A 72,089-nucleotide genomic window follows, 5' to 3' on the forward strand; every position below is an offset into this window, starting at 1 on the left:
CCCTGCCTGTCCACATTCCATGCCCCATCCTCTTCCTCCTGCCCTCCATGGTCCATTTTACTGCCACACCCTTCTGCCCTCCCTGGTCTGTTGTGCTGCAACTGCTCCTCCTGCCTGCCCAGCGTGGTCTGTTGTGAGGCCCCTTCCCCTGAACTCTCTTGTCTGTGCCCAGGTCCTGACCCTTCCTTCTATCCTCCATGGTCCTTTGTGCATGCCCCTGCACCCTCCTTCTTGCCCATCATAGCCATTGTGCTGCCACTAACCGTCCCGCTTGCCATGCATGGTCTTCTGTGCTGCCACGGACACTCCCACCTTCCCTGTGTGGTCAGCTAGCTGCCCCTGACCCCCTCCCACCTTCCCTCCATGGTCTGTGTGTATGCCATCATAGTCTCACTGTTGCTCTCCATGGTGTGTCTTGCTTCTAGTGCCCATCCTGCCTGACCTCCATGGTCATCTTGCTGCTCCTGCCCTGTCCCCTTGCCCCCAGCCCTCTGTTTCCGTGTGCAGACCCCTATTCCCTCCCTCCTGGCTTGTCTGTTCCATTGTAATGCCCTGATCCGTCCCTCCTGGCCTTTATGGTCTGTTATGCTGCAGCTTTCTCTCCTGTCTGTCCATTATGGTCAGCTAGCTACCATTGCCTCTTTCCCCTCTGTTCTCTGTTGTCCATGTGCATGGTCCTGTCCCCTCCCTATTGCTTTCTATGGATTGTTGTGCTGCACTCCAGTCCCGCATGCCCTGTGTGGTGTATTGTGCTGCTGCAAACCCTGATGCCTGCCCTGTAGGGTCAGTTTGGTGCACCTCTCCATGTCTCTCCTGTCCTCTGTTATCCGAGCCCATGTCCCTACCCCAATTCCTCCTGCCTTCCATGATCCAATGTACCATACTTGCGAACATTTTGAACTTGGTAAGAGGGAGATATTGAAAAAAAACTGGGGTATTGATTTTCCCCTTTGAGTTACATTGAAAAAGAGGAGATTGTAGACAGGAGACAGATCAAATAAAGCCCATTTGAGCTTAAAAACATTGGACGTTTCCTGGCTGAATCGGGTCTGTTGGCATGTATGATTGTACTACCACTGCCCCTCCTTCTGCCCACAATGTCTATTATATTGCCACAGCCTCTCTTGCCAGTCCTGTATTGTTGGTGTGTTGCCCCTGACCCCCTGACCTCCTTTCCACTACCCTCCATAGTCTGTTGTGCTGCCACTGCCCTTCCTGACTGCCCAGTGTGGTAACATTGTTGCCTCTGCACCCTCCTACCTGCCTTCAATTTTCAGAGTCCGTGCCCCTGGCCTCTGCCTCTCAACAGTATCCTAATGAAAAACTAGATTGCTAACATTCTATATTTATTACAAAAGTGTGAACGTCTGACGTCATCTTGATGTAATCAAAACTGTAATACCTAGAGCCTTTCCTTTAGAAATTACATATATGAGAGGGTCTTATTTGCATCAGAATTATGGTTAGTACTCTAAAAAAGTAAAATGAGGACATATTTCCTGAGTTTTCAAATAGCGACAAAGCACTTTTAAATTATTTGTTATCTTTATGTTTTTTTATCCAGTTGACCACTTGATTAAATGTTGCACTTAGGGAAGAGGATGTGGTGTTACTTCCAGAGCTGCAGACTTTGCAACTGGGGAACCAGGTTGGAGTTTCTGGTTCAGCTCGACATTCTGTGATTCTGGTCAAATCACTTAATCTCCCCATGTCTACAACCAAGATAAATTTGTTCTTGTGTGATGTAACCAATGCTCATGTAAAGCACTCCAATATTTGACAAGTCTGCACTATATAAAACAGCAAAAATACAAAAAATAAAAAGTGTTTTGCACACTTCTGTCATTGGGCTACATGTGGGCTACATCTGGGTGATTTTGTGCTGCATTTGGGCTTTTTTGTCTCTGATGGCCATCTTGGGAATTTATTTGTTATGAAGTTTCCTAATTTCCTCATTTACTGCAGTCTCTTCAGTAGAAATGCTTTCAGTTTTGTACTTTGATTCCATCAAGAAGGTATTCAGATATGTCACACATTTGCCATACATTCTGAATGTTAGCACTCTAGTTGCTCATTAGATCACTGTAGTAAAGCTACTGCTCACCATGGAAGTCTGCTGCTGATATTAAAAGTGCATGTTTCAGTCTGCATGTCAGAATTTGTTAATGAAATAGAAGAGGATTTGATAAGTCACTCAAAATGTGCCCTAATTTTTCTTTCTGCAGCACTAATCATACTTTCTATGGCAAAATGAACCCCCTCATTTTGTTCCTTTTTAAATTATATGTTTTAAGAGTTTTTTCCAATCAAGATGGCTTCAGGTGTGCAATACGTTTGTAATAAGTAGGACTGTTAGTGCTCTAGTAGTTCTTTAGAACACTCTGGGAAGCTGCAGTAGAACACAAAGGAATCAACTGACAGTCTCTGCCCTTGTTGGATGTACATGTTTTACTGAGAATGTCAGACTTCATTCTCACATGACTGAGAAAGATAATGTGAATTTACAGAAAATATGCTCTCAGTTTAGCTTATAGATCACCTTCCAAACCTCTGTGGGAAAAGCATGAGAAAATAGTTTTCTCTCAAACATGATTCATGATATCCCAGCAGAAGGCTTTTTCACATGGTAAAATCACCTCAGAACACACCACAATTCCTAAAATGAGTATGGTACCATCAACAAATGATTTATAACGTAACTAAAGTCTTAAAACCTTCTATTAACTGCAATACTTTTTAATGAGGTGCTATCGTGTATATTGGTCCCAAGATGGCTGCCAACAATTCTTGGATGAAGTGCTGATAGCCAATCAGATCTCACGATGAGATATGTGGGTAGATTCCGCCTAGATATATGTATGTGATTTTACTTTTGATTTTCTCAGGAAATACAGAAGGGATTTACACCAAAAGGCATGACTCTGAACCAAGGGCTACCTTTTTGCCAAATTTGGTGTAATTCCATTCAGCAGCGATTAAAGGTTTCTATGGAAAAGTGCATGGGGAAAACACGTTTTGGGACCCCCCTTTTTTCTCGGCCCCCGCTTGATGAATCACCCCGAGACTTTCAGAATAGGAGCGGACCAGAGCGCCCCACCAGTTTTTAAAATTTCGCGAAGATTCATCAACCGGCGCCAAAGTTATTCCAAATAGAATGTTGCGTATTTCCTATAGATAATAGGTCCTAACTATAACTACCTACTGGCGATTGCCAGTAGGTAATATATGTGGGGCTTGTGGGGCCGGTAGTGCGGTGCTTGGGCCAACTGGTGATGCTGACAGGTTCGAGAGCGCCACCCACAGGGGAGTAAAGGTACTTACCTGGTGCCGGTATCTTTGCCACGCCCACCTCTTGGTCTTTGCCAATCGAAGTGAAGCAAGCACCTTTTAAAGATCGAACACGGACAAAACTGTTTGTTTGTAATGGGTGTCAGATGAAGGAACTACTCCGAAACGCGTCATGCCCAGTTCATTAAATTGCTGGTTTTTGCAAGCCTGTGTGTGCGTCTGACTCTTCTTACGAGGGGGAGTCATTGGTCGTGATGTATTGGTGCATGGCCACTAAGCACCTAAAGGCGCCCCATCCTTAAGTGTGCGGCAGGCAGAGTGGCAAACTTGGTGATTTTCAATGAACTTGGAAAACTGCCATGCCGCCGCTGATCCAACATCGAAGTAACATGCATTGGGACTGATTCCGGTCCGAGATTCCACTCCGGGACTTCCTGAGGGAGATGGAAAGCGGCAGGATGAAGGGCTTGTGGGACCGGTAGTGTGGTGCTTGGGCCAACTGGTGATGCTGACAGGTTCGAGAGCGCCACCCACAGGGGAGTAAAGGTACTTACCTGGTGCCGGTATCTTTGCCACGCCCACCTCTTGGTCTTTGCCAATCGAAGTGAAGCAAGCACCTTTTAAAGATCGAACACAGACAAAACTGTTTGTTTGTAATGGGTGTCAGATTAAGGAACTACTCCGAAACGCGTCATGCCCAGTTCATTAAATTGCTGGTTCTTGCAAGCCCGTGTGTGCGCCTGACTCTTCTTACGAGGGGGAGTCATTGGTCATGATGTATTGGTGCGTGGCCACTAAGCACCTAAAGGCGCCCCATCCTTAAGTGTGCGGCAGGCAGAGTGGCAAACTTGGTGATTTTCAATGAACTTGGAAAACTCTCGTGCCGCCGCTGATCCAACATCGAAGTAACATGCATTGGGACTGATTCCGGTCCGAGATTCCACTCCGGGACTTCCTGAGGGAGATGGAAATCGGCAGGGTGAAGGGCTTGTGAGGCCGGTAGTGTGGTGCTTGGGCCAACTGGTGATGCTGACAGGTTTGAGAGCGCCACCCACAGGGGAGTAAAGGTACTTACCTGGTGCCGGTATCTTTGCACGCCCACCTCTTGGTCTTTGCCAATCGAAGTGAAGCAAGCACCTTTTAAAGATCGAACACGGACAAAACTGTTTGTTTGTAATGGGTGTCAGATGAAGGAACTACTCCAAAACGCGTCATGCCCAGTTTATTAAATTACCGGTTCTTGCAAGCCTGTGTGTGCGCCTGACTCTTCTTACGAGGGGGAGTCATTGGTCGTGATGTATTGGTGCGTGGCCACTAAGCACCTAAAGGTGCCCCATCCTTAAGTGTGCGGCAGGCAGAGTGGCAAACTTGGTGATTTTCAATGAACTTGGAAAACTGCTGTGCCGCCGCTGATCCAACATCGAAGTAACATGCATTGGGACTGATTCCGGTCCGAGATTCCACTCCGGGACTTCCTGAGGGAGATGGAAAGCGGCAGGATGAATGGCTTGTGGGGCCGGTAGTGTGGTGCTTGGGCCAACTGGTGATGCTGACAGGTTCGAGAGCGCCACCCACAGGGGAGTAAAGGTACTTACCTGGTGCCGGTATCTCTGCCACGCCCACCTCTTGGTCTTTGCCAATTGAAGTGAAGCAAGCACCTTTTAAAGATCGAACACGGACAAAACTGTTTGTTTGTAATGGGTGTCAGATGAAGGAACTACTCCGAAACGCGTCATGCCCAGTTCATTAAATTGCTGGTTCTTGCAAGCCCGTGTGTGCGCCTGACTCTTCTTACGAGGGGGAGTCATTGGTCGTGATGTATTGGTGCGTGGCCACTAAGCACCTAAAGGCGCCCCATCCTTAAGTGTGCGGCAGGCAGAGTGGCAAACTTGGTGATTTTCAATGAACTTGGAAAACTGCCGTGCCGCTGCTGATCCAACATCGAAGTAACAGGCATTGGGACTTATTCCGGTCCGAGATTCCACTCCGGGACTTCCTAAGGGAGATGGAAAGCGGCAGGATGAAGGGCTTGTGGGGCCGGTAGTGTGGTGCTTGGGCCAAATGGCGCCTGACTCTTCTTACGAGGGGGAGTCATTGGTCGTGATATATATACATACATATATATATATATATATATATTCAGTGAAAAAACCATAGGTTTCACACATGTTATAGTTAGCTGGACATTTTACTCGTAAAAAACCAATGAAATTGCCCCGTTATAGTTAGTTCAGCTAACTATAACTCGCGCGCCCGCAATGCACTGCTGATGACGTCACATATTACATCACTCATGACATGGTCAGTGACATCACTCATGACATCACTGATGACATCTCAAATGACATCACTGATGACCTCACTGATGACATCATCCAGTGAATGTGTGTTTTTCTGAAAATTAAATATGTTTTATATATGTATATCTCAAGGTCAATGGAAGAATAAATGGGTATATAAGTGTCTAAATGGATGCTTTGTTTTTGAAAAATTTATTGTGTAACTGACTGATTAAGTGTATCATAGTGAATACATGGCTTACTGTGTAATGTTTAAATATGAAAATATCTGTATCAGTCTCTCACTTTGTGTATAAGTGGTTGCATGGGTTGGTGAGTAACTACATGGGTGTCTATATAGGTTATTAGTTGTTTTTTGAGTATCAGTCTGAGTGTCTGTATGGTTCGGTGGGGGGTATTATGTAGTGCATAGGTGCATGAATGAATGATTCACTCTTTGTGTGTGTTGAACACAGCATGTGTGCAGGACTGTATGGGTGGATGAGTGTGTGTATGGGTGTGTTAGTGAGTGAATGACTGTCTCAATAGTGTCTTTATCAGTAACTACATATGTTTAAAACTAGTATATGTGACTATTGGTGTATATATGTGAGTATATGTGAGAGATTGAAAGAGTTCCTGTATGAATAAGTATGTGTTTCTATAAGTGATTGTTTAAAAGACTAAGTATGTGTAAGTTTCTGTAGAAGTAAGTGTGGTGGTGTGTGTATAACTGTATATGCTAGTAAATGTATGTTTGATTCTTTATTAGCATGAGTGACTATGTGTGTGAGTAACTCTGTGGATGAGTGGCATTGTGTAACAGGATGTATAGGTGTATGAGTACATATGATGAGTGAGTACATGTATGAGTGACTGTATTGGACTGTTGGTGAATGAGTGGATGTTTATGTGGATCTTAGAATTACTGAATAGGTTGTTGTAACTGGTATTGGTATGTCCATTGTTTTGAAAATTTTAGTCTCTATTTTTGAATGTGTGTATCAAAGGTTATATTAGGGTGAGAGGAGGTCTGCCACTCTATCACAAGGATGATGTCATCAGTGAGGTCATCAGTGATGTCATTTGAGATGTCATCAGTGATGTCATGAGTGATGTCACTGACCATGTCATGAGTGATGTAATATGTGACGTCATCAGCAGTGCATTGCGGGCGCGCGAGTTATAGTTAGCTGAACTAACTATAACGGGGCAATTTCATTGGTTTTTTACGAGTAAAATGTCCAGCTAACTATAACATGTGTGAAACCTATGGTTTTTTCACTGAATTTCTAAGGTTTTTTAAATGCTAATTCCTAACTATAACGTGTGTGAAACCCATGGTTTTTTCAGTGAATTTGTACGGTTTTTTAAATGCTAATTCCTAACTATAACGTGTTTGAAACCCATGGTTTTTTCAGTGAATTTGCAAGGTTTTTAAAATGCTAATTTTTTTTTTTATTCTTCAATTTTTTCTAACATATTTTTAATTTAATTTTCTTACCTTTTATAAAGACTATGCTTAAATTTTTAAAATTCTTTAATATGTTTTTTTTATATATTTTTTAAAATAAACATGTAAAATTTATTTCCAGTTTTTTTTTATTTTTTTTATTTTTTTTTAGTACGCGTACCGTAAGCTCACGGTAAGCGTACGGTTTACGCAACGTCCGTAATCTTTCTACGCTGCTTGCGTATAGTTACGCACTTTGCGTAGCCGCGCGTACTGCGCGTGGGACACGTGCGCGCTTACGCCACGCGCGCACGTTACGCGGAAGTGTCGGGGAGTGACTGTTATGCGCATGCGCGCAAGCGCGTGTCTTTTTTACGCGCATGCGTACTTTTTGCCGTAAGCGTACCGTAAGCGTACCGTAAGCGTACGGTAGGTCATGTGATCATGAAACACAACTTTTGATTGGTTGAAACTACTTTCAGTTCTAGAACTCTCCTACACCACACCCATTCCCCTCATTTCTGCTTGTGATCCCTTGGGAGAAGGAGCTGATTTGTCTTTGGGATACGATGGCAGAACAGCAGAGCCCTTCTGAGAGTGAGGCTAGCACCAGCAGCACTGTCTTGAGGCAGAGAGCGAGGAAACAAAAGCCTTCTTATGTTTGGGATTATTTTACTTTTCCTGAAGGCCAGCAAAAGGTGAATGCACCCTTAGTTACTTGCAGGCTGTGTCAGCGTGCACTTTCTAGAGGTAATCCTGACAGGAAGTATTCCTTTGGGAATCACACCATGAAGAGACACCTCCAGGATGTACACAGAAGGACACATGGTCATCTTTTTGGAGGTAACTCTTCAGAAAGACGAGCCAGTACATCCACAGCAGCTCAGCCTGGACCATCATCTGCAGGGCTGACTCCTTCTTCTGCAGGTCAGGTGAGCCCTTCATCTGTGGGGGGGAGAATCTCCTTTTGCTGGCCCTCTGGAAATTAACCCTCGGTTTGCGAGGGTTGAAGTACGGTGCGCCACTTGTCACGATCTAATTACTTATAGGGAGACCAGTGTTTCCCTGGTGAACAGTAAAATAGATCAGCACAGTTGTCGTACCGTCTAATATTCCCAATCTTTCTTTCCTCTGTCCCTGCATGAACACAACGGTTCTTTTAAGAGCCAACCTTATCTTTCATCTTTTTTTTACATATGTTTTTAAAAACTTTTTTTTATTTTTTTTTACCGGTGCGCGTACTTTTTTTTTTTTTTTTTTTTTTAAAACACTAAAAATCATTTATGACATTACATTGACCTTGAGAGACTACAATTATTATTATTGACTTACCATACTCACTGAAAAAATATTTATTCATTTCTTTTTTTTAAAATAGTTTTAAAAATGTTTGTAGTTTTCGTAAATTTTCTATATCTATCTGGAAAAAAAGGAAAAAGTATTAATATTTTAAAAACTTTTTATAATACAGTACACATATTTACATTTTTTCCCAAAAAATATTTTTGCCTTATTTTTGCTGTTTTCAGAATATATTGCATTTCACTATAAATTGTGAAAGCAATTGCATTCATCATTTTACAGCGGGCAAAAAAAAATACCAATCACAAAGATTGTATTAAAAAAGCCCTGATTCTTTTTTTACTTAAACTTAACATTATAGAAATGCATAATATTGTAAAAAAATATCATCTAATACCAATACTTATTCCTTTAAAATACCGTCTGATATGTTTGTTTCAGAAGTATAATCACAATATTATATCTCAAATAACTCCAAAAAACATCTGATTTCATTTCCTTTAGGCCAAATAGTAATTTTAAATTTTTGTTTGGATTAAATTACCAACGGTAATCCAATAAAATTCTAAAGTTTAATTTGTCCATATCTCACAGATTCTCTGTAACATTTTGGTTCATGAAAGTTTTTTGATTAATTTATTTAGTCCACAATAGAATTGGTTACTTTTCCACATGGCCAAATAGTAATTTTTTAAATCATTTTTGAAAAAATTTCCAATGGCAGTCCAATAACATTCCAAAATATAAAATGTGCAGAAGTTACCGATAATCTCAAAATTATTGGTTTTTCAAAATTTCATTAAAAATTAAAAAAGTCCACATTACAATTGGTTATCTTTCCATTAGGCCAAATGATAATTTTAAAAAAATTTTTTTTACAAAATTGCAATGGTAATCCAGTAAAATGGTAAAATTGTTTTGTCCAGATCTTGCAAAGTCTCTCTAAAATTTAGGTTTCAGGAAGATTAGATATGAATTTGCTAAATCAAAAGGCAAACGTTGTTTGAAAATCAATTGAGAATCATTACACAGTGTCCAGCCTTTTTCACATTTAAGATAAACTGTGTAATGTCCAGAAGTAACAGTAGGTCCATCATGGAAAATTATTGCAACAGTTACAAAAGTTTTTCCTGAAATTGATAATTGCTGTCCTGTAAACTTCTTTATTAAAGTATCCAATTTTGAACCATCAGCTCTACATCGTTGCATCATTAAAATTACATACTGTCCGTATTCCTTTAAAATTAATGTTGAAAACATGTCAGAATTACACTCACCACATTTCATGCTATGATTAGCATCTTTAACTAATTTTGCAAAAGTGACTGTTTTACTCTCTGGCAATGTCAAATAAATAAACCTTTCATTATCAACAATAGAGCCACTTATATTATAACAATTATCACAACTATGTTCCCATTTATAAGAGAGACCAAAAAAAATGTCAATGGGAACTCCTTCTTCTTCCACTACCTGAAGAAAATACATCAAAAATTCATGTGCATCTTGCTGTTCATTTTGAGAAAACTGTGTTCGTCCTGAACATACATCTAAACGTTTTCTAATGTCAGTAGCACTTTCTATTTGAGTTTTATCTTTACTCAGCTTTTGAAAAAGGAGACTCAGCTCTGAACAGAATCTTTTTCCCTGATTTACTATTATCTGCTCTTGCAAACTTTCCAGATAAAATGCAACATTCAGCACTACATTTGCGTAGCAGTTGACACCAGAGCTATTTTCAAAATGACATCCTACAACCTGTTCTTCATTTTCCTTTTTCTTTTTGCTTGCAATTACATCACTCCTCTTTTTTTTCCTCTTCTCTACATCTTCACTACAGATATTCTCATTTTTCCTTTTACGAGAAACTACACGTTTCTCCAACACAGGATACTGACCTAAATGAGGAGCATAGCTTCTTCTTAATCTATTATACTCCTTTACACAATTTGTATCAGCACTAACTTTTGATTCTTCAAAGTCTATCATGAATAAACCTGATAATGTTTTGACTCGTGACAAAGCAACATATGCCATACCTTCTTTGAACACAGTTGAACCAATGTTCACAAATGCACAATCTACAGTCAATCCTTGAGACTTGTGAATAGTTACAGCATATGCTAGAGAAAACGGAAACTGCTTCCTACGTACATATAAGTCTTTCACAAGCATAAAACGAACTGTACAACGACAAATATCTTTAACTTCATCTATCTGATCAAATTTTATTTTTAAACATTCAATTCCTTCTTTTTTCTGATAATTAATAAAACCCACAACTCTTCCCATCGCTCCATTAACTAAACCTTTCTCAACATCCAAATTTCTCCTTAAAAACACTCTACAGTTCATGCAAACATATAGATTTTTTTCTAATCCAGCTGTTTTGGAGATGTTCTTCTCTAGTGAGTCCAATTTATTTTTCAGTTTGCCTGTTACTGTGACAGTAATTCTTCCATCCTCAATTTTGTCCACTGCTTCCAATTTCCTGATCTCTTCCTTTTCCAATTTCAAAAGCTCCTCATTAAATATTGAGCATTCACGTAGAGTTGGCATTAAGCAGATGACACTTTTGTTTTCTGCAATATTCTTGTATATTTTCTCTGCAACTATTTCTTCCTTTGGAAATAAATTATGTAGCAGCCGACTCTGTAATGCTTTTTTGCCAACTTCTGTGAGTAGTCCAATTCTGATATCTTTCAGAATACTTCCATATTCTTCATCGTTTGCTTGCCTCATATTAGTTGTAAGTTCCTTGTACTCAAAGAAGGACCAAATATTTGTATTTCCGATGCTTCCCAATGACTTCTTCGTGTCTTCATGTGTCACAGTATTAAACACTGGTTGTCCTTTAACTGGAGTAAGTTGCAAAAGATCTCCAAAAACTATGACGTGTTTTCCACCAAATAACACGTCATAGTCTGTCTTCAAAATTTGCTGCATTCTTAAATGCACGAAGGCAAGCATTAAGTTTGATACCATGCTCACCTCATCAATAATGAGAACTTGCATCTTCTTCAATACTCGTGAAACTTCCAAGGATGCTTCTCCAGTTAGCTTGTTGAATTGTATTTTGTTCTCATGCTCCACTGGTAACATTAGCAAACGATGTAAGGTGATTCCTTTTATGTTATATGCTGCTAACCCAGTTGGAGCAGTAACCACACAAGACAAAGTAGAATCCGTTTTTTGCTTTAGGTAGCTTCTGATAACTTTAATTAGGAAACTTTTTCCAGTGCCAGCTTGTCCGCTTACATACATCCTGATTGGATGAAATGATGTGCATGAGCACTCTTTTTTTACATGTAGAAATCCGTGATCAATTTTGTTTTTGATCTCTTCATAAATTTGTTGCTGCTCTTGATTCAGTTGTCTTTCCAAATTTTCTAAGTCTATAAATTCTTCTTGAGCTTGATTCATAGCCGTTTCCACTTCATTCATGGCTATTGATGCTTCATTTTCAACGATTGGTTGTCCTAGGGGATCTTGACTGTGTGTTCCTGAACTTTGGCTGTCCTGAGAACTGTCTCTAGCTATTTCTGCTGCAATTGTAGTTTCCTGTTCAATTTCTTCATTTAACATTTGCAGATAAGTTGTGAATGTATTGCATTGTATGCTGTCTTTGCAAGCATTAAATGAATCCTCATAGCTTTGAAATTCTCCCAGTAGTTCATCCTCTGTACGCCATGGTTTAAACAACTGTAAAAGAGCCAAGTAGTAAAATTCTTTCTTGTCGGTAGTGTCGCAACTCAGCTTCCGGTGATTTATCAAACTTCCTTTGGTTTGCTTCACCAAACATCCTTCTTCACCAACAACTTTATATTTTCCATTATTAATGTCTTCTGCAGCTTTCCGTGAATAAATGTAGTTCTGCAACACTTCATAGAGACACATGTTCTCCAGATGATGACTTCTCTTGGGATAATATGTGTCCAACATGTTTGTTTTCAATATATCTGTACTTTCTGGGTCATTCTCGGCCAAATATTCAATTTCTCCAACAGATTTCAGTACCCGATTTCTCATTGCTGCAAGGCCTAAACTTGCCCAAATTATTCTTCTTGACTTCGAGTAGAGACTTGCAGAAGATAACCTATCTGAACATTCGTAGGATCCAATTTCTCGATGCGATAACATCTTCAAACTGAAACTGTACAGCTTCTTACTGACAGTCTTCTCGTGAGAAATCTCTTCCCACATTTCCTTCAATTCTGTTTTTTCTGATTTCGTAATGTAAGACGTTACATATCGTGCAACAGCAATGGAATTGTCAGCTACATACTGTATATCCATGTTAGCGTTCCACATGGATAAAATGACTGGGTTGTAGTCATTTATATTTTTTGATTCTTCTTTTCTTTTAAGGTTGTAGGTATTCTTAGGTTATTTTCTTGTGATAGTATGTCTCACAGCTGACATAAAACTGTTTACTCTTCCATTTGAAAGAACAGGTCTAGGAAATCCAAATCGACATTTAGAGTAGTATTTTTCTTTGCTCTTGTATTTCCGTCGACAGTATTTTCCACACCGATGACTTTGGAAACGTAAAACTTGCTCCTTTAACTTTTTCTCTTCTGTGCTTTTTGGTATAGCACATGTTGCATATTCTTCAATGTAAGATAACACTGCTTCATCAGTATCTGTTCCAAACTTTGGGGCATCCTTGATCCACAACAGCATATGAATATGAGGAGCACCTCTTGCCTGGTACTCTTTTCTCCAAAAGAAATCCACTACTTCTCCAAGGGGTGGATTTTTTTTATTGCAGATGAAGGACATCATAGCCTCAAATCTATGATTGAAATATCTGCAAACATTAACCGGATCCAATGAGCACAGTTCTCCTGCTGTCTTGTATTCGATGTTTTTAATGTTTGAATTGGCCTCTCGTAGAAAATCCAGTAAATCATCCCAAGGGTACTCGGCACAGCTTAGGGTAAGGAACCATGTTGGTGTTCCTAAATTGCGTAACATGCATTTTAGTTCACCATGGCGTCGGTACCAATATTCATTTGTCCCACGCTGACAAGCCATCAGATTGATCAGTTGTGTTTCCAAATGATCATCTCGGTGCTGCACTTTCTCCATAAAATCCTTAGCAGACACATTTTGTAAATGTACTCCACTTTTTAAAATGTGATTTACTGCATAAGACAGTGCAGACAAGTCGCTTTCAAATAAAAGATGGAACAAATAAGGAATACTTTGTCGAAATCTGGGATCTTCAGCATATAGTCTTGTAGTCCGATACTCTGAAGCTGGAATCTGTTCTGGACGTTCATCGTATCGTCCTCCTTTTCCCGTAGGAAACAGCTGGGGAAAACATCGAGCTTCCAAGCTCTCCTCCCATACACTCACGGGAGTTCCTTTTGCTTTCTTCATCTGAAAGAGATCAATATTGTCTCCCATAACTTCTTTCGAATGAAGAGGATGTATGCTAAAATGTTCATAAATTTCTTCTTCCTTTGTCTTGTCCACTTTTTCAATTTGTCCAGTTGGTGTTTCTGTGTCATCTTGAAAATCTTCGTCTTCTTCTTCTTCTTCTATATAAATTGATTCATACCATTTGTTATTTTTTTTCAAATACAAATTTGCTCTTTGTACTTTCCGCACATCTACCAGCTCCTGCCAAATCTTCTTATTCTTTGTAGGTACACCATTAACCAGAATAATTAATGGTTCAGTTTCCAAAGTATCCGCATCAATAGTTTCCATATTTTTTTTCAAATCCAAGGGCAAATACACCACTCTACCTTTTAAACCTCTCAGTAAATCTGAAGGAGGTAATTTACCAGTTTTGGGCTCCATACGTACTATGGTCTGGAACGGATGAACACATTGAATGAGTATAGACTCATATGTATTTAATTCAGAAAGTTCAGCAGGAATAGCATCCAATTCTAAATTATTATGTACAGCTCTGGTCGGCATTCTATTTTCCTCTAACTTGTTGTAACAGTATTTACAAATACGCTGATCTTCACCCAATTCAAAACAATTTTCAAGAAATATATATGTGGCAAAATCCTTCCACTTATAATTATCTTCATTTTCACTCTTTCTGTAGAGATCAACATTCCTAGTTTGTTTTCTATAATGAGTTCTGCGGCAACAAATACAAGTAACATTTGGTCTTTCATTAGAGACTATTGCAAATTTTGTTATGTGATCATTAAATGTCTTACTTACAGAAGGTTCTACATTCTCTTCCACTTCTTCCTCATTTACTGTGTCCTTCTCTGCACTGTTTTGTTCAGGACCAAAGTAACAAAACTGAATTTCATCAACAACCTTCTCTACATCTGATACCGTTCCTCGGAACAGAGCCCTATTCAATTCATTTAACTTTATTGCTGGACTTTTGGCAAAATACAACCGTCTCACAAACTTTCTCATTTCAGTATGATGAACAGCCAGCATCCTAAAATGATGGAAAACACTATTGCACACTTTTCTAGATAGACAAGCCAGAGAATGACCCTGCAAACCAGTATTCTCTCTCACTCTGCATGGATCCAGACTTTGAAGCACCTTAATCTTCTGTTTTACACTTTTTTTGCTATATTCTCTTAGAAACTCTCGAAATCTGTCAATAGATTCCTGACGCACAGTGCAAATACTACTACAATTCCAAGTGTACACTGGGGCTTTAGGACGTCTCCCCATTGCCTCATCTGCCATCACTTGTACCTCATCTCTTGGAACCATTATCTCCTTCTCCATTATGCAACCATTTTTTACTTCGTATGAACGACCTCTGGTGTCAACTGCATGCAGCAAACTATTACTTTGAAAATAGCTCTCTTCATTAAAAAAAGGTTCACTACTTGAACTATGCATCCACTTTCCTAAAAACACTTTACAAAAGTTTGTTCTGTTCACTACTCTTTTGCTTTTGCTTTGTGATTTCAGTACATTAACCATTTTATCTAATGTACGCATCCTATTCAAAATTAAAATGAATAGTTTCCTTTTTAATTCTAATGCTTTTGCTGCAATGGCTTCAATTTCTTTTTTTCTCTTATAAAATTTAGCCTTTTGCTTATATTTCTTCACATCCTTTATCAAATTGGACATAACTCTTCTCTGAAACATTTTTCTACGTATCTCTTTAAACGCTGTTTTTCTGTTTATGTAAAACTTTTCAGTTGCAGAAGGTATATTTGCATTAACTAAATTCTCAATTTTTTGCTGTTCTCTTCGTTTTGTTACATTCTTTCCAGGACAGACATTTTGTACATTTTTCTTTGTTTTGAATATTTTTTTAAGAAATTGTTTTTTCTGCTTACCAGAAGATTTTTTCTTTTTCCCAACATGAGCATCTTCTACTAACTTTGGTCCTCCAGTTGTCTTCAAATATAGTTTTTTTTTTAGCGTTTTTTGAACTCTAGATTTTGTAGGCATCTTAAATTTTGTTCACTGTTCTTCAGCAATACCTGAAAAAAACTAAAAAAAAATCCTTTATTGTATTTAAATATATTACTACATTTCTTTTCACAATAGTCACAAAACGAAATTTCTTTGCCAATTTGAATGCACACAAACTGCTCTTTTTTTTGGGCAAGTGAAAATCACTTTTACAAACTGTCACATTATGAAACCACTTTTCAGATTTTTTAAAAAGCCCATGTCCAGAGTGCTACACTCCAGCAAGGGCAACCAGCCTTAGTGAACCTGAATGTATTTGCATTACAGACTGAAACCTGAAAACCCCACTCGCTTGTAAATACTGTGCATGACTATACATGGCAAGCACATGGGTGTGTGCTAAGACTCTGCTTCTTCCCCCAAAAATTCGCTCCCCCTTTCCATCTAATGCAACTGTGAAATCACCAGAGCAAGACGCAATAAATCTCTGCCTATAATTCCTCTATGCACACAGAGTCATGTTTTCACATTAGTCCCAAAACGAAATTTCTTTGCCAATTTGAAAGCACACTTACTGCTCTTTTTTTTTTCGGCGCAAGTGAAAATCACTTTTTACAATTGGAAATCACTTTTACAGACTGACACATTATGAAACCACTTTTTTTGATTTATTTAAATGCACATGTCCAAGCTGTTTTTTCAGACCACCACCATGTGTATTCTCGGTGACTGCCTACACTCCAGCAAGGGCAACCAGCCTTAGTGATGCTGAATGTATTTGCATTACAGACTGAAACCTGAAAACCCCACTCGCTTGTAAATACTGTGCATGACTATACATGGCAAGCACATGGGTGTGTGCTAAGACTCTGCTTCTTCCCCCAAAAATTCGCTCCCCCTTTCCATCTAATGCAACTGTGAAATCACCAGAGCAAGACGCAATAAATCTCTGCCTATAATTCCTCTATGCACACAGAGTCATGTTTTCACATTAGTCCCAAAACGAAATTTCTTTGCCAATTTGAAAGCACACTTACTGCTCTTTTTTTTTTCGGCGCAAGTGAAAATCACTTTTTACAATTGGAAATCACTTTTACAGACTGACACATTATGAAACCACTTTTTTTGATTTATTTAAATGCACATGTCCAAGCTGTTTTTTCAGACCACCACCATGTGTATTCTCGGTGACTGCCTACACTCCAGCAAGGGCAACCAGCCTTAGTGATGCTGAATGTATTTGCATTACAGACTGAAACCTGAAAACCCCACTCGCTTGTAAATACTGTGCATGACTATACATGGCAAGCATATGGGTGTGTGCTAAGACTCTGCTTCTTCCCCCAAAAATTCGCTCCCCCTTTCCATCTAATGCAACTGTGAAATCACCAGAGCAAGACGCAATAAATCTCTGCCTATAATTCCTCTCTGCACACAGAGTCATGTTTTCACATTAGTCCCAAAACGAAATTTCTTTGCCAATTTGAAAGCACACTTACTGCTCTTTTTTTTTCCGGGCCAAGTGAAAAACACTTTTACAGACTGACACATTATGAAACCTTTTTTTTAAATTTTTTTAAATGCACATGTCCAAGCTGTTTTTTCAGACCACCACCATGTGTATTCTCGGTGACTGCCTACACTCCAGCAAGGGCAACCAGCCTTAGTGATGCTGAATGTATTTGCATTACAGACTGAAACCTGAAAACCCCACTCGCTTGTAAATACTGTGCATGACTATACATGGCAAGCACATGGGTGTGTGCTAAGACTCTGCTTCTTCCCCCAAAAATTCGCTCCCCCTTTCCATCTAATGCAACTGTCAAATCACCAGAGCAAGACGCAATAAATCTCTGCCTATAATTCCTCTCTGCACACAGAGTCATGTTTTCACATTAGTCCCAAAACGAAATTTCTTTGCCAATTTGAAAGCACACTTACTGCTCTTTTTTTTTCCGGGCCAAGTGAAAAACACTTTTACAGACTGACACATTATGAAACCTTTTTTTTAAATTTATTTAAATGCACATGTCCAAGCTGTTTTTTCAGACCACCACCATGTGTATTCTCGGTGACTGCCTACACTCCAGCAAGGGCAACCAGCCTTAGTGATGCTGAATGTATTTGCATTACAGACTGAAACCTGAAAACCCCACTCGCTTGTAAATACTGTGCATGACTATACATGGCAAGCACATGGGTGTGTGCTAAGACTCTGCTTCTTCCCCCAAAAATTCGCTCCCCCTTTCCATCTAATGCAACTGTGAAATCACCAGAGCAAGACGCAATAAATCTCTGCCTATAATTCCTCTCTGCACACAGAGTCATGTTTTCACATTAGTCCCAAAACGAAATTTCTTTGCCAATTTGAAAGCACACTTACTGCTCTTTTTTTTTCCGGGCCAAGTGAAAATCACTTTTACAGACTGACACATTATGAAACCTTTTTTTTAAATTTATTTAAATGCACATGTCCAAACTGTTTTTTCAGACCACCACCATGTGTATTCTCGGTGACTGCCTACACTCCAGCAAGGGCAACCAGCCTTAGTGATGCTGAATGTATTTGCATTACAGACTGAAACCTGAAAACCCCACTCGCTTGTAAATACTGTGCATGACTATACATGGCAAGCACATGGGTGTGTGCTAAGACTCTGCTTCTTCCCCCAAAAATTCGCTCCCCCTTTCCATCTAATGCAACCAGCCTTAGTGATGCTGAATGTATTTGCATTACAGACTGAAACCTGAAAACCCCACTCGCTTGTAAATACTGTGCATGACTATACATGGCAAGCACATGGGTGTGTGCTAAGACTCTGCTTCTTCCCCCAAAAATTCGCTCCCCCTTTCCATCTAATGCAACTGTGAAATCACCAGAGCAAGACGCAATAAATCTCTGCCTATAATTCCTCTATGCACACAGAGTCATGTTTTCACATTAGTCCCAAAACGAAATTTCTTTGCCAATTTGAAAGCACACTTACTGCTCTTTTTTTTTTCGGCGCAAGTGAAAATCACTTTTTACAATTGGAAATCACTTTTACAGACTGACACATTATGAAACCACTTTTTTTGATTTATTTAAATGCACATGTCCAAGCTGTTTTTTCAGACCACCACCATGTGTATTCTCGGTGACTGCCTACACTCCAGCAAGGGCAACCAGCCTTAGTGATGCTGAATGTATTTGCATTACAGACTGAAACCTGAAAACCCCACTCGCTTGTAAATACTGTGCATGACTATACATGGCAAGCACATGGGTGTGTGCTAAGACTCTGCTTCTTCCCCCAAAAATTCGCTCCCCCTTTCCATCTAATGCAACTGTGAAATCACCAGAGCAAGACGCAATAAATCTCTGCCTATAATTCCTCTATGCACACAGAGTCATGTTTTCACATTAGTCCCAAAACGAAATTTCTTTGCCAATTTGAAAGCACACTTACTGCTCTTTTTTTTTTCGGCGCAAGTGAAAATCACTTTTTACAATTGGAAATCACTTTTACAGACTGACACATTATGAAACCACTTTTTTTGATTTATTTAAATGCACATGTCCAAGCTGTTTTTTCAGACCACCACCATGTGTATTCTCGGTGACTGCCTACACTCCAGCAAGGGCAACCAGCCTTAGTGATGCTGAATGTATTTGCATTACAGACTGAAACCTGAAAACCCCACTCGCTTGTAAATACTGTGCATGACTATACATGGCAAGCATATGGGTGTGTGCTAAGACTCTGCTTCTTCCCCCAAAAATTCGCTCCCCCTTTCCATCTAATGCAACTGTGAAATCACCAGAGCAAGACGCAATAAATCTCTGCCTATAATTCCTCTCTGCACACAGAGTCATGTTTTCACATTAGTCCCAAAACGAAATTTCTTTGCCAATTTGAAAGCACACTTACTGCTCTTTTTTTTTCCGGGCCAAGTGAAAAACACTTTTACAGACTGACACATTATGAAACCTTTTTTTTAAATTTTTTTAAATGCACATGTCCAAGCTGTTTTTTCAGACCACCACCATGTGTATTCTCGGTGACTGCCTACACTCCAGCAAGGGCAACCAGCCTTAGTGATGCTGAATGTATTTGCATTACAGACTGAAACCTGAAAACCCCACTCGCTTGTAAATACTGTGCATGACTATACATGGCAAGCACATGGGTGTGTGCTAAGACTCTGCTTCTTCCCCCAAAAATTCGCTCCCCCTTTCCATCTAATGCAACTGTCAAATCACCAGAGCAAGACGCAATAAATCTCTGCCTATAATTCCTCTCTGCACACAGAGTCATGTTTTCACATTAGTCCCAAAACGAAATTTCTTTGCCAATTTGAAAGCACACTTACTGCTCTTTTTTTTTCCGGGCCAAGTGAAAAACACTTTTACAGACTGACACATTATGAAACCTTTTTTTTAAATTTATTTAAATGCACATGTCCAAGCTGTTTTTTCAGACCACCACCATGTGTATTCTCGGTGACTGCCTACACTCCAGCAAGGGCAACCAGCCTTAGTGATGCTGAATGTATTTGCATTACAGACTGAAACCTGAAAACCCCACTCGCTTGTAAATACTGTGCATGACTATACATGGCAAGCACATGGGTGTGTGCTAAGACACTGCTTCTTCCCCCCAAAATTCGCTCCCCCTTTCCATCTAATGCAACTGTGAAATCACCAGAGCAAGACGCAATAAATCTCTGCCTATAATTCCTCTCTGCACACAGAGTCATGTTTTCACATTAGTCCCAAAACGAAATTTCTTTGCCAATTTGAAAGCACACTTACTGCTCTTTTTTTTTCCGGGCCAAGTGAAAATCACTTTTACAGACTGACACATTATGAAACCTTTTTTTTAAATTTATTTAAATGCACATGTCCAAACTGTTTTTTCAGACCACCACCATGTGTATTCTCGGTGACTGCCTACACTCCAGCAAGGGCAACCAGCCTTAGTGATGCTGAATGTATTTGCATTACAGACTGAAACCTGAAAACCCCACTCGCTTGTAAATACTGTGCATGACTATACATGGCAAGCACATGGGTGTGTGCTAAGACTCTGCTTCTTCCCCCAAAAATTCGCTCCCCCTTTCCATCTAATGCAACCAGCCTTAGTGATGCTGAATGTATTTGCATTACAGACTGAAACCTGAAAACCCCACTCGCTTGTAAATACTGTGCATGACTATACATGGCAAGCACATGGGTGTGTGCTAAGACTCTGCTTCTTCCCCCAAAAATTCGCTCCCCCTTTCCATCTAATGCAACTGTGAAATCACCAGAGCAAGACGCAATAAATCTCTGCCTATAATTCCTCTATGCACACAGAGTCATGTTTTCACATTAGTCCCAAAACGAAATTTCTTTGCCAATTTGAAAGCACACTTACTGCTCTTTTTTTTTTCGGCGCAAGTGAAAATCACTTTTTACAATTGGAAATCACTTTTACAGACTGACACATTATGAAACCACTTTTTTTGATTTATTTAAATGCACATGTCCAAGCTGTTTTTTCAGACCACCACCATGTGTATTCTCGGTGACTGCCTACACTCCAGCAAGGGCAACCAGCCTTAGTGATGCTGAATGTATTTGCATTACAGACTGAAACCTGAAAACCCCACTCGCTTGTAAATACTGTGCATGACTATACATGGCAAGCACATGGGTGTGTGCTAAGACTCTGCTTCTTCCCCCAAAAATTCGCTCCCCCTTTCCATCTAATGCAACTGTGAAATCACCAGAGCAAGACGCAATAAATCTCTGCCTATAATTCCTCTCTGCACACAGAGTCATGTTTTCACATTAGTCCCAAAACGAAATTTCTTTGCCAATTTGAAAGCACACTTACTGCTCTTTTTTTTTCCGGGCCAAGTGAAAATCACTTTTACAGACTGACACATTATGAAACCTTTTTTTTTAATTTATTTAAATGCACATGTCCAAACTGTTTTTTCAGACCACCACCATGTGTATTCTCGGTGACTGCCTACACTCCAGCAAGGGCAACCAGCCTTAGTGATGCTGAATGTATTTGCATTACAGACTGAAACCTGAAAACCCCACTCGCTTGTAAATACTGTGCATGACTATACATGGCAAGCACATGGGTGTGTGCTAAGACTCTGCTTCTTCCCCCAAAAATTCGCTCCCCCTTTCCATCTAATGCAACTGTGAAATCACCAGAGCAAGACGCAATAAATCTCTGCCTATAAAGCCTCTATGCACACAGAGTCATGTTTTCACATTAGTCACAAAACGAAATTTCTTTGCCAATTTGAAAGCACACTTACTGCTCTTTTTTTTTTCGGGGCAAGTGAAAATCACTTTTTACAATTGGAAATCACTTTTACAGACTGACACATTATGAAACCTTTTTTTTTGATTTATTTAAATGCACATGTCCAAGCTGTTTTTTCAGACCACCAGCATGTGTATTCTCGGTGACTGCCTACACTCCAGCAAGGGCAACCAGCCTTAGTGATGCTGAATGTATTTGCATTACAGACTGAAACCTGAAAACCCCACTCGCTTGTAAATACTGTGCATGACTATACATGGCAAGCACATGGGTGTGTGCTAAGACTCTGCTTCTTCCCCCAAAAATTCGCTCCCCCTTTCCATCTAATGCAACTGTCAAATCACCAGAGCAAGACGCAATAAATCTCTGCCTATAATTCCTCTCTGCACACAGAGTCATGTTTTCACATTAGTCCCAAAACGAAATTTCTTTGCCAATTTGAAAGCACACTTACTGCTCTTTTTTTTTCCGGGCCAAGTGAAAAACACTTTTACAGACTGACACATTATGAAACCTTTTTTTTAAATTTATTTAAATGCACATGTCCAAGCTGTTTTTTCAGACCACCACCATGTGTATTCTCGGTGACTGCCTACACTCCAGCAAGGGCAACCAGCCTTAGTGATGCTGAATGTATTTGCATTACAGACTGAAACCTGAAAACCCCACTCGCTTGTAAATACTGTGCATGACTATACATGGCAAGCACATGGGTGTGTGCTAAGACTCTGCTTCTTCCCCCAAAAATTCGCTCCCCCTTTCCATCTAATGCAACTGTGAAATCACCAGAGCAAGACGCAATAAATCTCTGCCTATAATTCCTCTCTGCACACAGAGTCATGTTTTCACATTAGTCCCAAAACGAAATTTCTTTGCCAATTTGAAAGCACACTTACTGCTCTTTTTTTTTCCGGGCCAAGTGAAAATCACTTTTACAGACTGACACATTATGAAACCTTTTTTTTAAATTTATTTAAATGCACATGTCCAAACTGTTTTTTCAGACCACCACCATGTGTATTCTCGGTGACTGCCTACACTCCAGCATGGGCAACCAGCCTTAGTGATGCTGAATGTATTTGCATTACAGACTGAAACCTGAAAACCCCACTCGCTTGTAAATACTGTGCATGACTATACATGGCAAGCACATGGGTGTGTGCTAAGACTCTGCTTCTTCCCCTAAAAATTCGCTCCCCCTTTCCATCTAATGCAACCAGCCTTAGTGATGCTGAATGTATTTGCATTACAGACTGAAACCTGAAAACCCCACTCGCTTGTAAATACTGTGCATGACTATACATGGCAAGCACATGGGTGTGTGCTAAGACTCTGCTTCTTCCCCCAAAGATTCGCTCCCCCTTTCCATCTAATGCAACTGTGAAATCACCAGAGCAAGACGCAATAAATCTCTGCCTATAATTCCTCTATGCACACAGAGTCATGTTTTCACATTAGTCCCAAAACGAAATTTCTTTGCCAATTTGAAAGCACACTTACTGCTCTTTTTTTTTTCGGCGCAAGTGAAAATCACTTTTTACAATTGGAAATCACTTTTACAGACTGACACATTATGAAACCACTTTTTTTGATTTATTTAAATGCACATGTCCAAGCTGTTTTTTCAGACCACCACCATGTGTATTCTCGGTGACTGCCTACACTCCAGCAAGGGCAACCAGCCTTAGTGATGCTGAATGTATTTGCATTACAGACTGAAACCTGAAAACCCCACTCGCTTGTAAATACTGTGCATGACTATACATGGCAAGCACATGGGTGTGTGCTAAGACTCTGCTTCTTCCCCCAAAAATTCGCTCCCCCTTTCCATCTAATGCAACTGTGAAATCACCAGAGCAAGACGCAATAAATCTCTGCCTATAATTCCTCTCTGCTCACAGAGTCATGTTTTCACATTAGTCCCAAAACGAAATTTCTTTGCCAATTTGAAAGCACACTTACTGCTCTTTTTTTTTCCGGGCCAAGTGAAAATCACTTTTACAGACTGACACATTATGAAACCTTTTTTTTTTATTTATTTAAATGCACATGTCCAAACTGTTTTTTCAGACCACCACCATGTGTATTCTCGGTGACTGCCTACACTCCAGCAAGGGCAACCAGCCTTAGTGATGCTGAATGTATTTGCATTACAGACTGAAACCTGAAAACCCCACTCGCTTGTAAATACTGTGCATGACTATACATGGCAAGCACATGGGTGTGTGCTAAGACTCTGCTTCTTCCCCCAAAAATTCGCTCCCCCTTTCCATCTAATGCAACTGTGAAATCACCAGAGCAAGACGCAATAAATCTCTGCCTATAATTCCTCTATGCACACAGAGTCATGTTTTCACATTAGTCACAAAACGAAATTTCTTTGCCAATTTGAAAGCACACTTACTGCTCTTTTTTTTTTCGGGGCAAGTGAAAATCACTTTTTACAATTGGAAATCACTTTTACAGACTGACACATTATGAAACCTTTTTTTTTTATTTATTTAAATGCACATGTCCAAGCTGTTTTTTCAGACCACCACCATGTGTATTCTCGGTGACTGCCTACACTCCAGCAAGGGCAACCAGCCTTAGTGATGCTGAATGTATTTGCATTACAGACTGAAACCTGAAAACCCCACTCGCTTGTAAATACTGTGCATGACTATACATGGCAAGCACATGGGTGTGTGCTAAGACTCTGCTTCTTCCCCCAAAAATTCGCTCCCCCTTTCCATCTAATGCAACTGTGAAATCACCAGAGCAAGACGCAATAAATCTCTGCCTATAATTCCTCTATGCACACAGAGTCATGTTTTCACATTAGTCCCAAAACGAAATTTCTTTGCCAATTTGAAAGCACACTTACTGCTCTTTTTTTTTTCGGGGCAAGTGTAAATCACTTTTACAGACTGACACATTATGAAACCACCATGTGTAACTACAACAAAAACAATTCCCATTTCTATTATTCATTTATTAAGTTACCACATACATCCCCTCTCAAACTGTAAACTCACCTTTAAAATTAGTTAGTTGTGAAAGAAATGTGACACTCAAACAGCAGATTATCAGAGCCAGGATCTCTGTTGTGTTCACCTCTCTCCTCTCAGCAGAACCAGATAATGGCAAACTTTCCCTCTTTTTTTCCACTCATATACTTGTAAGTTTCAAATCTCAGTGCTTCCCCCTTTTTTTCAAATGTAATCACACATTTCTATTGGTTGAAAACCAACCCTTTTCCAAAAGTACCCTTCCCCCAACTTGACTTCTGCCTAGTACCCTTCCCCCAACTTGACTTCTGCCTGCTACCATAGCAACAGCTCATGGAACACTGCTGTGTTGAGTTAGGTCAGAAGTTCGCCAAACAATGTTTCAATTCCACAGAGCAAGAGTGCTTGACTTTTCAAACCTTACAGCAAATCCATAGTACTGTTCTTTGGTTACACATTTTTTTGTACCAATACAAAACATGCTTCTATTAATTTACACATACAGCCTAGTTTTTTTTCTAGAATGGTATGAAACAGTCAATCAGTTCTTTTTGTTTTGTTAAAAATATGTATGCCTCCATTTCCAAACTGTCTTTCTTTTCATATTGCCATTCTACTGAAAGACACCTCCTGAGTGCATCCAGTTCTCCTTTGAAGATGTTCACAGTGTGGATTGTAGGGCACAGCTATGTCTTCTGGAGTGAAAAGTTTGCAGAGAAAACAGGTATGGTGAGAGACCTTGCTTTGCCAAATGTAGACATTAAATGGATTGGTCAGAGAGGGTTAAAGTGGCACCAATTGATGCCATTGGTGAAATCCTTCATTCAAATCCAACACCCTGACCTCATAATAGTGCACTGTGGTGGCAATGACCTAGGCACTTTGACTGGGGTAGGTCTGGAAATGCTTATGAAGGACACCTTTGCACAACTGTTTACACTTTTCCCTAAAACTGCCTTTGTGTTTTCCAACATATGCCAAAGGCAAAAATGGAACTGGTCCAATCATTTCTGTCCGCAGATTGACAAAGCAAGAAAGCACGTCAACAAATCTGTTTCTGCTTTCCTCCGTGACTATGGTATGGGTGCCATTTACCACAACAACTTGCGTTATGACATGCAAGACATTTATAGAGGAGATGGTGTGCACTTCAATGATGAAGGGAACAGAGTCTTCCTCTTGAACCTTAGACTCTGCATCGGTACTTACTTGTAGGTACCACTAAAAAAATGACTTCATAAACACAACAGCTCTTTTTAGAGCTCCCTAATTTCTAAACTCTTAATTCGTCATTTCATTTATTCATTTTTATTTTTTTTAACCGTACGCTTACCGTAAGCTTACCGTACGCGTACCCCGTGATTTTTTAAAAAATCAATAAATGTTTTTTTTGTACTTTTCTGTCCTTCTTTGACCCCCTTACAAATGTTAGGGGGTCTGTAACTCTCCTCCTTGCCCCCTTTTCTTGTTTTCACTCTTTTTTTTTCAGAGTGAAACACAGAAAATGGCGGCCGCCGCTTCCTGGTTTCGGCCGATTCGAATGTTTACTAAGATCTAAGAGCCAATCAGAATCGCGCTCGCGCACGCCACCGTACGCTTACGGTAAGCGTACGGTAAGCGTACCGTAAGCGGGCTCAGATATATATATTGATTTAAACGCTATTTTCTCAGAATCTACTGAACAGATTTACACCAAACCTACAAAAGGCACTTCCTTGACCTAGGGACTACCTCTCTGCCAAATTTTGAGTAATTCTGTTCAGCCGTTCGGGCTGTAGCTCGTTGTAAAGGTCCTATGGAAAAATGCATGGGAAAAACGCGTTTTGGGACCCCCCTTTTATCTCAGCCCCCGCTTGACGGATCCCCCCGAGACTTTCAGGGTAGGAGCGGAGCGTAGCGCCCCACCTATTTTGAGAAATTCGCGAGGATTCGTCGACCGGCGCCAAAGTTATTCAAAATAGAATGTTGAGGTTTTCCTATGGAAACGTGGTCCTAACTATAACTACCTACTGGCGACCGCCAGTAGGTAATATATATATATATATATATATTCACTGAAAAAACCATAGGTTTCCGGGGCATTATAGTTAGCTGGACTTTTCACTCGTACAAAACCATTGAAATTCCCCAGTTATAGTTAGTTCAGCTAACTATAACTCACGCGCCCGCAATGCACTGCTGATGATGTCACATATTACATCACTCATGACATGGTCAGTGACATCACTGATGACATCACTGATGACATCTCAAATGACATCACTGATGACATCATCCAGTGAATGTGTGTTTTTCTGAAAATTACATATGTTTTATATATGTATATCTCAAGGTCGATGTAAGAATAAATGGGTATATAAGTGTCTAAATGGATGATTTGTTTTTGAAAAATTGATTGTACAACTGACTGATTAAGTGTATCTTAGTGAATACATGGCTTAGTGAGTAATATTTAAATATGTAAATATCTGTATCAGTCTTTCACTTTGTGTATAAGTGGCTGCATGGGTTGGTGAGCAGCTACATGAGTGTCTATATAGGTTATTAGTTGGTTTTTTGAGTATCAGTATGAGTGTCTGAGTATCTGTATGGTTCAGTGAGGGGTATTACGTAGTGCATAGGTGCATGAATGAGTGACTCATTGTTTGTATGTGTTGAAGACAGTATGTGTGCAGGACTGTATGGGTGGATGGGTGTGTTAGTGAGTGAATGACTGTCTCAATAGTGTCTTTATGAGTAACTACATATGTTTTAAACTAGTATATGTGACTATTGGTGTATATAATTGAGCATATGTGAGAGTGAGAGATTGGAAGAGTTCCTGTATGAATAAGTATGTGTTTCTATAAGTGATTGTTTAAAAGAATAAGTATGTGTAAGTTTCTGTAGAAGTAAGTGTGGTGGTGTGTGTATAACTGTATATGCAAGTAAATGGATGTTTGATTCTTTATTAGCATGAGTGACTATGTGTGTGAGTAACTCTATTGATGAGTGGTGTTGTGTAACAGGATGTATAGGTGTATGAGTACATATGATGAGTGAGTACATGTATGAGTGACTGTATAGGACTGTTGGTAAATGAGTGGATATGTATGTGGATCTTAGAATTACTGAATAGGTTGTTGTAACTGGTATTGGTATGTCCATTGTTTTGAAAATTTTAGTTTCTATTTTTGAATGTGTGTATCAAAGGTTATATTAGGGGGAGAGGAGTTCTGCCACTCTATCACAAGGATGATGCCATCAGTGATGTCATCAGTGATGTCATTTGAGATGTCATCAGTGATGTCATGAGTGATGTCACTGACCATGTCATGAGTGATGTAATATGTGACGTCATCAGCAGTGCATTGCGGGCGCGAGAGGTATAGTTAGCTGAACTAACTATAACGGGGGAATTTCAATGGTTTTGTACGAGTGAAAAGTCCAGCTAACTATAACGCCCCTGAAACCTACGGTTTCTTCAGTGAATTTCTAAGGTTTTTTAAATGCTAATTCCTAACTATACCATGCCTGAAACCTATGGTTTTTTCAGTGAATTTCAAAGGTTTTTTAAATGCTAATTTCTAACTATGCCTGCAGAGATAGGACATGTGAAGAAAGAAGAAAAAACGCACAGAAAGAAAAAAAAGAAATGCAGAAAGAAGCAACAGAAGTCCTCAAAGACGAAAATAAGTGCAGGAAGAAGGATAACGTGCAGAAAGAACAAACAGAAGAGCAGAAAGAAGCCTTGTTGCAAAATCATCCTGTGCCCTCAACTTTTTCAGACGGATACTGGTGGTAACTGAGTCTGACTAACCAGTCCTAGAGCCAGTGCTCTGTTAAAAGACACTCAGAATACTGTGAAAACACATACATACACTCGGGAACACTATGCGTTGGGGTCCCCCTGTGATTAGCATGACCTCCTCTGTAAGCCCCTAGTATATATAGGGCAGGGGATTAAAACTACGTCTTAAAATGTGCCACAGGGCGTGTTTGCACACGTCACCTCAGGCCCCGTCCCCTCCCTTCCCCACTGTGTAAACATGCCCTGTGGCCATTTTAAGTTTGGAGATTAAGTCCCCTTGAATCCTGAGGGTCGCAGGGTCCAACTAGACCACTAGGTACCTCCAGTAAGCGCCACAGAGCTGCGTTGCAGAGAGATGTAAAAAGGGGCATGGCCTAGACCACCTCTCTGCAAAGCAGCGCAGTGGCGCTTACTGGAAGCACCTGGTGGGCTAGTTGGCCCCCAGGGTCCCTCAGGATTGAAGGGGAATTATTTACCCAACTTAAAACGTGCCACAGGGCGTGTTCGCACACGTTAACTCAGGCCCCGTCCCCTCCCTTCACCACTGTGTAAACACGCCCTGTGGCCATTTTTAGTTGGGAGATTAAGTTCATTTGAATCCTGAGGGTCCTTAGGGTCCAACTAGCCCACTAGGTACCTCCAGTAAGCGCCACAGAGCTGCATTGCAGAGAGGTGTAAAAAGTGGCACGGCCTGGACCACCTCTCTGCAACGCAGCTCAGTGGCGCTTACTGGAAGCATCTGGTGGGCTAGTTAGCCCCCAGGGGCCCTCAGGATTGAAGGGGAATTATTTCCCCAACTTAAAACGCGCCATAGGGCGTGTTTGCACACGTCACCTCAGGCCCCGTCCCCTCCCTTCCCCACTGTGTAAACACGCCCTGTGGCCGTTTTAAGTTGGGAGATTAAGTCCCCTTGAATCCTGAGGGTCCCTAGGGGCAAAATAGCCCACTAGGTACATCCAGTAAGCGCCATTGCAGAGAGGTGTAAAAAGCAACACGGCCTGCACCACCTCTCTGCAACGCAGGGCAGTGACGCTTACTGGAAGCACCTGGTGGGCTAGTTGGCCCCCAGGGTCCCTCAGGATTGAAAGGGAATTATTTCCCCAACTTAAAACGCGCCACAGGGTGTGTTTGCACACGTCACCTCAGGCCCCGTCCCCTCCCTTCACCACTGTATAAACGTGCCCTGTGGCCATTCTAAGTTGAGAGATTAAGTCCCCTTGAATCCTAAGGGTCCCTAGGTTCAAACTAGCCCACTAGGTACCTCCAGTAAGCGCCACAGAGCTGCATTGCATAGAGGTGTTTAAAGGGCATGGCCTCAGAATACCTGTCTGCAACGCAGCTCCCTGGCACATACTAGAGATACCTGTTGGACTAGTTGGCCCTCAGGGACCCTCAGTATTGAAGGGGAATTAATTCCCCAACTTACAACTGGCCAGGGGGCGCGTTGCAGAGTGCTGCAAGGAGGGGGCGTGGCCTCCGGCGCGATGCCGGTCTTTTATTTATTTTATTTTTTTAAGAAGGAGGGCTGTGTGGCCCCCTTCTTTTTCTAATTTATTGGCCCTGGGGACCCCATCCCCCAGGGCCTGCACCCTCATTTTTTTTGTTGAAAAAAATTCATTTAGAAGGGGGCCGCGTGGCCCCCCTCCCAAGGCCTTAATCGGCCCCGGGGACCCCAACCCCCAGATCATGGCCTTTTTTTTAAAAATTCTTTAGGAGGGGGGCTGCGTTGCCCCCCTTCTCAGACCACTTATGGCCCCAGGGACCCCATCCCCCGGGGCCGGCCTTTGTTTTTTATTATTTAAAAAAAAAATATATTTATAGAAACACCTAGGACATGCTGGACAAACCGTATGTACCTATCACCATGACGATTTGCGTGATATTCATTAAAAGGCGACTATGCATACAATGAATCCACGTGGAATGTATTCCGCTAGTGAAGCTCTGACATGTCTGACGCCCTACCATGCCTAATCCCGGCACCCCCACTGGTGGGTACTCTCCAAGTAGACACCCTTGTCGTTTATTTATACAAACATGGGTAGCTATTGACGGGCACATTTAATACACACACACACCAAGCCATTCAAAGGGGATTCGACAAAAATTCGACCAAACTATGCAAGAAACCCCCCTCACAGTTAATAAACCACACATCCACCGTCGGATGTGTAATACTTTTTATTTTACTCTCTGGAAAGGAGACGAACCTCACTTGAGAGTCACAGCGTGCTCCTGGCTGAGCTCAATGCTGTGTTACACCCACCAGTGCCCGCCGAGTGCCACACAACTCTGTGTTGTATTCCACCAGCTAGTGCATATGCTATGACACTCTCAAGCCCATGTGCACTGTAACACCACCCCGTGAATATGTCATGGGGTGGTGTTACAGTGCACATGGGCTTACTTGTTCATATTTTAAGAAGTTCGCACAGACACACATTTTAAAAACAATAAAGTTTCTAATACCCACCTTCTCTGAACAGTTAGCTTGCTGCCCCATCCACCGCCTCCCTATCCTCTGTTGTCTGAATCCATCGACTAGCCGCCTCCCTCCTGCCATGCATGGTCTGATGTGCTGCCACTGCCCTCTATTTAGCATGATGTACCAGTCCACTCCTCCTGCCCTCCATTGCCCAATTCTATGCCCCATCATTGACCTCCTGCTTAGCCTCTATGCTTAGCTTACTGCCCCTATTCTCCTCCCACCTGCTCTCTGATGTCTTTGTGCATGCCCCTGCTCCATCCTTTTTGCCTACCATGTTCCATGGACCTGCCACTCCTATCTACTCTGAGTGTTCTGTTGAGCTGCCACTCCCCTCCCACCTGCCTAGCATTGTCAGATGACTGTAACCTGTCCCTGCCACCTCCACCCTGCTTGTCCACATGCCATGCCCCTATCCCCTTCCTCCTGTCCTCCATGGTCCATTTAACTGCCACACCCTTCTGCCCTCCCTGGTTTGTTGTGCTGCAACTGCTCCTCCTGCCTGCCCTGCCACGCGTGGTCTGTTTTGAGGCCCCTTCCCCTGAACTCTCTTGTCTGTGCCCAGGTCCTGACCCTCCCTTCTATCCTCCATGGTCCTTTGTGCATGCCCCTGCACCCTCCTTCTTTCCCATCATAGCCATTGTGCTGCCACTAACCCTCCCGCTTGCCATGCATGGTCTTCTGTGCTGCCATGGTCCCTCCCACCTTCCCTGTGTGGTCAGCTAGCTGCCCCTGACCCCCTTCCACCTTCCCTCCATGGTCTGTGTGTATGCCATCATAGTCTCACTGTTGCTCTCCATGGTGTGTCTTGTTTCTAGTGCCCATCCTGCCTGACCTCCATGGTCATCTTGCTGCTCCTACCCTGCCCCCTTGCCCCCAGCCCACTGTTTCCATGTGCAGACCCCTATTCCCTCCCTCCTGGCTTGTCTGTTCCATTGTAATGCCCCTGATCCGTCCCCCCTGCCCTTTATGGTCTGTTATGCTGCAGCTTTCTCTCCTGTCTGTCCATTATGGTCAGCTAGCTACAATTGCCTCTTTCCCCTCTGTTCTCTGTTGTCCATGTGCATGGTCCTGTCCCCTCCCTATTGCTTTCTATGGATTGTTGTGCTGCACTCCAGTCCCGCATGCCCTGTGTGGTGTATTGTGCTGCTGCAAACCCTGATGCCTGCCCTGTAGGGTCAGTTTGGTGCACCTCTCCATGTCCCTCCTGTCCTCTGTTATCCGAGTCCATGTCCCTACCCCAATTCCTCCTGCCTACCATGATCCAATGTACCATACTTGCGAACATTATGACCTTGGTAAGAGGGAGATTTTGAAAAAAAACTGGGGTATTGATTTTCCCCTTTGAGTTACATTGAAAAAGAGGAGATTGTAGACAGGAGACAGATCAAATAAAGCCCATTTGAGCTTAAAAACATTGGACGTTTCCTGGCTGAAACGGGTCTGTTGGCATGTATGGTTGTACTACCACTGCCTCTTACTTCTGCCCACAATGGCTATTATATTGCCACAGCCTCTCTTGCCAGTCCTATATTGTTGGTTTGTTGCCCCTGCCCCCCTTTCCACTGCCCTCCATAGTCTGTTGTGCTGCCACTGCCCTTCCTGCCTGCCCAGTGTGGTCAAATTGTTGTCTCTGCACTCTCCTACCTGCCTTCAATGTTCAGAGTCTGGGCCTCTGGCCTCTGCCTCTCAACAGTATCCCAATGAACAATTAGATTGCTAACATTCTATATTTATTACAAAAGTGTGGAACGCCTGACGTCATCTTGATGTAATCAAAACTGTAATACCTAGAGCATTTTCTTTAGAAATTACATATATGAGAGGGTCTTATCTGCATCCAAATTATGGTTAGTGCTCTAAAAAACTAAAATGAGGACATATTTTCTGAGTTTTCAAATAGCGACAAAGAACTTTTAAATTATTTGTAATCTTTATGTTTTTTTATCCAGTTGACCACTTGATTAAATGTTGCCCTTAGGGGAGAGGATGTGGTGTTACTTCCAGAGCTGCAGACTTTGCAACTGGGAAACCAGGTTGGAGTTTCTGCTTCAGCTCAACATTCTGTGATTCTGGTCAAATCACTTAATCTCCCCATGTCTGCAACCACATGAATTTGATCTTGTGTGATGTAACCAATGCTTATGTAAAGCACTCCAATACCTGACAAGTCTGCGCTATATAAAACTGCAAATACACAAAAAATAAGTGTTTTGCACACTTCTGTCATAGGCTACATGTGGGCTACATCTGGGTGATATTTGTGCTGCATTTGGGCTCTTTTGTCTCTGGTGGCCATCTTGGGAGATTTATTTGTTATGAAGTTTCCTAATTTCCTCATTTACTGCAGTCTCCTCAGTAGGAAATGCTTTCAGTTTTTTACTTTGATTCCATCAAGAAGGTATTCAAATATGTCACACATTTGCCATAAATTCTGAATGTTAGCACTCTAGTTGCTCATTAGATCACTGTAGTAAAGCTACTGCTCGCCACGGAAGTCTTCTGCTGGTATTATAAGTGCATGTTTCAGTCTGCATATCAGAATTCTTTTATGCAATAGAAGAGGATTTGAGAAGTCACTCAAAATGTGCCCTAATTTTTCTTTCTTCAGCACTAATCATAATTTCTATGGTAAAATGAATCCCCTCATTGTGTTCCTTTGTAAATTGAATGTTTTAAGTGTTACCACTTTATTCCAATCAAAGATGGCTTCAGGTGTGCCATACTTTTGTCATAAGTAAGACTGTTAGCCCTCTAGTTGTTCGTTAGAACACTCTGGGACATTCTTTCGTTGGGCTATACTTGGGCTACATCTGGGTGATATTTGTGCTACATTTGGGCTCTTTTGTCTCTGGTGGCCATTTTGGGAGATTTATTTGTTATGAAGTTTCCTAATTTCCTCATTTACTTCAGTCTCCTCAGTAGGAAATACTTTCAGTTTTTTACTTTGGTTCCATCAAAAAGGCATTCAGATGTGTCACACATTTGCCATAAATTCTGAATGTTAGCACTCTAGTTGCTCATTAGATCACTGTAGTAAAGCTACTGCTCACCAGGGAAGTCTGCTGCTGGAATTGAAAGTGCATGTTTCAGTCTGCATGTCAGACATTTTTAATGAAATAGAAGAGGATTTGAGAAGTCACTCAAAATGTGCCCTAATTTTTCTTTCTGCAGCACTAATCATACTTTCTATGGCAAAGTGAACCCCCTCATTTTGTTCCTTTTTAAATTAAATGTTTTAAGAGTTACCACTTTATTCCAATCAAGATGGCTTCTGGTGTGCAATACGTTTGTCATAAGTAGGACTGTTAGCGCTCTAGTTGTTCTTTAAAAAACTCTGAGAAGCTGCAGTAGAACACAAAGGAATCAACTGACAGTCTCTGCCCTTGTTGGATGTACATATTTTACTGAGAATGTCAGACTTCATTCTCACATGACTGAGAAAGATAATGTGAATTTACAGAAAATATACTCTCAGTTTAGCTTATAGATCACCTTCCAAACCTCTGTGTGAAAAGCATGAGAAAATAGTTTTCTCCTAAACATGATTCATGATATCCCAGCAGAAGGCTTTTTCACATGGTAAAATCACCTTAGAACACACCACAATTTCTAAAATGAGTATGGTACCATCAACAAATGATTTATAATGTAACTAAAGTCTTAAAACCTTCTATTAACTGCAATGCTTTTTAATGAGGTGCTATCATGTATATTGGTCCCAAGATGGCTGCCAACACTTCTTGGATGAAGTACTGACAGCCAATCAGATCTCACGATGAGATGTGTGGTTAGGCTCCACCCAGATATATCTATCTTTTTAACTCTAATTTTCTCAGGAACTACTGAACGGATTTACCCCATTTAAGCAAAAGGCACGAGTCTGAACTGAGGAGTACCTCTTTGCCTAATTTGGTGTGATTCCGTTCAGCAGTTCGGGCTGTAGCTGCGTCAACAGGTCCTATGGGAAAATGCATCGGGAAAACGCGTTTTGGGGCCCCCCTTTTTTCTCGTCCTCGCTTGACGAATCACCGTGAAGTTCTCAGGATAGGAGCGGACCGGAGCAGGCCAAAAGTTTGGAAAATTTCGCGAAGATTCGTCAGTCGACGCCAACTTTATTCCAAATAGAATGTTGCAGATTTCCTATGGAAAATAGGTCCTAACTATAACTACCTACTGGCGACCGCCAGTAGGTAATATATATATATATATATATATATATATATATATATATATATATATATATATATTCACTGAAAAAACCATAGGTTTCACACACGTTATAGTTAGGAATTAGCATTTAAAAAACCTTGCAAATTCACTGAAAAAACCATAGGTTTCACACATGTTATTGTTAGCTGGACATTTTACTGATAAAAAACCAATGGAATTCCCCCGTTATAGTTACTGTAGGCAACTATAACTCACGCGACCGTAATCCTCTGCTGATGCTAATACTGTATTTAGACACTTATTTGCCCATGTCTTCTTCCATTAAATTTTAGCTATACATATATTACAAATATTTTTTTTTCATAAAGACACATATGTCATCAGCAGAGGATTACGGTCGCGTGAGTTATAGTTGCCTACAGTAACTATAACGGGGGAATTTCATTGGTTTTTTATCAGTAAAATGTCCAGCTAACTATAACATGTGTGAAACCTATGGTTTTTTCAGTGAATTTGCAAGGTTTTTTAAATGCTAATTCCTAACTATAACGTGTGTGAAACCTATGGTTTTTTCAGTGAATTTGTACGGTTTTTTAAATGCTAAGTTACTTTACGCCATTTGTGGCGTGCGCGCCCACTTAACGCAGTTTGATCCGTGCGCGCTTGGTGCGCTTCGCGCACCGTGCGCGCACAGTGAGCACGCGGTGCGCGAAGCGCACCGCGTGCCCACGTTACGCTAGATGGGCCATGAACGCACGATGCGCTTCGCGCACCGTGCGCACATGGAGGTCATATGATGAGCATCGTTGTGACAGGTAAAATATATGTTTTGTTTATCTCTGATGAGCCATGCACAAAAGGTGCCCTTCAGGCATCTTTTGCACACGGGGTGGGGAGAATGTGGATATATATATATTTTTTTTATTATTTCTTACCGTACGCGTACGGTAAGCGTAATCGGCGAAATTTTCGAAGAAATTAAAATTGCCTTTTTTTACTTGGGGGATCGTTGGGGACTCCCTCGACATGGCTAGGTGCTTGGGAGCTGTGTAAACAGCCCCTTTACATGATTTGCACTTTGTATTTCAACCCCCTGTCAGAGTGCGAGAGAGAAAATGGCGGCCGCCGCTTCCTGGTTTCGACTGATTCGAATGTTTACTAAGATCTAAGGGCCAATCAGAATCGCGCTCGCGCACGCCACCGTACGCGTACGGTAAGCGCACCGTAAGCGCACCGTAAGCTGGCTCAGATATATATATTGATTTAAAGGCTATTTTCTCAGAATCTACTGAACAGATTTACACCAAACCTACAAAAGGCACTTCCTTGACCTGAGGACTACCTCTCTGCCAAATTTCAAGTAATTCTGTTCAGCCGTTCGGGCTGTAGCTGTGTCTAAAGGTCCTATGGAAAAATGCAATGGAAAAACGCGGTTTGGGACCCCCCTTTTATCTCAGCCCCCGCTTGACGAATCCCCCCGAGACTTTCAGAGTAGGAGCGGAGCGTAGCGCCCCACCTATTTTGAAAAATTCACGAGGATTCGTGAACCAGCGCCAAAGTTATTCAAAATAGAATGTTGCGGATTTCCTATGGAAACGTGGTCCTAACTATAACTACCTACTGGCGATCGCCAGTAGGTAATATATATATATATATATATATATATTCACTGAAAAAACCATAGGTTTCACACATGTTATAGTTAGCTGGACATTTTACTGATAAAAAACCAATGAAATTCCCCCGTTATAGTTACTGTAGGCAACTATAACTCACGCGACCGTAATCCTCTGCTGATGCTAATACTGTATTTAGACACTTATTTGCCCATATCTTCTTCCATTTAATTTTAGCTATACATATATTACAAATATTTTTTTTTCATAAAGACACATATGTCATCAGCAGAGGATTACGGTCGCGTGAGTTATAGTTGCCTACAGTAACTATAACGGGGGAATTTCATTGGTTTTTTATCAGTAAAATGTCCAGCTAACTATAACATGTGTGAAACCTATGGTTTTTTCAGTGAATTAGCAAGGTTTTTTAAATGCTATTTCCTAACTATAACGTGTGTGAAACCTATGGTTTTTTCAGTGAATTTGTACGGTTTTTTAAATGCTAAGTTACTTTACGCCATTTGTGGCGTGCGCGCCCACTTAACGCAGTTCGTTCCGTGCACGGTTTTTATCAACTTTAATAAGCCTTGTACATTTGGTGGCCTTCGGCCACCAAAAGCACAGGGGGTGAGGTCAATGTGGATAGTGTTTTTTTTATTTCGATTTTATAATTTCATGTTGCCAAAATTACGTTTTTTTTCTCTATTAATAAGCCCTGCACATTTGGTGGCCTGCACAGGGGGTGGGGTAAGTGTGGATAGTGTTTTTTTTATTTTTATTTTTTTACCGTAAGCGTACGGTAAGCTTGCGGTAAGCGTACGGTAAGCGTACGGTAAGCGTACCCCGCGAAATTGCCGAAAAAAAAATAAAACCGTTTTTGCTCTTGGGGGATGTTTGGGGACTCCCTCAACATGACTATGTGGGAGGGAGTTGTCAAAACAGCCCCGTAACATGTTTTTGGCCATCATGTTTGATAAACAACACTCAGTGCGAGAGACAAAATGGCGGACGCCGCTTCCTGGTTTCGGCCGATTCGAATGTTTACTAAGATCTAAGAGCCAATCAGAATCGCGCTCGCGCACGCCACCGTAAGCTTACGGTAAGCGTACGGTAAGCGTACGGTAAGCGTACCGTAAGCGGGCTCAGATATATATATTGATTTAAAGGCTATTTTCTCAGAATCTACTGAACAGATTTACACCAAACCTACAAAAGGCACTTCCTTGACCTAGGGACTACCTCTCTGCCAAATTTCTAGTAATTCTGTTCAGCCGTTCGGGCTGTAGCTCGTTCTAAAGGTCCTATGGAAAAATGCATGGGAAAAACGCGTTTTGGGACCCCCCTTTTATCTCAGCCCCCGCTTGACGAATCCCCCCGAGACTTTCAGGGTAGGAGCGGAGCGTAGCGCCCCACCTATTTTGAGAAATTTGCGAGGATTCGTCGACCGGCGCCAAAGTTATTCAAAATAGAATGTTGAGGTTTTCCTATGGAAACGTGGTCCTAACTATAACTACCTACTGGCGACCGCCAGTAGGTAATATATATATATATATATATATATATATATATATATATATATATATGCAACCAACCCTGCCAAGGGAAATGATGACAGGCATAGACTCCGTGAGGATAAAGCAAAAAGTGGGTTTATTTCACAAGGAAGGCCACGACGCGTTTCAACGGCAAGCCGCCTTTATCACTACGACGGCTTCACCTTCGACTGACATTAAATGCCGAGTTACTTGAAAAATCGTCATGACAACGATAAACACATAGACATAGAAGTGTACACTCTACCCAGATACCTGCTCAGAAAACAGACTATTATTACGTTTTTCACATTGTCTTAAGCATACATCTACAATATTTCTTTTCGCATTAATTTGAGTGTACATACCTATGAATACTGTTAGTATCTCTAAAGTATAATATTGTATAATTTATCCTCTTAAACAGAAAATACCGTGATAATACGTAGGTATAGTCCAGAAAGAGGAACGGATCACCTCGATAGATGACTGTTAGGTAACAAAGATATACATTCATGAATTGAATACATATATAAAGACCAATTGAACTCAAATTGAAAATCAATACACAGTCATCTCATACATTGTAAAGCCCAAGTGGGCTAATAGAAATTGTTCTGCGGCTGGACAATCTCTTATCTTAATGACAATAAGGTAAAAAAGGAGAAAGACAAAAGGAAAACGTGGTAAACCTATTATAAAGATATCACATATCTGAAAAAATCTGGGTATACAACTAGACCAAGTAACTCAAAAAATAATACAAAAGAAAAACAGGTGAGCCTGAAGTAAAAAAGTATAGAAGCTGGGTACGGAACAGGACAGGCAGAATCGGACTACAGATGTACAGATAGAGCTTCATCAGCATTCATACCATTGGGAATTTTGGTATTAAACAGAATTATGTATTTGGATTCAAGTCTACGGAGTGCCTGTTGTCTATTACCTCCTCTCGGATTTTTGGGTACAGTATCGATAACACAGTAGGAGAGATCACTTGCATTCCCACAGTGATATTGGTTGATGTGTCTAGCTACAGGGTAGTTGGGGTCATCATTATTAATGGCCCGCAGATGTTGAAGAATGCGAACATGGACAGGATGGATGGTGCTCCCTATATAGCGTTTGTTGCATGTACATTGCAACAAATATACAGCAAACTCACTTTTGCATGTAAAGCTTCCCCTTATAGTGAAAGGAGAGTGTCTTAGTGGAGAGGTGATTTCTTTGGTGTTAGTGCCATAGCGGCAAGCTTTACATTTGGCACAATATATATATAAATTACCTACAGGCGGTTGCCAGTAGGTAGTTATATTTAGAACCTAGTTTCCATAGGAAAAACATTTTTTGATTTGTTAATAACTTTGGCGTCGTTTGACGAATGTTCACGAAATTCTTCGAAAAAAGGTCTATCCAGGTCAGCCCCTATCCTGAAAGTTTGGGGTTGATTCATCAAGCGGGGTCTGAGAAAAAGGGGGGTCCCAAAAAGTGTTTTCTCCATGTTAATTTCCATAGGAAATTTTATTACAGGCTACAGTCCGAACTGCTGAACGGAATTACAACAAATTTGGCAAAAAGGTGGAGCTTGGTTCAGAAAGCAACCTTTTTTTGACATGGTGTAAATCTGTTCAATAGTTGCTGAGAAATTCAAAAAACAAAAGTCAAAAAATCAATTTCCCATAAGAAACTTTACTCAAGGCTACAGCCCGAACTACTGAATGGAATTACACCAGATTGGGCAAAAAGGTAGTGCTTAGTTCAGAAAGCGACTTTTTTTTAAATGGTGTAAATCCGTTCATTAGTTGCTGAGAAATTAACAAAATAAAAGTTTCGATATCTGGGGCACCCTCCCGACCACGCGCCTCATTGCGATTGGCTGCCATGACCACGAGCTTCACTGTCAACACTCCAAACCAGGAAGTGTTGGAAGTCAGTAGAACCGAGTCACAAGAAAACAGTCGAAAAAAGATTAAAAGAAGAAGAAAATGGGGCAAGGTAGAAATACCCTGACCCCCTTTTCCTGCTCAGGGGGCCCCACAAGGACCCCCAGGCACAATTTTTTTTTTTTAAACGTCCGAATGCACGCTGGGTGCGCAAATCCAGACATATTTTTTTCTTAATGAGCCGGGGGCTCCCCACTTCATTTAAATGAGCACCCGGGTGGGCTAAGTTCCGGGGGCAATCCTATAATTATATTGCCGGATTGCTTTTGGGCCTGGGGAGCTGTATGTTAGCAGTTCCTCTTGCCTAAACGCAATGCCGGCTCCCGCAGGAGGTGGGCAGCCGGCTGGGACCATAGGGGCATTGGGGCTCCCCCCATGGTCCCCAACGAAGAGGCCAGACCCCGGGGGATGGGGTCCCCGGGGCCAGAAGTGGACAAATGAAGGGGGACCACACAGCCTAATGATTAATAAATACATTCAAGAATTGGGCATGCCTTGGGGGATGGGGTCCTCGGGAGCAAATATAAATTAATGGAAGTGGGACTGTTTTTTTAAAAAGAAAAGTTTGGAGGGGCAATCGTAACGCCGTGCTCAGCACGGCCCCCTAGTGTGAACGTGCCTGGTGTGCGGCTCTCAGCGCGACCCCCTAGTGTGAACGTGCTAGGTGTGTGGTTCTCAGCGTAGCCCCCTAGTGTGTACGCTCTGGATGTGCAGCTCTCAGCGCGCCACCCGACTAATTCACAGGTCTTTAAAAGACCATTTACCTGTAAATGAGGCTTTGTGGTGATTTCACCTCTTCTTACAGCCCCTGCATCTCCACTCTGCCTATGACTGGAAGAACTAAGCCTCCTTCCGAAATTTTTACCAGCCTCCCCCGAACTTTGGCTCTAGCTGTGCCCCTGACTGGCGTACGCCGGCTCTGCCCACTCCACTTACGATTACAGAATTCCGTAGATTCTAGCCGCCGTATGTCAATGATCCAGCTGTGGGGCTGGGAATATCTTGCAGACAGGATTCTGGGCCTTTCCCGAGGCTTGGTTTGCAATTCTGACGCTCCGCCGGGGTTGCCACTGGTTGGCAGCCAATTAGAGCCAAGCTCGTGCTCGGGGATTAGGCCCTGCCAACATATGTACTTATCCAATCACTCTGCCAATTCCCAAGCACTTATAAATTCACTTTGCACTCTACTTGCAGTACTCTAATCATCCAGGCTCTACCCATGTACTCATAGAATGACCCAGACAAAGTTACATAACCGAGGTCTTCCCCACTGCCAGGGGTAACATGGTTGTGTGCGCAGTCAACAGCACAATGTCATGTGGTAGGGACCAGAACCATCATGCATACATAATGAACACACGGACACAGTTAGATAGATAGTGGAACTGGCTACAGGCACGTGCGTTTGGCCCCTTTTATTACCAGGGTCACATGTCCAGTTATGTATTTGCTGGATGCGTGTGGGGTGAGTGTAAGCCAGCCCTCAGGGAATGGTTGGTGCTGGCAACAACTACAACAGTGATAATCAGATCACACACAGAGATTCAATCATAAAGGTTCCATGACTTGCGGTGCACTAAGGTAGGGGTACCAGATCTTAAATCACACAGAAAGGATTGTATCATAAAGGGTCCATGACTTGTGGTGCACTGAGGTAGGGGCACCAGAGATGAACGTGCTGATGTGAAAATTGTTAATGTCCCTTCTGGATATCCCTGCTGCATGAGGTGAAATTGTTGCATCAGGTGTCTACAGCACGAAAGTCAATCATAAAGGGTCCATGAGTTGTGATGCACAGAGTTAGTGGCACCTGAAGAGCTCAGCATGTGCGCAGTGAGCGATGATGGCGTTTCTTTACAGGACAGGATTGGATTGGATATGTGTGAGACCTGCTGACCGCAGTGTAGGCCGGAGGCAGTGGTCAGCAAGGGCCGACAGCCACGTGGTGTTGACTTGTGGTGCACTGAGTTAGTGGCAACAGTGGCGGTCAGCGTGTGCCCAGCCAGTGATGATACGTAGTTTGGGCGGGCCACACTGGGAGCAATGTCTTTTGCCTAATGAATTCTGCGTCAATAAGGCCACGTGGCGGTGACTTGTGTTGCACTGAGTTAGTGGCATCAGAAGCATTCAACGTGTGCGCAGCCAGCGATGGTGCGTGGTGCGGGCTGGCCACACTGGGAGCAATGTCTTTTGCCTACTGGACTGCGTCATCTGCAATCGCGACTCGATCTGAATTGTGAGCCCTGCTGTCCGCAGTGTAGATGCTAGGCAGTAGTCAGCACAGACATGATGGAATGCTTTTTGTCACTTCTTCTTGACAAAATCCGAGGACATAGAGTACAATTCTCTCTGCAATTAATAAATCAAGACTCAATTCAAATTGTGAGCTCTGCTGACCGCAGTGTAGGCGTATGGAACAAAAGATGAAATATGTATGGAATACATTGTTGAAATGTGTAGGCTTCAGGGACGTTATAGTTAGTTGCCTACTGGACTCCGAAATTAATGAATCAAGACTGAATTTGAATTGTGAGCCCTGCTGTCCGCAGCATAGGCCAGGAGGCAGTGGTCAGCAAGGGCACACAGGCACGTGGCATAGATTTGAGCTGCACAGTTAGTGGCACATAAAGCACTCAGTGTGTGCACAGCCAGCGATGATGCGTGGTATGGCGGGGCCGCATCGGGAGCAATGTCTGTTGCCTACTGTACTCTGCAATTAAAGAATCAAGACTCAATTTTAATTGTGAGCCCTGCTGACCGCAGTGTAGGCCGGAGGCAGCAGTCAGTATGGGCCCACAGCCACGTGACGTTGACTTGAGCTGCACAGATTGGGAGCATTTGGTGTTCTTAACCAATTATACTCGCTTACAGAATTTGCATTGGCACTAATCTTGAATTGTGAGCCCTGCTGAGTGCAGTGTAGGCCGGAGGCTGCGGTCAGCAAGGACCCACAGCCACGTGGTGTTGACTTGAGCTACACAGAGTTAGTGGTACCTGAAGCACTCAGCGTGTGTGCTGCCAGCGATGATGCATGGTCTGGGCTGGCCGCACTGGATGCAATGTTTGTTGCCTACGGGACTCCGTCATCTGCAATCGCGACTCTATCTGAATTATCAGCCCTGCTAACCGCAGTGTAGGCCGGAGGCAGCGGTCAGCAAGGGCCAACAGCCACGTGGCGTTCACTTGAGCTGCACAGAGTTAGTGGTACCTGAAGCACTCAGTGTGTGCGCAGCCAGCGATTATGCGTGGTACGGGCGGGCTGCAGTGATAGGAATGTCTTTAGCCTAATGATTTCTGCCTTAATAAGGCTACATGGTGATGACTTATGGTGCACTGAGTTAGTGGCACCTGAAGCATTCAGCGTGTGCGCAGCCTGCAATGATGTGTGGTCCGGGCGGGCCTCACTGGTAGCAATGTTTTTTGCCTAATGAATTCTGCCTTAATAAGGCTACGTGGCGATGACTTGTGGTGCACTGAGATAGTGGCACCTGAAGCAATCAATGTGTGCACAGCCAGCGATGATGCGTGGTCCGGGCGGGCCGCACTGGATGCAATGTCTGTTGCCTACTGGACTGCGTCATCTGCAATCGCGACTCTATCTGAATTGTCAGCCCTGCTAACTGAAGTGTAGGCCGGAGGCAGTGGTCAGCAAGGGCCAACATCCATGTGGTGTTCACTTGAGCTGCACAGAGTTAGTGGTACCTGAAGCACTCAGCGTGTGCGCAGCCAGCGATGATGCGTGGTCAAGGCAGGCCGCACTGGTAGCAATGTCTTTTGCCTAATGAATTCTGCCTTAATAAGGCTAAGTGGCGATGACTTGTCGTGCACTGAGATAGTGGCACCTGAAGCAATCAGTGTTTGCACAGCCAGCGATGATGTGTGGTCCAGGCTGGCCGCACTGGTAGCAATGTCTTTTGTCTAATGAATTCTGCCTTAATAAGACTACGTGGTGATGACTTGTGGTGCACTGATTTAGTGGCACCTGAAACACTGATGTGTGGTCCGGGCAGGCCGCACTGGGAGCAATGTCTCTTGCCTACTGGACTGCGTCATCTGCAATCAAGACTTGATCTGAATTGTGAGCCCTGCTGTCCGCAGCGTACATCAAAGGCAGTAGTCTGTACAGACGTAACTCTGCGGTGCTTTGCCACTTGGTTTGCAGGGGGCCTGTTTCGAGGAGGCCGGCGGTCACGTAGGCGGCCTCATGGTAGGGTGAGGGCCGGCGCTCTGGCAGACGCGTTGGTCTTCCCAGAAGTGAACCACACCCAGAGCCCCGGCCTATTTATTCACACTTCCACGCTGGAGTGGCGTACGTTGGACCAGCCCACTCCACTTCCGGTTCCGCTTATGGGGGGGACGACACAGCTACATGACCAAGATCTTCCCCACTGCCTGAGGTAACATGGTTACGTCCACAGTCCACAACAGTACAAGTACCAGCAGTATAGGTACACATGGAGAGGTCTGTGCTCTGCATAGTGAGGTCTGTCCAGCACATTACTGCTACACTTGGCATTGTGTGTATTGTTATTGGTGGGTGACTTGCCTCCTTCACACATACTTGGTTCCCACGTCTCCCAACATTCAGCTATTGTGTGGCTAAGGGGCCATGCCATTTTGGGAATGTCCGCTGTTCTGTTCTGCGTTACCTCAGTGGTAGTAGGGGGAGGTCCTGGGGGTGGTGGCAGTGGGTGTTGTGGCCCTCTTGGGTGTCGGAGCTGCATGGTAAGTAGCTCTATGACATGTGTAGGTCTTCAGATGTGGTTCTGGGCTGGGCTCCCTTTCATACTGTAGGTAGTCATCCTGCTTTACACCAATAAAAGGCACATGTTGAATTCCTAATGCTAATGCGGCTTATCGCCTGCTTTTGGATCGCATCGCAGATTTCGCTGGTTGTTGAAAATATCGGGAAGTGGTGTTTTCATGGATTTTTTTTGCACGGGAACACATATTCTGCATATCATTAGCGTTAGTTGTTGCACTCATTGGTGGTGATGTTTTTTTGAGGAAGCTATCGCTGGAAAACTGACGATATCGGCAGTTTCCACCAGGTTGAGAATGAGATGATAATTCTTTTGCTGCGGTAAAGTGCCGATAACTCAGCGATAAGTTCTTGAGAATACACCCCATCGTTTTTTGGGTTTTTTTCGTCCGGATTTGTGCACCAAGCCACTTTAAAAAAAAAAAATTTAATAATTTTTTGGCTCTGGGGCTTTTTGTGGGATCCCCTGAGCAGGCCTAGGGGGTCAGGGTGTTTGTACCCTGCCCACTTCTCTTGTTTTTTCATCTTTTTTCTTGTGATTCGCATGTAGCTACAACAAAGTCCTAATAAACACAAGGGCTTGTTTTAGAGTCATCCTATAACCCAACAGTTGGGACTTATCGCCGAGTTATCGGCAGTTTAGCGCAGCAAAAGTAGGGAAAGAATTATCTCCCCATTCTCAAGTAGGTGCACACTGCCACATTGCCCACAGGCTGATGGTACCAACACAGCGGACAATCAACATTGCTACGCAGACAAAGCTGCTGACTGTGCTGGACCTGTTGACCTCTGGTATCTTCCAACTAACAACTGCGAGAGTCAGAGGAGTTTCACAGCCAGCCCTATTAAACTTCCTCACACATCTTGGATGCATGTCTACAAAAGCAACTTAAGGCCCCTACATACGCACCACCCGCTCGTCCCAATTGGTAGTATTCCTGCACAACCAACCCAACCTCAGCCGTTGCTTGACGCCTCTGTGCTCCAGTTCCATGATTGTAGTCACTGAAATGGGGGTGCACCAGGTCATGAAGTCTAGTAGTCAACAGTAGTGGAAAAACAGTACTTTATTAGAAAAACATAAATTAACAACACAAAAACATCAAACAACGAGTGACATTGCCAACGGGGATCATCAACTTGTGAATCAAAATAACTGTAGATCATCCTGGAAATCCCAAAAGTCCATATCCAGAAACCTGTTGGATAAATGAAGATAATGGTCTAGTGTTAGTATGGTCACAAACGTAATATGGAACAATGTATTGCACTTGGACAAACCGGAATGGTTACAGGTATGATTAATCCTGCACAAAATGACCGTAACAGAAGCTTGTGTGGTCGTAACCTTCGTAGGAAAGAAAAGGAATGTTACAACCACACAAACTTCTGTTACGGTCTCATTATGCAGGACTTATCACACCTGTAAACATCAGAGTTTGTTTCAGCTTGATACACATGCATGTTCACTTCACCTAAACTGCGCAGAAACAACTGGAGACCAAGCAAGGGAACCATGCCATAACAGCCTTCCTGCACGTGTTGGGGGCAACTGACTGCACACATGTACTATTTGTGCCCCTGCCGACACTGCACCCAATCACCACAACAGAAACCACACGCATTCCAACAATGTGCAGGCAAAACTGGACCACCGGGGCCTGTACACTAATGTCGTTGCAAACTTTTCAGGCAGTGTTCGTGATTCTTACATCTTTCGCAAGCATCCCAGCCCTGGTCCCCAGACCAGCCAGCCGCCCATCGATGACCTCCCCACCCTACGCACCCAGACCTCAATGCTCACCTGCCGCCACCGGCGTGTCTCCAAGAGGGCCCACCACGTGCAGGATCAACCTCCTCAGCCGTTGCTGTATTCCGCAGCACAGGCCTCCAGCGCATCCTGCTGCACCGCGCCGAGGAGTCATGCCTGTACAGCCAGCTGTCTTTGGCGTACACCCGGTCGAGCTGAGCTCACAATTTAAATTGGGTCTTGATTGCCAGGATAGCGTATCGAGGCCACGCATCATCGCAGGCTGCACACCCGCTCAGCTCTGGTGGCACTGACTCAGTGCAGCTCAAGTCATTGCCACGTGGCGGGAGGCCCATGTTGGCCAAAATGCCTCAGCTGCCACCAACTCTGTGCACCTCAAGTCATCGTCACGTGGCTGGAGGCCGGTGTCTGGCAAAGTGCTTCGGCTGCCACCATCTCTGTGCACCTCAACTCATCACGACGTTGCGGAAGGCCCGTGTCGGTCAAAGTGCCTCGACTGCCACCAACATAATAAGCACACGGATACACCCAGATAGAGAGTGGAAATGGCGTCGAGCACATGGGCCCGGCCCTTTTTATTGGCAGGGCCACATGTCCTGTGACGCCTGTGCTGCACGGGTTTGGTGTGGGTGTAAAGCAAAGTAAAAAACCATTGAAATTCACTGGAAAAACCATAGGTTTCAGGCACGTTATAGTTAGAAATTAGCATTTAAAAAACCTTAGAAATTCCCCGTTATAGTTAGTTCAGCTAACTATAACTTGCGCCCCCGCAATGCACTGCTGATGACGTCACATATTACATCATTCATGACATGGTCAGTGACATCACTGATTATATCACTGATGACATCTTAAATGACATCACTGATGACATCATTCACGTGAAAATCTGATCCACCTCCTCACACTCTAATATAACCTTTGATACACCCACTGTAAAATACAGACTACCATTTTCAAAACCATCGAGACACCAATACCAGTTACTACATACGCACTCACTGATTTCTAGGTCTCCAAACATATCCACTCATTCACCAATACAATCACTCATACATGCAGTCACTCATCAATAGAACACTATCATATGCACTCATAAACCTATACAGACACTCATCCAGAGTTACTCTCACTCCTAGTCAGTCATGCAAATAATCAACCACACTTCCATTTACTGACCTACACAGTTATACACACACCACATCACTTATTCAAACAGAAACAAATTCATACTTACTCTCTTCTACAATCACTGATACAAGTACACACTCATCCATACAGCCACTCTCACAATCACTGACTCTCACGTATAGTCATTTATATACTTCAACTTTCACATACACTGCCTTTTACATATGTAGGTTCTTGGACATGTACCATTGAGACATCCATTCAATCACCAACACACTCATACACACACTTACCCACCCATACAGCTGTTTCCACGTGCACTCTTGAACCCATACACACAGTGAATCAACCACTCAATCATCTATGCACAGACTCACACACCTCACACCCACCCACACAGACACCTAGGCACCCATACAAATACTCAGGCAACCAATCGATAACCCATATAGACACTTATGTAGCTACTGACCAACCCATGCAGCAGCTTATACAACAACAGACTGATACAGACATTCACGCAGTTTATTCACTAACCCATGCATTTAGTAAGACACGTTTAATCACTCAAACAGTCAGTCAAGCACCTACTAAATCCTCCATTCAGACACTTATACACCCAGTCATTCTTCAATACACCTTGGCATATATGTAATACATATTTGAACAATAAAGAAAAACACAGTCACTGGATCATGTCATCAGTGATGTCATCAGTGATGTCACTGACCATGTCATGAATGATGTAATATGTGACGTCATCAGCAGTGCATTGCGGGGGGCTCGAGTTATAGTTAGCTGAACTAACTATAACGGGGGAATTTCTCTGGTTTTGAAGAAAGGGAATTATTAACTTGTTTTCGTTTTACACTACCATGTCCCTTTTTTTGTTATATTAGGGTGACTCTCTTGTGTTTTGGAGAGAACAATATAAAATGGCATTCCTGTGCTTGAATACAAGACACACAATGATGTGTATTTTAAATAGAAGTGCTGAATGTGATATAGTTTCATTTTCTAAGACAATGCACTATTTTATAGCGCTGTGTACAAATGTAAAAATAGGAAAATAATACTTATAGACAGTGTCTTTCATAATCTCCCTTTAGTCTAATAATGTGCTGAATAATTTCTCTTGCCGCATAATTTTCCTGAGTTACATAATGTTCTGTTCCAGGTCGCGCACACACATGCAAGTATATATAGACACACAAATTCAGTTTTCTGGGTTTCACAAACTTTAAGAGACTCTTTCACAAGCAGATGCTCTCTTATGCAATTCATGCATAGAAACATGTTCATTAAAGCATTTTCCGAAGTATATTGGAAAAAGTACATGTTTCCTTTCACAGCATTTGATTACAAATTGTCTTTCGTGCCTGTCGCCTTGATAGATTTTTATCAAACTCCGAAAAACACATCTTTTCTAAATGTCCCTGCTCCTATTTGTGCCACTTTCAAAACTGGTTTCAGCTCATTAATCAGCTACATAATTATTTCCATGTCGCTAACACCTGGTATTCCTCTAAAAATGTAACATGCCATCTGGACCAATATTCCGCGAGCGTGACAGCATAAATGTATGATAAATAAACAGTGTGCTTCTGACAGTTTTTGATTTGCTGTTGTATGCTCCATCAGACAGCGGCCACTTAGCTATAAGTTGTCCTACTAAGCGTTTAAAGTATTACTTCAAAAGCAATTACAACATCAATGTCGTGATTGTTCTTTGGAAGCTATTCAGCAAATAATTTAAAACGTTTACATGAGGCTATGAGCAATTTTGTGCCAATAGCTGATAAAAGGGTTTTGTGCCGTTTCACTACCTACAGCAATTGCAGATCTCCAAATGTATTCCAATATGTGACAGATAGTACAACTTTGTCCCAACATTTTTGGGTTACAGAGATTGTAGTGGCGCCTGGGCAGGTTTGCATTGACTTTTCGGCCGTTTGACTAGTGCAATATTTTGTATTTGCTTTAGTGACTTGGTGCATATCTAATTTTGCATTACTCAGATGCCATAATTTGGTGCCCTCTAGTGGTGCTGTCCTGTCATTTCAAAGTCCGAAAATGTACGTTTGTCAGTTCACGGGAAGAGCGCCAATATGTTAAATGTCTGTGTCACTGAATATGTAATGCAATGTAAATAGGCATTTATTAAGCGCAAACTGTCGCTCCGCAAGGAGCATCCTGGCGCTGAGGAAGAGAGGATAGGGGATGGTACAATGGGAATTCCGCCTGAAATCTGTCTAGATTAACGCAAAGCAGTGTACATCGGGGATATTATATATCCATGTTTTCAGTGCCTTCCGATTCCTGTAGTCTTAAATTGATTGGAAGTGCGTGCCAGGCTTTAGACCCCAGGACGGCAACTGTTTTGCCTTCCTTTGTGGTTCGTCTGAAAGTAGGTGGTCTCAGGAGGTTGGCTGTGGATGACCTAAGAATCCTGTTGGTGGTATATGGGGAGAATCGTGCTGAGAGGTACTTAGGTCCTGCTTTACGCATGGCTCTATGAGTAATTAAAAGAATCTTAAAGAGGATTCTTTTATGGATTGGAAGCCAATGCAAAGTTTTAGGCGCCGCAGAAGCAGATGCTCTGCGTGGAAGTCTCAGAAGAAGGCGCGCTGCAGTGTTTTGGACCACTTGTAGTCTTTTTATTGTTGTTTTATTAGCCCCTGCAAAGAGGTTATTGCAGTAATCTAAGCGCGAAAGGATTAGGCCCACTGCTACTGATTTCTTTGCTGGGAATGGGATCAAATCAAAAAATGTCTTTAATGATATTATTAGGCTAAAGCAGGTCCCCACTGTGGATAATGCGTGAGGGAGAAAGGACAGCGCGGAATCGAACTGTACCCCTCGGTTTTTAGCTACTTTAACCATATCTGGAGGAGGGTTAGCTCCTTCTGGCCACCACCTATCCGGGAGGAAGGTAACATTTCTCCCAATAGGCAGAATTTCTGTTTTATCGGTGTTACATAGCAAATGATTATCCCTCATCCACTGTATAACTTGTGATAGGCAACTTTTGAAGTTCGCTTGGGCATCTGTGTTATCGTTGTCAAGAGAAATGATCATTTGAGTATCGTCTGCATAAGATGTTACTTCGATTCTGAAGGAGCTTATAAGAGTGATGAGAGGGGCCATATAAATATTAAACAACAGAGGGCTTAGAGAGAAGCCCTGTTGTGATGATTTTCTCTGTTGAAAGGAAGGTGCCTAGGGATACCGCTTGTCTACAGTTGGCTAAGAATGATTTAATCCATTCTAGAGCAGTACCTGAAATACCGCCATGTTCGAGTCTCTTCAAGAGGATGTCGTGTGAGATAGTATCGAACGCAGCCGATAAATCAAGTAGGATCAGGACTGCTTTCCTACCCCTGTCTGCTAGAGTTTTTAGTGCCTCCGTGACTTCCAGAAGAGCTGATTCAGTTGAGTGCCTTGGACAGAAACCTGATTGTTGTAGATGAAGAATATTAGCAGATTCAATGAATCTTGAAAGATCTTTGTGCACAAATTTCTCAGTTATTTTACCCAACACAGGGAGCAGTGAAATGGGCCGGAGATTGGAAAGAACCAAGGAATCAATATTCTGTTTCTTTTTGAGGGGTTTGACCAGGGCAAGCTTTCACTCGTCTGGAACAGTACCCGTACTTAGTGAGGCGTTGACAATTTGATTTATGACAGGGTTGACTATGTCAATAATTTTATGGAGAATCATGGGTGGACAAGCATCTAATGGGGATCCTGATTTGCAGGTCATGATGGCCTCATAGGTTGATTCTAGTGATACTGGTTTGAAGGTTGTGATACAGTGGGCAGTGTGGCAGGGAGCTGAGTCTGTGGACTCATTATTGGTAGGAAAATTCTTTTGGATATTAAGAATCTTGTCTTCGAAATAGTTTGATATGTCATTGCACAAAGTTTGTGAAGGGGGTAGTTCCTTCTGTAATACTTTGGGATTGGTGAAGGATTTTATGATCGTAAAGATTGCCTTTTGATCTAAATTAGCCTCCATTATTTTCTTTGAGTAGTACTCTTTTTTTGCAATTTTAATGTGGTCGTGATAGAGTTTCCTGCTCTTTTTGTAAGCTGTTCTATCAATGCTTCATTCCTTTTTAGGAATGTTTTACTTCTGGGAAGACCCATAGAAATAAATAATTAAATATGACACTGTATATGGCCACAACATCCATAAAAGAAACACCCAATTAATGCTGTAGAAATTTATCATTTTCATGCACACTTATCTGCTCAATACCACTGCTACAATAAAGATTTCCATAAGTTTATGTATCAAAACATATTCATAATTAATTTCACCGATTTCATTTCATCATCTATTCTTGTAGTACTTATGATTGGCACCAGAGGCACAGTACATTGAACAATCAAACTATAAGGGATGAGGTACCAATACATATATCCATACAAGTACATATTCATACTTTAGCCCACATAATTTCATTTTTTTAATTTTTTTATCTCAATATACTTTTTATTGTTTTTTTTACAACATATAACATATAACATGTGATCGTCAACGCTTTGTCGTTACAGGGCAGCCAAAACTGACTGTGTTAGCTGTTGTCAATTTTTCGGTAGTTTTATGCTTGTTTGCCCCAATCCACTGTCACTGTATGGGAAAGAGAGAGAGTGAAAGGGGCAAAGATAGGAATTAGGGTAGAGAGAGAAAGAGATAGCATGCCAGAAGTTTTCTATTATCCTCGCTAGTGTCTTGACCCCGCAGGGGTGTGCTTTTCGAGCCGTTCTTGGCATACTGTTCATAACAGAAGATTTCTGTGACTGTCTCAAGGCGCCTGGTGCTGATCAAGCGTACTGTATATGATCAAACAATTGCAAGGCTAATTTTAATATTCTCATTAGGCACATTTGAAAGTACTCTGAGTGTACTTTACATAGTGAAGCATTTGTTTGATGCTGGGCCTCATTAAATTGCGACAAGGATTATCACATTTTGTGGCACTAAAATAAAAAAAATAGGCAACATTTGAGTTTTTTGCAGGATTGTCATGACACATTACTTTACTGTAACTCTTTCATTTATCATATGTTTCAGTACCAAACAATAGAAGCTATTTCTGGAGAGCGCATAAAAACATCCTAAAGTTTACACCAAGACACTATTTAATGCATTTGTCCTACCATGTCTTCATCTTGACTATTTTATTCAAACTCTTAAGAGCAGCCATATTCTAGTCCAATCAACTGTTGCTAATTGGAGTGCAAAAACATCAATGCACACATACCACGAGGGAGCAGCGCCTGGCTGACAAAATACGTTTTAGATGAAATTGCTTCCTTTAGCATCAGTAGAACATGTCATGCATTATTTATAACACCTAACACCTGTAAAAGAACTGGGGGCTTATTTACAAGGCCCTTGCACCACTTTTGCGTCCTTTTTAACATGGGAAAAGTGACACAAAAGTGGCGCAAGGCCCTTGTAAATCTGCCCCCTGGTATTCAATCAGCCATTTCATTCCTAAAGTAGTCGGTGTCAATCATCCCTACAAGTGATAGCTGTACTGCTTCTGGACCAACATATTCAAAGTGGAGGTGAATCTCCTGATCAGGAATGTCTGTCCAGCGAGGGATGGATTAATATGCTCTCTGTCCTGTGATAAGATGCAGAGCTGTGTCGGAGAGAACAGGCACACTCCTTTTCAGTATACTATGCCCGGTTGGGCTTCACTATGTTCTTTTCCAACCTTTTCAAGAAACTTTTGTGAGGCTTCATTGAACTGTGTCATTATCTGTTTTGATCTTTTTTGTGTTTGTGTTTAAAAGACTTTATTTAGGAATCAAGACAAATATATAAGATTGAACAATATAAATGAAACAAACCTTTAGTACAACGTAGAAGAAAATCCAATGAAACAAAGAAAATCTTTATGTTTTTAAGGAGGAGGAAGGGTGGAGGGGAAGGAGAGAAGCATAAAAGTGAAAGTTCACATATGCTTTGGCAGAAAAAGTGCCCTCATAACTTGTAAACTGATACAAATGAAAAATACTATATTAATAATAATTAAGCAATAATAATAACATACAAGTATATCTGATGAAAAATTAGAAACATCAGAGAGATAACACATTCATGGTGGTTGGAAGTTTTCAGACCAGAACAAGGCGATACACAGTTTGAAGTAGTGTTAACCCCTTCGCTGCTAGGCCTTTCACCCCCTGTGCTAAGTCTTTTTTTTTGGCTCTTTGGGATAGTTTTTGCTTAGGCCCCTGTAACTTTTTGACCACATAAGGTATCCACGCCAAATTTGCGTCCTTTTCTTCCAACATCACAGGGATTCTAAACATACCCAGTGTTTGTGGATTCCCCTGGAGGGGACCACGAAATTAGCCAGAATACAGCAAAATCTTTTTTGGGGGGAAAAATGGGAAAAAAGTGCTGCAAATTAAAGCATCTGTTGGTATCAACAAAGGGTTTGTGGGGCTGAAATCACAATTTTCCCAGATTTCAGGAACTGACAGACATTTGACAGAAAACCACCATTCTTTAGACAATTTTGGCATTTTACTAGGGCATGGCCTATTTTTGCTATTTTTTGTGCTTTCAACCTTCTTCCAGTTTATGGTAGAAATGGGTATGAAAGCAATAATGGATCCTGGAAAACTATATATTTACGAAAAATAGACAAAATTCTGCATTCAGCAAGGGGTCATCTGTGTAGATCCTCCAAGGTTTCTTTATAGAATCTAACAGTTGAAAACAGGAAAAATTGAAAATGAGTTGAAAAAACGGCCATTTGTGCCAACATTTTCACCTGTAACTTCTTCTAATTATGACAGATGTTTGACAGCAATATACCATTACATCCGCTGAACCTTTCTGGTTGTGAAGATATATAGGACTTGTAGGTTCACCAAGAACCCGATGATCCCAGAGCCAATAACTGAGCAGCATCTTGCAATGTTTTTTTATTATGTACCTGGTATATGGCAATTAATTCGGGAAAAGATATATAGTGAAAAATCGGGATGGAAGACACCTATGCATTTCTGAACTTGGAACAAAATAAAGAGTTTAGAAACAGTAGCTATTTGCACATTTCAGAAATTGTGAGTACCCATACTAGCATGAGAATTATAGGACATTTTTCTAAGTGACTTCTTTTTTACACCATGTCTTTTATTTGGAAGGCAGAAATGCATTAAAAGTCAATAGGTAATAACAGTTGCTCTACAATTATGTGTTACTCTAAGTCTCCCTATAAAAATGGTACCTCACTTGTACACCTATACATGTTTGAAAACTAGACACCCAGGGGAAACCGGGATGGAGTGATTTGTCTGGCTCTCACCAGGTTCTGTTACCCCGAATCCCTTGCAAACCTCAAACTTTGTAAAAAAAAACACATTTTCCTCACATTTCTGTGTTGGAAAGTTCTGGAATCTGCGTGGATCCACAAAATTCCACCCACCCTGCATTCCCCAAAGTCTTCTGAGAAATATGGTACCTCACTTGTGTGGGTAGGCCTAGTGCCCACGACGGGGTGATTTGTCGGACACTCACCAGGTTCTGTTACCCAGAATCCATTGCAAACCTCAAACTTTTTTTAAAAAAAAACATTTTCCTCACATTTCTGTGGTGGAAAGTTCTGGAATCTGCGTGGATCCAAAAAATTCCACCCATCCCGCATTTCCCAAAGTCTTCTGAGAAAAATGGTACCTCACTTGTGTGGGTAGGCCTAGTGCCCGTGACAGAAAACGGCCCAAAACGCAACATGGACACACCACATTTTCACAGTGAAAACTGACCCTTTTTTTGGAAAGTGCCTAGCTGTAGATTGTGAACCCTAGCTCTGCCGGCACCTAAGAAACCTAGCAAAGCTATAGATTTTTGAAAACTAGACACCCAGCAAAATCCAGGATGGGGTGACTTGTCTGGCTCTCACCAGGTTCTGTTACCCAGAACCCCTTGCAAATCTCAAACTTTGTAAAAAAAACGAAATTTTTCAGCTAAATTTGAGGTTTGCAGGGGATTCTGGGTAGGAAAATGTTGGGGGTCCACGCAAGCCATAACTTGCTGGACTCCCCGTGTGTCTAGTTTTCAGAAATGTCTGGGTTTGATGGGTTTGCCAAGATGGCCGCCGAACCCGGTAAGAAAAACCCAGGTGACCCCCTTCCAAAACCAGGTTGTTTTGTGATAGGTAATTTTTATGTCTACTCAATACGTTGTGGGCCCTTGACTGTGGCGGCTACTTGACCCACCCACAGGAGTGAGGTGCCATTTTTATCGGGAGACCTCGGGTAATGCTAGGTGGTAGGAAATTTGTGGATCCTTGCAGATTCCAGTACTTTCCCACACAGAAATTTGAGGAAAATTTGATTTTTTCATCAAAATTTGAGGTTTGCAGCGGATTCTGGGTAGGGAAACATTAGGGGATCCACAAATGCCATACCTCCCTGGAATCCTCCAGGTCTCTTGTTTTCAGAAATGTTTGGGTTTGGTAGTCTCCCAAGGTGGGCGCCGAGCCCGGGGCCTAAAACCCAGATGGCCCCTCTTACAAAACCAGGATGTTTTGTGATAGGTAATTTTGATGTCTCCTCAATACGTTTTGGGCCCTTGCCTGTCACGGGTATATGACCCACCCACATGAGTGAGGTACCATTTGTATCGGGAGATCTGGGGGAATGCTAGGTGGTAGGAAATCTGTGGATCCATGCAGGTTCCAGAACTTTCCCACACAGAAATTTGAGAAAATGTTGATTTTTTCAGCTAAATTTGAGGTTTGAAGGGGATTCTGGGTAGGAAAACGTTGGGGGGGGTCTATGCAAGCCATACCTCGCTGGACTTCCCTGGGTGTCTAGTTTTCAGAAATGTGTGGGTTTGTTAGGTTTTCCTAGATGGTCGCCAAGCCTGGGACCAAAATCTCATGTGACCCCCCTTGCAAAAGCAGTTTGTTTTCTGATAGGTAATTTTGATGTCTCCACAATACGTTTTGGGACCTTGCCTGTCGCGGGTACTTGACCCACCCACGCTGTGTCTTAAACACTCCTTGTTCAGAGTTAGAATGTTTTATGTGAAGGAACTGTGCTCTAAGCACCAAATAGTACCTCTATATCCTCAGATTTCCTCATGTTGTATACAAGAGAGTGATCTTTCTCTATTCCTACACATTTACTTTTTGCGCACAAACTAAATTAGTGCCTAATTCACAAACTATACTTTGCAGTACATTTTTAGTACTACAGTAGTAGTATAACAATTACTACAAAGTGCTATTCACAAACTGTCCTTTTGTGTAGTAATTTACAATTTGTCATAACTTATGCATGTAACTTACACAGTTGTAGTTACTTATACTTTTGTAGTAAGTCCAGCACATGGTCAACCACTGACAATTTATACTAACCTAATTGGGCATGAGGTTTCTAAGAGGCTCTCTCATATCAGAACTATACCAACCAATCATTTACAGTGTTATGAACCATATGCTTTGTTATTTTCTCTAGGTTGGCCTCAATTAAGGTACCTCATTGGTAGGTTGTTTTAAGTGCTTGATTCACAGGTGATACTAATTATGAACCAAACACTGTGTAGATAGTATACTTATTTTGGGTCTGAAGAATTTTCACGTGATCCCCCGGACATATTAGGCTTAAAACATGTTGACCTCCAACTCGTAGCCAGTTCTGATCATTACCTCAGCGGTGACTCACATTTTCCGTTTTAATTGGAACAGTGGACTCGCTGATTAAATTGGATTTGGATGACCACTGAACCCGTTTTCAATCTTCTCCACACTCTCTCTGCACACTCATCACTCACATCTACACCACAGGGCCCCATACTTGCACTGCACCTAAACGGCTTGGAATAAAAAGATCTCTGACAAAGAGACCCTCATAGGGTGCCTGTCAGGCATTGCTGTGCCGGCCTGATTAGGAGCATGTCCTGTGATGACGCATGACCCCCAGTGTGAAGGCCCCACTTGCAAAATTGGGAGACCCCCTGTCTCCACCATTGGCCCAGGGTATTTATTTATTTATTTTAGTTTAAAGGTTTTATATAGCGTTGGCTGGACCCGGGGGTATCAGAGCGCTTTACCTGAGTGAGGATAGTACCGACATAGTACAATTGTTCATAACGTAGAGCTCATATAGGTTCAATAAAAGATAACAAGTAGGATCGTACAAATTAGCATATGTCGCAGCAAAAGAGATATAAAACAAGTAGAATGGATGCAAGTAGTCGAATTATATATAGTAGCCTGAGGTGAAGGGAGGCTAGGTGGTAGTGGGGTGGACGGAGGGCAGGCGTGAGTGTGGGAAGAGAAAAAAAAAGACAAAGGAGTGGGGGATAGTAGTAAGGCAAGGGAGTGTGGAAGGAAGAGGTAAGAAAGGGGGAAAAGGAGGGGAAGGGAGAGAGGAGGGAGGAGAAGGGAAAGGAAAGGATTATGGACCCCAGTATTTCTTGAGCAAGTGCAGTTTGAGGTCTTTTTTCAAGTTGATGTAGTAGGAGTCACAGCGCAGCTCTTTAGGGAGGGCATTCCATCTGCTGGGGGTATGTCCGGAGAAAGAGAGAGATTGTGTGGTTTTCTTTTTTGTCAGGGGTGGAATAAGGAGAAGGGTGTTGGTGCTTCTGAACCGTCTGGCGCATCCTACTTTGTTGAGTTTATCATTGAGATACAGCGGGGCTTTTTGGTGAAGGACTTTGTGTGTAATGCAAGCCATCTTACAGGAGGATTTGCCTTCGATGGGCAGCCATTTAAGGGCCTTAGGGGTTGGAGAGATGTGGTCAAATCATTTGGAGTCGGCGATTAGCCTGGCCACTAGGTTTAGCACAGATTTGAGTGGGGTTAGGTGAACTTTTGGGGTTCCGGAGAGGATGGCGTTACCATAGTCAATTCTCGAGATGACAAGTGATTGGACGACCGATTTAAGGTCATCAGCTGGGATGAAGGGTTTGATTTTCTTGAGATGGTGTAGAGTGAAGAGCGCTCCTTTGTCCGAGTTTTTTATGTGGGCCTGGAGGTTAAGGCTATTGTCAATGGTGATGCCAAGTGATTTCACTGAGATTGATAAGGTGAGCGGACAGTTGTGGGTGTTAAGGTCAGAGATCTATGATTGGATAGGAAGAGTGTTGTTTTTGGAGAGAAGAGAATGATTTCAGTTTTTTGGGGGTTGAGTTTGAGATGGTTGTAGCGGAACCAGGATTGGATTTTAGTTATTAAGGTGTAGAACGTCAGCGTGGGATCTGATCTTATAGTAAAGTTGGGTGTCATCAGCGTAGAGGTGGTAGCTGATTCCAGCTTCTTTTAGAATGAGGGTAAGGGGTTCCATAAAGAGGTTGAAGAGAGAGGGGGAGAGAATAGAACCCTGGGGGACACCGAGGGAGAACGATGTGGGGTTAGAAAGGCAGTTGTAGATTTTGATTTGTTGAGTTCTGTGTTGGAGGAAGGAGGAGAACCAGTTAAGTACCGGGCCATTAAGGCCAAATCGAACTTTGAGCGCATTGAGTAAGGCAGGGTGGTTAACAGTATCAAATACTGCAGAGAGGTTGAGGAGAATGAGTAGGCAGGTCTCGCCATTATCAAGAGAGTGATGGATGTCGTCTACAATATTTAGTATGGTAGTTTCTGTACTGTAGCCTTTTCGGAAGCCGGATTGTAAGGAGTCGAGTAGGTTGAAGGTGTCAATGTGTTTGTCCAGTTGAAGAAGGGCACATTTTTCAAGAGCTTTGGAAAGGAAGGGGAGGTTGGAGATGGGGCGGAGAATATTCAGGTCATTAGGGTCAGCATTGGGAATTTTTAGAATGGGAGTGATTCTTCCGAGTTGGAGGGAGGGAGGGACACATCCCGAGGTGAGGGAGGAGTTGATGATAGAGGTCCAATAGGGAGTAATGATGTGTTTAAGCTCCTGAACAAGGTTAGCAGGGAGAGGGTCTTTGGTGTGTGAGGACGGTTTGAGTTTGGAGATGATGTTAGAGACTTCAAGTTCCGTTACGGGTTGGAAATTGTGTCAGAAGTTGTTGTTTTTTGGCTGTGGGTTAGAAAGACTGGTATCCGGAGGGGTCATGCCTAGAAGGAGGATGGGGAAGTCGGGAGGTGATACTAGGGAGGAAGATTGAGAGGTGGAGTCAACGAAAGGTAGAGGTTAAGGGGGGGTCGGAGATGCTAGGAAGGATCGGTCTATAATGGATATTTGTTCGCAGAAGAAGTTAGCAATTTCTTTGCATCTGTCAGTTGTGGCCGTCAGGGAGGGAGGGGCAGAGGAAGTTTGGTTTCAAACTATGTTGAACAGCTCTCTGGGTCTATTTTTTGCACAATTGAGTTGTGTACAGAAGAAGGAAGCCTTTTCCATGAAAATGTGTTTCTTGTATGTGGCTCCTGGCGGATCTGAGGAGAGCAAGATGGGCGGGAGAAGGGTGTTGTCTCCATGTTCTTTCTGTAAGTCTAAGTGCATGTCTTTCGTCATTGAGGTTGGAAGTGAACCATGATTTAGATGGAATGTTTCTTAGGGTTTTAAGTTTGGGCTGGGCAATTTGGTCTAAGACATCGATGCCGGTTTTGTTAAAATGCTCAGTGAGTTCATTAGCATTAAGGGAGAGAGGGGTGAGAAGAAGTTGAGTTTGGAGTTTAGATTCAAGTTCACCTCGGGGGACGTGATTAAGATATCTGGTCCATTTTGAGGCTTTAGTGTTATTGGTGGGGGGGTTGGGGCCATGATTGCGAACGAGAACAAAATGATGTGATGGTAAGACCAGTCGATGGGGATGATGTTGGAAAGGGAAGCCAGGTGGTTGTTGGTAATGATGGTGTCAAGAGTGGCTCCTTTGGAGTGGGTGGGAGATTGGCAGAGTTGTTTGAGTTCATTGATTTCGAGCAGATTGGTGAGGAGGTTGACTGAGGGATCATCAGTCACATTTCAGTGGAGATTGAAATCTCCAAGGAAGAGATTTTTTGAGTTAGAGAGAGATGATTGGGTAAGGAGTTCTGATAGTTCCTTGACGAAGAGAAGTGAGTCACCAGGGGGTGGTAGATATTATGCAGTTGAATCAGGGGAGAACCTTGATACTTAAGTTTGGCTTCAAGGTATTCAAAGGTGTTACATTCGGGGTTCTTGACAAGGGAAAGTTGAAGTTCATTTTTAAAGATAATCCCTAATCCACCCCCTATTCTCTCAGTCCTGTCTTTTCTGATGATAGAATAACCCGGGGGGGGAAAAAATGTCAAGGATGGAAGTGGAATGGTCATTGAGCCAGGTTTCTCTGAGGAAGGTGATGTCGAAGGCTTCACTAAGGATGGTGTCTGATATTTCAATTGTGTGTCAGGCAGCCGAATGGCAGCTCATGAGCATTCAGGCGAGGGGTTTAGGGAAGTCTTTAGGGGGGGAGCGTGAATGGATGGTGGTACGTTGTGGTAGGGGTCTGGGGGAGACGCGAGAATGGGGGATCTGTTGTTCCCCATGATAACGGGAATGTTGGAGCTAGGGTGAATGTATGTGAGGGGTTTATGGGAGTCTGTGGGGCTAGAGCATGAATGGATGGTGGTACGTTGGGATAGGAGTCTAGGGGAGACGGGATAAGGGGGGAATCTGCTGGTCCCCATAATAACGGGAATGCTGGAGGGGGAGGAATGTTAATAGAGGAATTATGAAGGTTGGAGTTGAGGTGAGATGATTCGATGTACTGTGGGGCCTATGGGAATGGCAGCCAAGGGGTGTAGTGTTCCACGGTTTAGGATTAGAGAAGCGTTGTGAGCCAGGGCCGACAGAGTTAGAGTGGTTAGGGAGGGCCTTGGTGTAGAGGGAGTAGAAATCTTCTCTCAGCCGTGTGAGTTCAGTCGTCAAGATTGAGAGATTGCGTTCAATGTTGAACAGAGTCTGTATTAAGGGAGTGGGGAGGACGCGGTAGGGAAAGAGGTGTGGGAAGGATGGGTAGTAGACTGTCCTAGCCTCTTCTCCCCTTCTCCCCCTCTCTTGCTCTCTCTCTAAGGAACTGCATACCTTCTTTGCTAGCTTTATCCCCTGGGGGCTCGTGTGCTGTCCCTCCTTTTTGATATAACCACTGGTACTGCAACACCCTCCCATAGAAAATCATGGAGGTAGTGAATTAAAATAAAACTCCAAAGGGAAATAACCTTAAATTAAATTACATTATTTAAAATAATTAAAAAGAAATATACATTAAAAATATTTTTCTCTTAAATATCATTGTAAATTATAAAAACAGAAAAAATGCTACAGCACCATTAAATTAATTTTGAATTAAAACTTTAATTAAAGGAACTGATTAATTAATACAAAATATTTTCTAAAATTTAAATTAAAAAACTAAATTCCCACCTTGGGAAAGAAAATAGTTTTTAATGAGCATTAGCATTTATTAACAATGATATATAGAATTAACTAAAATTGATGTAACTATTTTAACAAAATAAAATGCTATATTTTTGGTATTCACAAACTACAAGTTCAATTATGCTACTAGTAATTTTACTAGTAGTAAAATACCACTTGTTGTTTGCAAATACCAAACCACTAGATAAGTTGCTACAGCAAGTGTAAACATGCACAAAAGTGTAGGTTTACTTTTGTGAATCCGGCCCTATGAGTCTAATTTTACTATGAGTAATTTTACTGGTAGTAATATTGCACTTGTAGTTTGTAATTACCAAAAATTAGTAAACTTACACAAAAGTGTAGGTTTAACTTTGTGAATTAGGCCCTAAATTGCTACAAAAGTGTAAGTTAGAAGGTAATTTACTACAAAAGTGTATTTACTACAAAAGAACAGTCAGTGAATACTGTAAAGTAGTAAACTTACTAAAAAATGTAACTGTTCAAAATGGGATTCCTGGGTGGCTGAGGTATGCACCCAGGTCAGGCAGGATCCACCACGCTGAAAGATGTAAGTCAAAAACTCCTCCTTGATAAAAAATAATCTGAGTACTTTCATAAGTACAGGTTTTCGTTTTGCTTTATTCAAGAAGGTTCTGTTTCTTCCTGTATATATTAAAAAGTGTTTTATTGTTTATAGCAGAATAGACAATCTTACTATTTCTTTCTTCACGTTTAACAAAAGAAAGTTAACAGCCGACACGTGTTTCACCCAGCGGCTCGAAAATTGGGCCAGGGCTTTATCAAGGTTTCGAAACGAGTGGGAGAATTGTGTTTGGGATTGCCCCGGGACCTAGACCTTCGCGAATAGACTAAAAATTACTTCTCTGTTTTGGTTCGGAAGCAAATATGCAAAATGAAAAGTTAAAATACTGTGTAGAATTTTCCGAATAACAAGCCTTGATAAAGCCCTGGCCCAATTTTCGAGCCGCTGGGTAAAACATGTGTCGGCTGTTCACTTTCTTTTGTTAAACGTGAAGAAAGAAATAGTAAAATTGTCTATTCTGCTATAAACGTGAAGAAAGAAACAATAAAAACTTTTTAATATAGACAGGAAGAAACAGAACCTTCTTGAATAAAGCAAAACGAAAACCTGTACTTATGAAAGTACTCAGATTATTTTTATCAAGGAGGAGTTTTTGACTTACATCTTTCAGTATGTACTTTGTCTGAGACCATAGAGGTCCAATGTCTCAAGTCAATCTCCGCAAGCAATAAGTTATACACATATTGGGCAATTTCCTCTGGAATCAGGATCTCTGGACCTTAGCAACCCTGTATCAGGATCCACCACGCTAGTCATGGTAAGTAAGATACACACTAGGGGCCTGATTGCGATGTCGTCAGAAATCCTCCGACGGACAGTTGGACTTCCCTAGACTGTCTTAGAACCCTTCCGACCGACTCGGTCAGAAACAATTCCGACTGACTGATTATGATGCATGCGGTCGGAAAGGAAACCGTTTGGACATTCCGAATCGGTTCCACCCAGCATTTGTATAATTCGAGTCCGTTGTAGCCGAATTGTACAGCTCTATGGACAGGAGATTCCGACCGAGCAATTACGATGTTGGATTCAGAAAGCCTTTCTGACTCGGTTTGTCCGACACGGAAAGGCTATTGGAAACTGTCTTTGGGGGCCCTAGCAGGCCCACTCTTCAACCTGAGGCCTCCGGTTGGAGGCCATGGGGGTACCCAAGGGACCCCCCTGTAAAACCATGCAAAGTGTGACAGGCACCCTTGGGTGCCTGCGACAGGGTGCAAGGTTTTCTGCAACCACCCCTTTTCGCAATGGGAGCCTGTGTTGAAATCAATGGGTGACCTTCCGACTGGTGTTCAGAAGCATCATAATCGGTCGTACAGAACGACAGACTGGGAGTCAGTCGGAACCGAATCCGACAAGGAGTCGGGTAGTTTAGTTTCCGACCTAAATCGTAAACAAACCCTTAGGGTCTGATTATGAGTTTTTGAAGTGCAGGGGCGGGCGGCACGTGACCGCCGCACCCATGCACTGCTGAGACTCGCCACCGCCAACTAGATTATGACTTTAAGGTGGTATGGTGAAGGGCTTGACAGTCCCAGGACGGTGCCTTCTTCAAAGGTGGCAAACTCATAATGGGGTGGTCTGACTGCTAGGGCCCTTCCAGAAAAGCAGTACAGATGAGTCCAGCAGTTTCTGATTTTATAGGGTCAAGGACCCAGTACTTTTACCCAAAGGTATGTTTGAAATAGAGGTGACTTCAAATCAAAGCCTTTGAAGTGCAGAGGTACTCTTTTATCCCAGTCCTGTCTGCCAGCCTACCTGTGGGGAGCTGATCAGGGCTTTGTGTGAGGACAGAACCCTACCTATTGAAGCATAGATGTCAGCGCTTCCCTTCCCTTTTGCCCAGGAAGACCCATCAGTATGCAGATGTGCGGGCAACGAGGCCTTTGACGGTTGTTTGGCGGCCCTCTTCTCCACCCCTAACTATTTTCTCTACTGAGGAGGGAAGTTATCCCGAAACCCGAGCCATGTCTCGGGCGATATTCCAAAACCCGGGACATGTATCGGGTCTAGAGATTATTATTTCAACAAGTACTTACTTGCACCCACTGGGGTGAACCACTCAAGAAATCAGTTCAACAAGTACTTACTTGCACCCATTAGGGTGAACCACTCAAGAACTCCATGTACCAGCTTCCCCAGGGGCGACCCGGAGGAGGGGCTAGCGGTGTGCAGTCCATTGCGATTGGTCTACAAGTATGCAGATGAATGCAGGTGCCCTGACGTCACCTGTGTTTGTGGCTGTCTAGAGGGAATGCACAAAGTTTAGCTGTCACCATTCCTCAGAAGTGCATTAGAGACAGGCTCTAGAACATTAAGCGCAGAGAAATGCCCACTTTCTAAAAGTACATAGGAACAGTGGTCCCAGTAAACAGATTAACGCACATAAAGGAAAAGAGTTATATACAATTTAGAAAAAGGAGTGGAAAAACAATGATATGCTTGATGTACAGTGTTGTTTAATCACACTGAACAGACAGTGGTTCATAACATTTGCTCAACACATTTTAAAGTAGTGCCCCAGGAGAACAAGGGAAGAGGGGTGAGGGTATAATGACTGAAGTGAGGATGAGGGAGTGAGTAAAACAGTGTGTAATTCACAAAATCAAGTATTTACACAACAAGAGTGCTCATATTTAAAACCAGGTTATTCACAGTATCTCCCAAAGTTGGAAAGCCATAGTTTAAAACAAAATCACAGTGATAAATCGCTGTTGGTCAAAACTGGCTAGTGTGGTTGATGTCGACGTTTCGACCCCTTGAGAGTAGTAGGTAATTGTGTCCCTTACGCCGGGGTCTTCCTCAGGACAGGATTGTAGGAGGGGGAGGATGGGGGCAGGATATCTGGAGATAGAATATAAAAAACCTTTAAAAACTAGGAGTTCCAATAAATGGGGGCAAAACATTAATGAATAAAGGGCCAAGGCCCCTGATTATTACCATGAAGGGCCCATGAAGAAGCTCTGGGGAGAAGAGTGTGGGCATGTGAGCTCCAAGCTGGCGAGCGAGAGTAATCACCTGCAACAGTAATGGGCAGGTTCAAAATATAATATGAGGTCCAACTAAGTATTATAGCAATATGTTGGGTCTAAACAAAAACACTTACTTTGGATGGCATTATTCCATGGATCGGTGAAAAAGGTCATTCCTCATTGATCTGCTGTGCCTTTAAATGTTAAATTCTCATGTAGTCACTTATTCGGGCAAAATGCTCCGTATTCAATCATCTCTAAAAAAGGGGGGGGGGGTTAAATAATAAATGTTCATGTTCATACAACACCAAACAAAGACTAAAAATAACTGCGCGTGCTAGAAGCGCAGTGTGAGGCTAATTACAGCTCACGGGAAACCTCTTGGTAGACGAGAGGCCAGCGACCCTGCTGTTTAAACAATAATAGATGCACGTCTATATTAGACTGCAGATGTAGGTTACGTGATCAATTTAGGCAAAAAGGGGATGACAATAGCTGAGCGCAAATGACCGATGTGCGATCGGTGTGATGAAATCTTACTGCTTGCTAGAAAAACGTCTCGGTTCTTGGAGGGGAACCAGAGGACTGAAACCTGCTGTTTAAATACACAGGTACAAGCCGGTCAGTTACTAATGCGTACGTGGAAATGTGCAGATGCTAACTGTCATGTTGAAAGTAAAGGAGGAATGGAAGACAGACTTGGAAATAAGGTACACCCAGTCGGGGCTGAAAATTCCTCATTCATAATGATGAAATGAATTCCATGTTATTGTTGTTAAGTGCCGTGCGTGTGCTATGAATGCAATGAAAGAGTTCCCTAGGGATAAATGCGGTGCCAAAGCGTTACATACAATAAGTGTTAGTATTAATGTACTTAGAAGTACTGACTAATTCATAAAAATGTGATTATCAGCCCCCGTGTACTGCTGAATATCGCGTTAGTATTAGGTCACAACACACTGTTGTATTTTGCATTAAATCTCAATCCCTACACCTATTTCGTTGGTTAATGACGTAGTTGTGAATCCAGGTACAATGTACGTAAATCGACATGGGGGAAAATCCCATCTTGTTAATCATTAAACATATTAAGGCATTTGGGTAATAAGTGGGCTTATGTCCAAACATATATGAATACATGTTCCAGTGTATTTACAAAGTTGTACTTGAGTTCAAATTCACACATGTGTTGTTATATACAGTGTTGATATTAGGCCTAGGATTATTACGCATTATGCCCATCTGCATAACTCACGTTGTTGCCCTAGTGATCTAGTTAATCATGATTAAGCGTTTAGTGAGAAACAGATTGGGGTGAGGCAAGGATAAAGGTTCAGATTCAATCATGGAGCATGTGTTGCCTAAATTGGGTCATATCTGAAAATTACGTCTGGACAAAAGTGTGGTTGGGTTGAAAACATAGTTGCAGATACGCATATTACAGAGGTAGTGGTTACATTACACTCATATATAGATATCAGTGTTCAGTGATCTGCATGGTCCCATTCATGTGAGACATGCTATTTGGGCATGACTAACCTCTGATTCGTTCAAACCATTCTGAATCGAGTCCAGAAGGGACATCCATTTACATTCCCTTACATCCATTTACATTCCCTTACATCCAGGATCGTACAAATGTTCCCGCCCCTAGGGCCAAGGGAGGCCTTTTCAAGAACCAACCAGTGTAACTCATCTGGGCTGTGATCCGTGGTTCTGAAATGTTCAACCAGAGATGCACCCTGGACCCCGCATCTAATTCGGCTGCAATGCTGCAGGATTCGGGACTTCTGTTGCGTTTGGCCTACATAGATGAGCTCACATGGACAAATGATGCCATAGATGACATTTGTCGAGTTACAATTCGTAAAAGACTTCAAAGTGATCACATGATGTTTGTATGTGAATTCTTTTGTTTGAATTGTTGTTTGGCATGCCTTGCATTGTCCGCACTTAAAGTGTCCAAGTGTAGGTGGTAGATTCCACATTGATTGAATGGATGGCGGCTCAGGAGTTTCTAGAAAAGAGCGTACTATGTTGTCCTTGACACTTTTTTGCTTTTTTATAAGAGTGCATAGGGAGATCGGTTTGTTCTATGTCCTCTGATATCAGACCCCAGTATCCGTTGATCACCTTTTTGATAGCATGACTTTGGGTTGAGAAGGTGGAGACACATATCATCCTTTGTGTGATTTCTTCTGTCCGATCCTTGGGTGTCAGTAAGATCTCGCGGGGGCTATGCCATGCCCTTTTCTGTGCTCTTCTTATCAGCTTATTTGGGTAGCCTCTTTCCATCAGTCTTTGGCTCAGATCCCCTGATCGAACAAAGTAGTCAGATTTTTTGGAACAATTCCTACGGATCCGCAAGAACTGTCCGAATGGTAGATTGTCTCTGAGTCCTCTTGGATAGTAGCTATTGTACCTTAGCAGGGAGTTCCTCTCAGCCAGCTTCCGATATAGAGTTGTATACAAATGATCGTCCTCACATTTGATTGTGATGTCCAAGAAGTCAATTTCATTAGAATTCTAATGTATGGGGAATTGAATATCTGTACTTCTCTCATTGAGCCAGGAGTGGAGGTTGCACAATTCCATGGAGTCCCCAGTCCAAATCCTCAATATATCATCTATATAACACCTCCATAGGGATACCTTGGTGATATAGAGGTTTGATTCACCTTGGTGATATAGAGGTTTGATTCACTGAATACAAAAGATCTTTCAAAATAGTCCATGTAAATAATGGCCAAGTCCGGGGCAAAGGCAGTCCCCATCGCAACTCCTTTGGTTTGGAAATAGAAATGGCCAATGAAAAACAAAACATTTCTCATCATTGCTAGGCGTAGTAGGTCAACAATAAATTCAGTCGGCACTGCCATAGGCGGTGGTCGTAGGTCCAATGTCTCTCTCATTACATCACGTGCAGCTTGTTGGGGTATGCTGGTGTATAGGGATACAATGTCACATGCCACTAGAAGTTGATTGTTTGGATTGAAGGGACGCTGGTCAATCAGGTTTATAGTTTGCATTATATCTCTCAAGTAAGCCTGAGTTGACTCCGCTATGGGTTTGAGGAAATGGTCGATGTACTTGCATAGTGGTTCCAGCATGCATCCACATCCAGACACTATTGGACGTCCCGGTGGTTTGAGTGAATCTTTATGGATCTTCGGCAGGGTGTACAGGGTGGGGATCCGGGGTTGCTTCTGATTGAGGTACTGGAATTCCAGATTGGTCAGAAAACCCAGGTTAAGGCCATATGTGGTGAGAGTGAGTATAGCAAAAACCAAAGGAAATGATGGACGGAGTGTTGAACATTGCAAGCACTCACCCCCAGTCAACTGATCTGGGTTTAATCCATCACCGTTCTTTAGCCCACTCTGCCACCCCAGTTCAGACATGGCCATATGCAAATCAGTCTGACCCTGTGCCTCATGGGAACAGTCCAGCCCGAACTGCCAAGCCATGTCTTCCCTGGACCGGAAACAAGCTTCCTAGGACCGGTTTCTGGCAGGGTCAGACTGATTTGCATATGGCCATGTCTGAACTGGGGTGGCAGAGTGGGCTAAAGAACGGTGATGGATTAAACCCAGATCAGTTGACTGGGGGTGAGTGCTTGCAATGTTCAACACTCCGTCCATCATTTCCTTTGGTTTTTGCTTTGTTCGCCATAAGTTGGCAGGGTATGCTCAGACGTGAGTCCCTTGCTCACTTTGCCACTGGATTCAAGCAAGCCTGGCTGAAGACGGCTGAAATGCCAGAAACCGGTCCTAGGAAGCTTGTTTCCGGTCCAGGGAAGACATGGCTTGGCAGTTCGGGCTGGACTGTTCCCATGAGGCACAGGGTCAGACTGATTTGCATATGGCCATGTCTGAACTGGGGTGGCAGAGTGGGCTAAAGAACGGTGATGGATTAAACCCAGATCAGTTGACTGGGGGTGAGTGCTTGCAATGTTCAACACTCCGTCCATCATTTCCTTTGGTTTTTGCTTTGTTCGCCATAAGTTGGCAGGGAATGCTCAGACGTGAGTCCCTTGCTCACTTTGCCACTGGATTCAAGCAAGCCTGGCTGAAGACGGCTGAAATGCCAGAAACCGGTCCTAGGAAGCTTGTTTCCGGTCCAGGGAAGACATGGCTTGGCAGTTCGGGCTGGACTGTTCCCATGAGGCACAGGGTCAGACTGATTTGCATATGGCCATGTCTGAACTGGGGTGGCAGAGTGGGCTAAAGAACGGTGATGGATTAAACCCAGATCAGTTGACTGGGGGTGAGTGCTTGCAATGTTCAACACTCCGTCCATCATTTCCTTTGGTTTTTGGAGAGTGAGTATAACCTCAGCAAGGTCCGTTGAAGGGTCTGATCTTATCTTCTAGTAGCCAACTCCATCCTATAGCTGGTTCAGAATTTCTGTTTTGTAATTTGTGACATCCTATACAGCAATGGCACCCCCCTTTATCCGCAGGCTTGATCACTATGTCCTTATTGTTTTTCAAGGAGATCAGTGCTTCCTTTTCCATTTTGGTGATGTTGTATTTCGTATGCTTGTGTTCCTTTAGTATTTTTGATACATCCCTCATGACAACAATCTCATAGGCTAGAATTTTGTTGGTCATTTTGTGTCCCAGTGAAACAAAGGTTGAAGGAATCCGTAGTCCTGTCTGCGAAGTTGATAAGGATGGAGAAGAGTGTTTGAAAAAATATGAGACAGATTTTTCTTAAGAAACTATGTAGTTCAGTTTTCAGTGCAAATTCATTGGGGCGTGCTGTGGGCACAAAAGAGAGACCCTTACTTAGGACACCGGTTTCTTCATCTCTCAGTGTATATGAGGAAATGTTAACTACAGGGTTCTGTGTTTGTTTCACCATCTGTAGGTCCTCCGCAGCATGTTGATTTCCCTGTGGTTCTCGGGTTGGAAACAGACCTGTTTCTGTACATGGCCTCGTCCTCTCTCTCAATTGCTGCTGGTTGCACGTTGACCCCTCTGTATTCCTCTGGGCCAGGGTCCACATCGGCCCCTTGGTGGTCTCCATTGGCCCTGTCCTAAAAAAGGCTGATAAGGTCCTTGGGGTTGCTGCCAGTTATCCTGATAGCTGTAGTCTCCACTGGGTCCAGGTTGCTCGTTATCGCTGTCTGTACTGTATGATGACTCTGAAAAGGTGGTGTAGTTTCTATGTCCCCGGTATCCCCCTCTGCCTCTGTTGTTGAAACGTCCCTGGCTGTCTTCTTTATAATAATCCTCTAGTAGATACGGGTATGTATTCTTCTTCTCATAATATCGAATATCTTTTGCTAATTTTTCCAACTTCTTACTCTGGGCATTTGTCTCAAAATCTTTCAAAGATTTGCCCAAATGTTCCAAAGCCTCCTTTGCATTGGTGAGTGTGGAATCTCCAGTGATTTCTAGCTTAAGGGCAGCTATCTGCCCTATAATAATCTCTACTTGTTCAGCTGCTGTCTCAACCCCCAGCACCATCCAGTGCCGGAAGCAGTTATTCGCAACTAAACTAAATCCCTCTTTAAATTTGGGCACATCAACAAAAATGGCTGGCTCGTTTGGTACTTGTAGTCCGATTGGTATGATTTTTGCTTGCAGATACTTGGTCAGCAGGTGGCCATGTACGTGGGTCCACACTAGTTTCTTTCAAAGTGTTCTAGATGTGCAATTTTATCGTTAAGAGTAAAGTCAATGTTTGGAGTGGTAGAAGATAGAAAGTTGTGGGTAGGGTCCTGTATTAGTTAGTTGATGTATTCCTCCATATAAGACAGAGTCTCGCTCTCTACCATTGTTTGGTTCTGAATAAATCAGTTATATACCTCGTAGGTATGCATCTGCACAAATATAGTTAACTAGAAGGGTAAACCCAAATAACGTCACTGGTACATGGGTATCGAACAGTACATAGGAACAGTGGTCCCAGTAAACAGATTAACGCACATTCAGGAAAAGAGTTATATATAATTTAGAAAAAGGAATGGAAAAACAATGATATGCTT

This window comes from Triturus cristatus, chromosome 8 (assembly GCF_964204655.1).
Source record: "Triturus cristatus chromosome 8, aTriCri1.1, whole genome shotgun sequence".
Classification (NCBI taxonomy): Eukaryota; Metazoa; Chordata; class Amphibia; order Caudata; family Salamandridae; genus Triturus; species Triturus cristatus.